Raw genomic sequence first — 59,100 nt, 5'->3', positions numbered from 1 at the left:
TTTACCATCAATATCAACTGCAACCTGTTTCACCATCAATAGGAACCTGTTTTACATCAATATCAATTGGAACCTGTTTTACCATCAATATCAATTGGAACCTGTTTTACCATCAATAGGAACCTGTTTTACATCAATATCAATTGGAATCTGTTTTACCATCAATATCAATTAGAACCTGTTTTACCATCAATATCAATTGGAACCTGTTTTACCATCAATAGGAACCTGTTTTACCATCAATATCAATTAGAACCTGTTTTTACCATCAATAGGAACCTGTTTTACCATCAATATCAATTGGAATCTGTTTCACCATCAATATCAACTGGAACCTGTTTTACCATCAATATCAATTGAACCTGTTTTACCATCAATATCAATTGGAACCTGTTTTACCATCAATAGGAACCTGTTTTACCATCAATATCAATTGGAACCTGTTTTACCATCAATATCAATTGGAACCTGTTTCACCATCAATATCAACTGGAACCTGTTTTACCATCAATACTCAATTGGAACCTGTTTTACCATCAATATCAATTGGAACCTGTTTTACCATCAATATCAACTGGAACCTGTTTCACCATCAATAGGAACCTGTTTTACCATCAATATCAATTAGAACCTGTTTTACCATCAATAGGAACCTGTTTTACATCAATATCAATTGGAACCTGTTTTACCATCAATATCAATTAGAACCTGTTTTACCATCAATAGGAACCTGTTTTACATCAATATCAATTGGAACCTGTTTTACCATCAATATCAATTAGAACCTGTTTTACCATCAATAGGAACCTGTTTTACATCAATATCAATTGGAACCTGTTTTACCATCAATATCAATTGGAACCTGTTTTACCATCAATATCAATTGGAACCTGTTTCACCATCAATATCAACTGGAACCTGTTTTACCATCAATATCAATTGGAACCTGTTTTACCATCAATATCAATTGGAACCTGTTTTACCATCAATATCAACTGGAACCTGTTTCACCATCAATAGGAACCTGTTTTACCATCAATATCAATTAGAACCTGTTTTACCATCAATAGGAACCTGTTTTACATCAATATCAATTGGAACCTGTTTTACCATCAATATCAATTAGAACCTGTTTTACCATCAATAGGAACCTGTTTTACATCAATATCAATTGGAACCTGTTTTACCATCAATATCAATTAGAACCTGTTTTACCATCAATAGGAACCTGTTTTACATCAATATCAATTGGAACCTGTTTTACCATCAATATCAATTGGAACCTGTTTTACCATCAATATCAATTGGAACCTGTTTTACCATCAATATCAATTGGAACCTGTTTCACCATCAATATCAACTGGAACCTGTTTTACCATCAATATCAATAGGAACCTGTTTTACCATCAATATCAACTGGAACCTGTTTTACCATCAATATCAATTGGAACCTGTTTTACCATCAATATCAATTGGAACCTGTTCTACCATCAATATCAACTGGGACCGGTCTATGTTTACCTGGATTTTTGCTTTCTTTACCATTCAACAACAAAATAACTGTGTGACAAACCTTTGAGTATAATAATAAATGTGTTTTCTGTTCAACCAAGAAATTACGTGTACCAAGTTCTTACAATACGAATATCACTGACTGATTTATATGCATTCATGTGACAGACCACGCCCACGTGAATATTTATTGGTCAGCTGCGGCCTGAGTTAGCTTTAGTTGGCTAGCTAGCAAAAATAAAATCCATCTAGTTGCTGTCATCCAGCTGCAGAGGTTGATGTGACTGAGTTAGCTTTAGTTGGCTAGCTAGCAAGAGAGAAGAACGTTAGCCAGCCTGCATAGCAACCATTTCTGTTTAGAAAAAAACAACCAGTGTGCTTGGCTAGAAACTATACCAATAGAATTAACAACCAGTGTGCTTGGCTAGAAACTATACCAACAGAATGATCAACCAGTGTGCTTGGCTAGAAACTATACCAACAGAATGATCAACCAGTGTGCTTGGCTAGAAACTATACCAACAGAATGATCAACCAGTGTGTTTGGCTAGAAACTATACCAACAGAATGAACAACCAGTGTGCTTGGCTAGAAACTATACCAACAGAATGATCAACCAGTGTGCTTGGCTAGAAACTATACCAACAGAATGATCAACCAGTGTGTTTGGCTAGAAACTATACCAACAGAATGAACAACCAGTGTGTTTGGCTAGAAACTATACCAACAGAATGATCAACCAGTGTGTTTGGCTAGAAACTATACCAACAGAATGATCAACCAGTGTGCTTCTATAGTTGTTTTATTATATACAGTGCATTTGGAAAGTATTCAGACCCTTTGACTTTTTCCACATTTTGTTACGTTACAGCCTTATTCTAAATGTAATTGTCCTCCCCCCTCATCAATCTACACACAATACCCCATAATGACAAAGCAAAAACTGTTTTTTAGAAATGTTTGCTAATTTATTAAAAATACAAAATGTAAATATAACATTTACATAAGTATTCAGACCCTTTACTCAGTACTTTGTTGAAGCACCTTTGGCAGCGATTACAGCCTCGAGTCTTCTTGGGTATGACGCTACAAGCTTGGCACACCTGTATTTGGGGAGTTTCTCCCATTGTTCTTTGCAGATCCTCTCAAGCTCTGTCAGGTTGGATGGGGAGCGTTGCTGCACAGCTATTTTAGGTCTCTCCAGAAATGTTTAATCAGGTTCAAGTCCGGGCTCTGGCTGGGCCACTCAAGGACATTCAGAGATTTGTCCCGAAGCCACTCCTGCATTGTCTTGGCTGTGTGCTTAGGGTCATTGTCCTGTTGGAAGGTGAACCTTCGCCCCAGTCTGAGGCCCTGAGCGCTCTGGAGCAGGTTTTCATCAAGGATCTCTCTGTATTTTGCTCCGTTCATCTTTCCTTCGATCCTGACTAGTCTCCCCGCTGAAAAACATCCCCACAGCATGATGCTGCCACCACCATGCTTCACTGTAGGGATGGTGCCAGGTTTCCTCCAGACGTGATGCTTGGCATTCAGGCCAAAGAGTTCAATCTTGGTTTCATCAGACCAGAGAATCTTGTTTCTCATGGTCGGAGTCCTTTAGGTGCCTTTTGGCAAACTCCAAGCAGGCTATCATGTGCCTTTTACTGAGGAGTGGCTTCCGTCTGGCCACTCTACCATAAAGGCCTGATTGGTGAAGTGCTGCAGAGATGGTTGTCCTTCTGGAAGGTTCTCCCATCTCCACAGAGGAACTCTGGAGCTCTGTCAGAGTGACCATCGGGTTCTTGGTCACCTCCCTGACCAAGGCCCTTCTCCCCTGATTGCGCAGTTTGACCGGGCAGCCAGCTCTAGGAAGAGTCTTGGTGGTTCCAAACTTCTCCCATTTAAGAATGATGGAGCCCACTCTGTTCTTGGAGTTCTTCAATGCTGCAGAAATTATTTGGTACCCTTCCACAGATCTGTGCCTCGACACAATCCTGTCTCGGAGCTCTACGGACAATTCCTTCGACCTCATGGCTTGGTTTTTGCTCTGACATGCACTGTCAACTGTGGGACCTTATATAGACAGGTGTGTGCCTTTCCAAATCATGTACAATCAATTGAATTTACCCCAGGTGGACTCCAATCAAGTTGTAGAAACATATCAAGGATGATCAATGGAAACAGGATGCACCTGAGCTCAATTTCGAGTCTCATAGCAAAGGGTCTGAATACTTATGTAAATAAGGTATTTCTGATTTTTTATTTTTAATAAATTTGCTACAATTTCTAAAAACCTGTTTTTGCTTTGTCATTACAGGGTTCTGTGTGTAGATTGATGAAGAAAAAAGTTATTTAAGGCATTTTACAATAAGGCTGTAACGTAACAAAATGTGGAAAAGGTCAAGGGGTCTGAATACTTTCCGAATGCACTGTATGCATGTACATTTACATTTACATTTTAGTCATTTAGCAGACGCTCTTATCCAGAGCGACTTACAGGAGCAATTAGGGTTAAGTGCCTTGCTCAGGGGCACATTTACGCCATTTAGCAGACGCTCTTATCCAGAGCGACTTACAAATTGGTGCATTCACCCTATAGCTAGTGGGAAAACCACTTTACAATTGGGGGGGTGGGTTGGGGTAAGGGGGGTGTAGAAGGATTACATTATCCTGTCCCAGGTATTCCTTAAAGAGGTGGGGTTTCAAATGTCTCCGGAAGGTGGTGAGTGACTCCGCTGTCCTGGCGTCGTGAGGGGAGCTTGTTCCACCATTGGGGTGCCAGAGCAGCGAACAGTTTTGACTGGGCTGAGCGGGAGCTATGCTTCCGCAGAGGAAGGGAGCCAGCAGGCCAGAGGTGGATGAACGCAATGCCCTCGTTTGGGTGTAGGGACTGATCAGAGCCTGAAGGTACGGAGGTGCCGTTCCCCTCACTGCTCCATAGGCAAGCACCATGGTCTTGTAACGGATGCGAGCTTCAACTGGAAGCCAGTGGAGTGTGCGGAGGAGGGGGGTGACGTGAGAGAACTTGGGAAGGTTGAACACCAGACGGGCTGCGGCATTCTGGATGAGTTGTAGGGGTTTAATGGCACAGGCAGGGAGCCCAGCCAACAGCGAGTTGCAGTAATCCAGACGGGAGATGACAAGTGCCTGGATTAGGACCTGTGCCGCTTCCTGTGTAAGGCAGGGTCGTACTCTCCGAATGTTGTAGGCGTGAACCTGCAGGATCGGGTCACCGCCTTGATGTTAGCGGAGAACGACAGGGTGTTGTCCAGGGTCACGCCAAGGCTCTTCGCACTCTGGGAGGAGGACACAACGGAGTTGTCAACCGTGATGGCGAGGTCATGGAACGGGCAGTCCTTCCCGGGAGGAAGAGCAGCTCCGTCTTGCCAGGGTTCAGCTTGAGGTGGTGATCCGTCATCCATACTGATATGTCTGCCAGACATGCAGAGATGCGATTCGCCACCTGGTTATCAGAAGGGGGAAAGGAGAAGATTAGTTGTGTATCGTCAGCGTAGCAATGATAGGAGAGGCCATGTGAGGATATGACAGAGCCAAGTGACTTGGTGTATAGGGAGAATAGGAGAGGGCCTAGAACTGAGCCCTGGGGGACACCAGTGGTGAGAGCACGTGGTGCGGAGACAGCTTCTCGCCACGCCACTTGGTAGGAGCGACCGGTCAGGTAGGGACGCAATCCAGGAGTGAGCCGCGCCAGAGATGCCCAGCTCGGAGAGGGTGGAGAGGGAGGATCTGATGGTTCACAGTATCAAAGGCAGCAGACAGGTCTAGAAGGACAAGAGCAGAGGAGAGAGAGTTAGCTTTAGCAGTGCGGAGAGCCTCCGTGACACAGAGAAGAGCAGTCTCAGTTGAATGACCAGTCTTGAAACCTGACTGGTTTGGATCAAGAAGGTCATTCTGAGAGAGATAGCAAGAGAGTTGGCTAAAGACGGCACGCTCAATAGTTTTGGAAAGAAAAGAAAGAAGGGATACTGGTCTGTAGTTGTTGACGTCAGTGGGATCGAGTGTTGGTTTTTTGAGAAGGGGTGCAACTCTCGCTCTCTTGAAGACGGAAGGGACATAGCCAGCGGTCAAGGATGAGTTGATCAGCGAGGTGAGGTAGGGGAGAAGGTCACCGGAGATGGTCTGGAGAAGAGAGGAGGGGATGGGGTCAAGCGGGCAGGTTGTTGGGCGGCCTGCAGTCACAAGTCGCAGGATTTTATCTGGAGAGAGAGGGAGAAAGAAGTCAAAGCATAGGGTAGGGCAGTGTGAGTAGGACCAGCAGTGTCATTAGACTTAATAAACGAGGATCGGATGTCGTCAACCTTCTTTTCAAAGTGGTTGACGAAGTCATCCACAGAGAGAGAGGAGGGGGGGGGGGGGGATTCAGCAGGGAGGAGAAGGTGGCAAAGAGCTTCCTAGGGTTAGAGGCAGATGCTTGGAATTTAGAGTGGTAGAAAGTGGCCTTAGCAGCAGAAACAGATGAAGAAACTGTAGAGAGGAGGGAGTGAAAAGATGCCAGGTCGGCAGGGAGTTTAGTTTTCTTCCATTTCCGCTCCGCTGCCCGGAGCTCTGTTCTGTGAGCTCGCAGTGAGTCATCAAGCCACGGAGCTGGAGGGGAGGACCGAGCCGGCCGGGAGGATAGGGGACACAGAGAGTCAAAGGATGCAGAAAGGGAGGAGAGGAGGGTTGAGGGAGGCAGAATCTGGAGATTGGAGGGAGAAGGATTGAGCAGAGGGAAGAGATGATAGGATGGAAGAGGAGAGAGTAGTGGGAGAGAGAGAGCGAAGGTTGCGGCGGCGCGTTACCATCTGTGTAGGGGCAGAGTGAGTAGTGTGGGAGGAGAGCGAGAGAGAAAAGGAAACAAAGTAGTGGTCGGAGACATGGAGGGGAGTTGCAGTGAGATTAGTAGAGGAGCAGCATCTAGTAAAGATGAGGTCAAGCGTATTGCCTGCCTTGTGAGTAGGGGGACGGTGAGAGGGTGAGGTCAAAAGAGGAGAGGAGTGGAAAGAAGGAGGCAGAGAGAAATGAGTCAAATGTAGACGTAGGGAGGTTGAAATCCCCCAAAACTGTGAAGGGTGAGCCATCCTCAGGAAAGGAGCTTATCAAGGCGTCAAGCTCATTGATGAACTCTCCAAGGGAACCTGGAGGGCGATAGATGACAAGGACCATATTACATGGACTATATCACAGGGACGTGTACACCTAAATGTAGGCCTGTTACAGGAGGGGGCCGCAGTCCCGGAACGATCCACTAGGTGTCCCCACACCTAAATGTAGGCCTACAATGTTTTATATGCATTTTATAATCATCTACTTTGACTGGAGGACGACCATTAGGTTCAGTAGGTTTACAGGCTGACCTCTCCTTATCATCCTACAGATGGCAGTACTGCAGTCTCTCCTTATCATCCTACAGATGGCAGTACTGCAGTCTCTCCTTATCATTCTTCAGATGGCAGTACTGCAGTCTCTCCTTATCATCCTACAGATGGTGGTACTGCAGTCTCTCCTTATCGTCCTACAGATGGCAGTACTGCAGTGTCTCCTTATCGTCCTACAGATGGCAGTACTGCAGTCTCTCCTTATCATCCTACAGATGGCAGTATTGCAGGTCTTTAAAATAAGTTTCTCGAGTCAGGACTCCTCGAATCAACAGTCTTGAAGGGGAATAACAGCAAGTTCCTAAACCTCTGACGCATTGTTGGATTCTGTCAGTGACCACCTCTCTCACTCAGGGAGAGTCACCAGGTTATACAGTGACCCCCTCTCTCACTCAGGGAGAGTCACCAGGTTATACAGTGACCCCCTCACTCACTCAGGGAGAGTCACCAGGTTATACAGCCCCTCACTCACTCAGGGAGAGTCACCAGGTTATACAGCCCCTCACTCAGGGAGAGTCACCAGGTTATACAGTGACCCCCTCTCTCACTCAGGGAGAGTCACCAGGTTATACAGTGACCCCCTCACTCACTCAGGGAGAGTCACCAGGTTATACAGTGACCACCTCTCTCAGGGAGAGTCACCAGGTTATACAGCCCCTCACTCAGGGAGAGTCACCAGGTTATACAGCCCCTCACTCAGGGAGAGTCACCAGGTTATACAGCCCCTCACTCAGGGAGAGTCACCAGGTTATACAGTGACCACTCCTCTCTCACTCAGGGAGAGTCACCAGGTTATACAGCCCCTCACTCAGGGAGAGTCACCAGGTTATACAGCCCCTCACTCAGGGAGAGTCACCAGGTTATACAGTGACCACCTCTCTCACTCAGGGAGAGTCACCAGGTTATACAGTGACCACCTCTCTCACTCAGGGAGAGTCACCAGGTTATACAGTGACCACCTCTCTCACTCAGGGAGAGTCACCAGGTTATACAGCCCCTCACTCAGGGAGAGTCACCAGGTTATACAGCCCCTCACTCAGGGAGAGTCACCAGGTTATACAGCCCCTCACTCAGGGAGAGTCACCAGGTTATACAGCCCCTCACTCAGGGAGAGTCACCAGGTTATACAGCCCCTCACTCAGGGAGAGTCACCAGGTTATACAGTGACCCCCTCTCTCACTCAGGGAGAGTCACCAGGTTATACAGCCCCTCACTCAGGGAGAGTCACCAGGTTATACAGGCCCCCCTCACTCAGGGAGAGTCACCAGGTTATACAGTGACCCCTCTCTCAGGGAGAGTCACCAGGTTATACAGCCCCTCACTCAGGGAGAGTCACCAGGTTATACAGCCCCTCACTCAGGGAGAGTCACCAGGTTATACAGCCCCTCACTCAGGGAGAGTCACCAGGTTATACAGCCCCTCACTCAGGGAGAGTCACCAGGTTATACAGCCCCTCTCTCAGGGAGAGTCACCAGGTTATACAGCCCCTCACTCAGGGAGAGTCACCAGGTTATACAGCCCCTCACTCAGGGAGAGTCACCAGGTTATACAGCCCCTCACTCAGGGAGAGTCACCAGGTTATACAGCCCCTCACTCAGGGAGAGTCACCAGGTTATACAGCCCCTCACTCAGGGAGAGTCACCAGGTTATACAGCCCCTCTCTCAGGGAGAGTCACCAGGTTATACAGTGACCCCTCACTCAGGGAGAGTCACCAGGTTATACAGCCCCTCTCTCAGGGAGAGTCACCAGGTTATACAGTACCACCTCTCTCAGGGAGAGTCACCAGGTTATACAGCCCCTCACTCAGGGAGAGTCACCAGGTTATACAGCCCTCCTCACTCAGGGAGAGTCACCAGGTTATACAGTGACCCCCTCTCTCACTCAGGGAGAGTCACCAGGTTATACAGCCCCTCACTCAGGGAGAGTCACCAGGTTATACAGTGACCCCTCTCTCACTCAGGGAGAGTCACCAGGTTATACAGTGACCACCTCACTCAGGAGAGTCACCAGGTTATACAGCCCCTCTCTCAGGGAGAGTCACCAGGTTATACAGCCCCTCACTCAGGGAGAGTCACCAGGTTATACAGTGACCCCCCTCACTCAGGGAGAGTCACCAGGTTATACAGGACCCCTCTCTCACTCAGGGAGAGTCACCAGGTTATACAGCCCCTCACTCAGGGGAGAGTCACCAGGTTATACAGCCCCTCACTCAGGGAGAGTCACCAGGTTATACAGGACCCCTCTCTCACTCAGGGAGAGTCACCAGGTTATACAGCCCCTCACTCAGGGAGAGTCACCAGGTTATACAGCCCCTCACTCAGGGAGAGTCACCAGGTTATACAGCCCCTCACTCAGGGAGAGTCACCAGGTTATACAGCCCCTCACTCAGGGAGAGTCACCAGGTTATACAGCCCCTCACTCAGGGAGAGTCACCAGGTTATACAGTGCCCCTCACTCTAGGGAGAGTCACCAGGTTATACAGCCCCTCACTCAGGGAGAGTCACCAGGTTATACAGCCCCTCTCTCAGGGAGAGTCACCAGGTTATACAGCCTCCTCACTCAGGGAGAGTCACCAGGTTATACAGCCCCTCACTCAGGGAGAGTCACCAGGTTATACAGCCCCTCTCTCACTCAGGGAGAGTCACCAGGTTATACAGCCCCTCACTCAGGGAGAGTCACCAGGTTATACAGTGACCACTCCTCTCTCAGGGAGAGTCACCAGGTTATACAGTGACCACCTCTCTCAGGGAGAGTCACCAGGTTATACAGCCCCTCACTCAGGGAGAGTCACCAGGTTATACAGTGACCACTCCTCTCTCAGGGAGAGTCACCAGGTTATACAGCCCCTCACTCAGGGAGAGTCACCAGGTTATACAGTGACCACTCCTCTCTCAGGGAGAGTCACCAGGTTATACAGTGACCACCTCTCTCAGGGAGAGTCACCAGGTTATACAGCCCCTCACTCAGGGAGAGTCACCAGGTTATACAGCCCCTCACTCAGGGAGAGTCACCAGGTTATACAGCCCCTCACTCAGGGAGAGTCACCAGGTTATACAGCCCCTCACTCAGGGAGAGTCACCAGGTTATACAGCCCCTCTCTCAGGGAGAGTCACCAGGTTATACAGTGACCACCTCTCTCAGGGAGAGTCACCAGGTTATACAGCCCCTCACTCAGGGAGAGTCACCAGGTTATACAGTGACCACTCCTCTCTCAGGGAGAGTCACCAGGTTATAGTGACCACCTCTCTCAGGGAGAGTCACCAGGTTATACAGCCCCTCACTCAGGGAGAGTCACCAGGTTATACAGTGACCACCTCTCTCACTCAGGGAGAGTCACCAGGTTATACAGTGACCACTCCACTCTCAAGTAAATCCACCATTAGCTGATAAGCATTTTCTGCCAGAGAAGCTGTTTAAATAAAAATGGTTACTTATGGACCATTTATTTTCATCCATTTAATAATAGCATTTTCCAACATCCAATTACGATGAACATCTAAGGGTTAATATTTGTATTCAATCAATCCAAATCCATAATCAATAAAATACACATTTAAAATTGTTATTTGATTGTAATTTTAATCGAGTCTTAAGAGGAAAAACTAAAGTCTATTTTTAAGCAAGATTTCATATAAACAATATGATTTCATATAAACAATATGATTGAATGTGCCGTAAAAATAAAAACACTCAAAAACATGTCAGAACACAGTCACTCCATTCTCTCATGTGATTTCTCCATTCTGTCATGTGATTTCAGGTCCTCTGTCCGGGAAAATGTCTTTCCACAATTAGATTCCCTGACTAAAAACTATTTCCAAACTGGGAGCTCATCCTCCCCTGTGTGTTTATTTTCTCATGCCTTTTCAGGTTCCCTAACTTGGAACAATGTTAAGGCTTCTCTACAGAGTGTATTCTCTTATGTTTGTTCAGGTTTCCTAACTGGGTAAAGTCTTTCCACACTGGGAGCAGTGGTAGGGCTTCTCCCCAGAGTGTATCCTCTCATGTTTGTTCAGGTTCCCTAATTGGATAAAACTCTTTCCACAATGGGAGCAGTGGTAAGGTGTCTCTCCAGAGTGTATTCTCTCGTGCTCTTTAAGGTTCCCTAACTTGGTAAAATCCTTTCCACACTGGGAACAATGGTAAGGTTTCTCCCCTGTGTGTGTCCTCTCGTGCTCCTTCAGATTATTTAACAACCTAAAATTCTTTCCACAATGGGAACAGGGGTAAGGCTTCTCTCCAGAGTGTATTCTCTTATGTTTGTTCAGGCTCCCTAACTGGGTAAATCTCTTTCCACAACAGGAGCAGTGGTAAGGCTTTTCTCTAGAGTGTATTCTCTCGTGCTCTTTAAGGTTCCCTAACTTGGTAAAATCATTTCCACACTGGGAACAATGGTAAGGTTTCTCCCCTGTGTGTGTCCTCTCGTGCTCCTTCAGATTATCTAACAACCTAAAATTCTTTCCACAATGGGAACAGGGGTAAGGCTTCTCTCCAGAGTGTATTCTCTTATGTTTGTTTAGGTTCCCTAACTGGGTAAAACTATTTCCACACTGGGAGCAATGGAAAGGTTTCTCCCCTGTGTGTGTCCTCTCATGCTCCTTCACAGAATCTAACAACCTAAACTTCTTTCCACAATGGGAACAGGGTAAGGCTTCTCTCCTGTGTGTATTCTCTTATGTTTATTCAGGCTCCCTAACCACCTAAAACTATTTCCACACTGGGAGCAGTGGTAAGGCTTTTCTCCTGTGTGTATTCTCTTATGTTTGTTCAGGCTCCCAAACAACGCAAAACTCTTTCCACACTGGGAGCATTGGTAAGGCTTTTCTTCAGTGTGTGTCATCTTATGCTCTTTCAGCTTCCATAACCATTTAAAACTCATATTACACTGGGAGCAGTGGTGGCGTCTCGTTGGTTTGGGTGACTCTGGGTCTGGTTCCCCTGAAGGACTCTTCCGTCTGTCAGGGTGAGAGTCTGGTCTCTTTCCTGCCAAAAACAAAGAGTATCTAGTTAAACAGAGAGCTGAATGAAACCTCCACATGATAAAACTGTCTTCCTATGAGGTTTAATCCAGACTAGATCCCCTCATTATTAAACAGTATATTTGGATCCTGGATACTGATTGGTTAATAGCAGTTAGTTTATTCATGATGATCCATGGGTAATACCTGTTAACAGTTCCATCCACTGTCCCACAGCCCGGCCGGGCAATTCATAAACTAATCTCCACTGGAAAAAAAGCATCTAGATTATTGCCCCGTGCATCTAGTCTAGCATTTGGTTTGTAACAGAGGCCATCTGCCTCTCTGAGCTCTGACCTGATATGGTTTATATCTCTATGATAGAGTTGATCAGTCTGTTGTGAGGCCGGTTGGACGTACTGACAAAATTCTCTAAAACGAGGTTGGAGGAGGCTTACGATGCTGACCTTCTAGGCAGAGTTGCAAAGAAAAAGCCATATCTCAGACTGGCACAATAAAAACAAAAGATTAAGATGGGCAAAAGAACACCGACACTGGACTTTTTCTTTGCAACTCTGCCTAGGTCAGCATCCCGGAGTCGCCTCTTCACTGTTGAAGTTGAGACTGGTGTTTTGCGGGTACTATTTAATGAAGCTGCCAGTTGAGGACCTGTGAGGCGCCTGTTTCTCAAACTAGACACTCTAATGTATTTGTCCTCTTGCTCAGTTGTGCACCGGGGCCTCCCACTCCTCTTTCTATTCTGGTTAGAGCCAGTTTTCGCTGTTCTGTGAAGGGAGTAGTACACAGCGTTGTACGAGATCTTCAGTTTCTTGGCAATTTCTCGCATGGAATAGCCTTAATTTCTCAGAACAAGAATAGACTGACGAGTTTCAGAAGAAAGTTATTTATTTCTGGCCATTTTGATCCTGTAATTGAACCCACAATTGCTGATGCTCCAGATACTCAACTAGTCTCAAGAAGGCCAGTTTTATTGCTTCTTTAAATCAGCACAACCGTTTTCAGCTGTGCTAACATAATTGCAAAAGGGTTTTCTAATGATCAATTAGCCTTTTAAAACGATAAACATGGATTAGCAAACACAACGTGCCATTGGAACACAGGACTGATGGTTGCTGATAATGGGCCTCTGTACGCCTATGTAGATATTCCATTAAAAATCAGCCGTTTCCAGCTACAATAGCCATTTACAACATTAACAATGTCTACACTGTACTTCTGATCAATTTGATGTTATTTTAATGGACAATTTTTTTATTTTCGTTCGAAAACAAGGACATTTCTAAGTGACTTTTGAACTTTTGAACGGTAGTGTATAGAGCATGTGGGCTGAGCAGACATTTAACATATACAGTGGGGGAAAAAAGTATTCAGTCAGGCACCAATGGTGCAAGTTCTCCCACTTAAAAAGATGAGAGAGGCCTGTAATATTCATCATAGGTACACGTCAACTATGACAGACAAATTGAGAAAAATTTTCTCCAGAAAATCACATTGTAGGATTTTTTATGAATTTATTTGCAAATTATGGTGGAAAATAAGTATTTGGTCACCTACAAACAAGCAAGATTTCTGGCTCTCACAGACCTGTAACTTCTTCTTTAAGAGGCTCCTCTGTCCTCCACTCGTTACCTGTATTAATGGCACCTGTTTGAACTTGTTATCAGTATAAAAGACACCTGTCCACAACCTCAAACAGTCACACTCCAAACTCCACTATGGCCAAGACCAAAGAGCTGTCAAAGGACACCAGAAACAAAATTGTAGACCTGCACCAGGCTGGGAAGACTGAATCTGCAATAGGTAAGCAGCTTGGTTTGAAGAAATCAACTGTGGGAGCAATTATTAGGAAATGGAAGACATACAAGACCACTGATAATCTCCCTCGATCTGGGGCTCCACGCAAGATCTCACCCCGTGGGGTCAAAATGATCACAAGAACGGTGAGCAAAAATCCCAGAACCACACGGGGGGACCTAGTGAATGACCTGCAGAGAGCTGGGACCAAAGTAACAAAGCCTACCATCAGTAACACACTACGCCACCAGGGACTCAAATCCTGCAGTGGCAGATGTGTCCCCCTGCTTAAGCCAGTACATGTCCAGGCCCGTCTGAAGTTTGCTAGAGTGCATTTGGATGATCCAGAAGAGGATTGGGAGAATGTTATATGGTCAGATGAAACCAAAATAAAACTTTTTGGTAAAAACTCACCTTGTCGTGTTTGGAGGACAAAGAATGCTGAGTTGCATCCAAAGAACACCATACCGACTGTGAAGCATGGGGGTGGAAACATCATGCTTTGGGGCTGTTTTTCTGCAAAGGGACCAGGACGACTGATCCGTGTAAAGGAAAGAATGAATGGGGCCATGTATCGTGAGATTTTGAGTGAAAACCTCCTTCCATCAGCAAGGGCATTGAAGATGAAACGTGGCTGGGTCTTTCAGCATGACAATGATCCCAAACACACCGCCCGGGCAACGAAGGAGTGGCTTCGTAAGAAGCATTTCAAGGTCCTGGAGTGGCCTAGCCAGTCTCCAGATCTCAACCCCATAGAAAATCTTTGGAGGGAGTTGAAAGTCCGTGTTGCCCAGCGACAGCCCCAAAACATCACTGCTCTAGAGGAGATCTGCATGGAGGAACGGGCCAAAATACCAGCAACAGTGTGTGAAAGCCTTGTGAAGACTTACAGAAAACGTTTGACCTGTGTCATTGCCAACAAAGGGTATATAACAAAGTATTGAGAAACTTTTGTTATTAACCAAATACTTTTTTTCCACCATAAATTTGCAAATAAATTCATTAAAAATCCTACAATGTGATTTTCTTGATAGTTTTTTCTTATTTTGTCAGTCATAGTTGACGTGTACCTATGATGAAAATTACAGGCCTCTCATCTTTTTAAGTGGGAGAACTTGCACAATTGGTGGCTGACTAAATACTTTTTTTCCCCACTGTATAGAGCATGTAGGATGAAAAGACATTTAACATAGTGGGGAGAACAAGTATTTGATACACTGCCGATTTTGCAGGTTTTCCTACTTACAAAGCATGTAAAGGTACACTTCAACTGTGAGAGACTGAATCTAAAACAAAAATCCAGAAAATCACATTGTATGATTTTAAGTAATTAATTAGCATTTTATTGCATGACATAAGTATTTGATACATCAGAAAAGCAGCACTTAATATTTGGTACAGAAACCTTTGTTTGCAATTACAGAGATCATACGTTTCCTGTAGGTCTTGACCTGGTTTGCACACACTGCAGCAGGGATTTTGGCCCACTCCTCCATACAGACCTTCTCCAGATCCTTCAGGTTTCGTGGCTGTCGCTGGGCAATACAGACTTTCAGCTCCCTCCAAAGATTTTCTATTGGGTTCACGTCTGGAGACTGGCTAGGCCACTCCACGACCTTGAGATGCTTCTTACGGAGCCACTCCTTAGTTGCCCTGGCTGTGTGTTTTGGGTCATTGTCATGCTGGAAGACCCAGCCACGACCCATCTTTAATGCTCTTACTGAGGGAAGGAGGATGTTGGCCAAGATCTTGCGATACATGGCCCCATCCATCCTCCCCTCAATACGGTGCAGTCGTCCTGTCCCCTTTGCAGAAAAGCATCCCCAAAGAATGATGTTTCCACCTCCATGCTTCACGGTTGGGATGGTGTTCTTGGGGTTGTACTCATCCTTCTTCCTCCAAACACGGCGAGTGGAGTTTAGACCAAAAAGCTCTATTTTTGTCTCATCAGACCACATGACCTTCTCCCATTCCTCCTCTGGATCATCCAGATGGTCATTGGCAAACTTCAGATGGGCCTGGACATGCGCTTGCTTGAGCAGGGGGACCTTGCGTGCGCTGCAGGATTTTAATCCATCACGGCATAGTGTGTTACTAATGGTTTTCTTTGAGACTGTGGTCCCAGCTCTCTTCAGGTCATTGACCAGGTCCTGCCGTGTAGTTCTGGGCTGATCCCTCACCTTCCTCATGATCATTGATGCCCCACGAGGTGAGATCTTGCATGGAGCCCCAGATCGAGGGTGATTGACCGTCATCTTGAACTTCTTCCATTTTCTAATAATTGCGCCAACAGTTGTTGCCTTCTCACCAAGCTGCTTGCCTATTGTCCTGTAGCCCATCCCAGCCTTGTGCAGGTCTACAATTTTATCCCTGATGTCCTTACACAGCTCTCTGGTCTTGGCCATTGTGGAGAGGTTGGAGTCTGTTTGATTGAGTGTGTGGACAGGTGTCTTTTATTTAAGCTTAATATCCTTGTCATCTATCACCCTCCAGGTTCCCTTGGAGAGTTCATCAATGAGCTTGACGCCTTGATAAGTTCCTTTCCTGAGGATGGCTCACCCCTCACAGTTTTGGGGGATTTCAACCTCCCTATGTCCACATTTGACTCATTTCTCTCTGCCTCCTTCTTTCCACTCCTCTCCTCTTTTGACCTCACCCTCTCACCGTCCCCCCCTACTCACAAGGCAGGCAATACGCTTGACCTCATCTTTACTAGATGCTGCTCCTCTACTAATCTCACTGCAACTCCCCTCCATGTCTCCGACCACTACTTTGTTTCCTTTTCTCTCTCGCTCTCCTCCCACACTACTCACTCTGCCCCTACACAGATGGTAACGCGCCGCCGCAACCTTCGCTCTCTCTCTCCCACTACTCTCTCCTCTTCCATCCTATCATCTCTTCCCTCTGCTCAATCCTTCTCCCTCCAATCTCCAGATTCTGCCTCCTCAACCCCTCCTCTCCTCCCTTTCTGCATCCTTTGACTCTCTGTGTCCCCTATCCTCCCGGCCGGCTCGGTCCTCCCCTCCCAGCTCCGTGGCTTGATGACTCACTGCGAGCTCACAGAACAGAGCTCCGGGCAGCGGGCCGGAAATGGAAGAAAACTAAACTCCCTGCCGACCTGGCATCTTTTCACTCCCTCCTCTCTACATTTTCTTCATCTGTTTCTGCTGCTAAGGCCACTTTCTACCACTCTAAATTCCAAGCATCTGCTTCTAACCCTAGGAAGCTCTTTGCCACATTTTCCTCCCTGCTGAATCCTCCTCCTCCCCCCCCCTCCTCTCTCTCTGTGGATGACTTCGTCAACCACTTTGAAAAGAAGGTTGAGGACATCCGATCCTCGTTTGTTAAGTCTAATGACACTGCTGGTCCTACTCACACTGCCCTACCCTATGCTTTGACTTCTTTCTCCCCTCTCTCTCCAGATAAGATCCTGCGACTTGTGACTGCAGGCCGCCCAACAACCTGCCCGCTTGACCCCATCCCCTCCTCTCTTCTCCAGACCATCTCCGGTGACCTTCTCCCCTACCTCCCCTCGCTGATCAACTCATCCTTGACCGCTGGCCATGTCCCTTCCGTCTTCAAGAGAGCGAGAGTTGCTCCCCTTCTCAAAAAACCAACACTCGATCCCACTGATGTCAACAACTACAGACCAGTATCCCTTCTTTCTTTTCTTTCCAAAACTATTGAGCGTGCCGTCTTTAGCCAACTCTCTTGCTATCTCTCTCAGAATGACCTTCTTGATCCAAACCAGTCAGGTTTCAGGACTGGTCATTCAACTGAGACTGCTCTTCTCTGTGTCACGGAGGCTCTCCGCACTGCTAAAGCTAACTCTCTCTCCTCTGCTCTTGTCCTTCTAGACCTGTCTGCTGCCTTTGATACTGTGAACCATCAGATCCTCCTCTCCACCCTCTCCGAGCTGGGCATCTCCGGCGCGGCTCACTCCTGGATTGCGTCCTACCTGACCGGTCGCTCCTACCAAGTGGCGAGGCGAGAAGCTGTCTCCGCACCATGTGCTCTCACCACTGGTGTCCCCCAGGGCTCAGTTCTAGGCCCTCTCCTTTTCTCCCTATACACCAAGTCACTTGGCTCTGTCATATCCTCACATGGTCTCTCCTATCATTGCTACACTGACGATACACAACTAATCTTCTCCTTTCCCCCTTCTGATAACCAGGTGGCGAATCGCATCTCTGCATGTCTGGCAGACATATCAGTATGGATGACGGATCACCACCTCAAGCTGAACCCTGGCAAGACGGAGCTGCTCTTCCTCCCGGGGAAGGACTGCCCGTTCCATGATCTCGCCATCACGGTTGACAACTCCGTTGTGTCCTCCTCCCAGAGTGCGAAGAGCCTGGGCGTGACCCTGGACAACACCCTGTCGTTCTCCGCTAACATCAAGGCGGTGACCCGCTCCTGCAGGTTCATGCTCTACAACATTCGGAGAGTACGACCCTGCCTTACACAGGAAGCGGCACAGGTCCTAATCCAGGCACTTGTCATCTCCCGTCTGGACTACTGCAACTCGCTGTTGGCTGGCCTCCCTGCCTGTGCCATTAAACCCCTACAACTCATCCAGAATGCCGCAGCACGTCTGGTGTTCAACCTTCCCAAGTTCTCTCACGTCACCCCCTCCTCCGCACACTCCACTGGCTTCCGGTTGAAGCTCGCACCCGTTACAAGACCATGGTGCTTGCCTATGGAGCAGTGAGGGGGACGGCACCTCTGTACCTTCGGGCTCTGATCAGTCCCTACACCCAAACGAGGGCACTGCGTTCATCCACCTCTGGCCTGCTGGCTCCCTTCCTCTGCGGAAGCATAGTTCCCGCTCAGCCCAGTCAAAACTGTTCGCTGCTCTGGCACCCCAATGGTGGAACAAGCTCCCTCATGACGCCAGGACAGCGGAGTCACTCACCACCTTCCGGAGACATTTGAAACCCCACCTCTTTAAGGAATACCTGGGATAGGATAAAGCAATCCTTCTACCCCCCCACAAAAATGTGTAAAGTGGTTATCCCACTGGCTATAGGGTGAATGCACCAATTGGTGAGTCGCTCTGGTTAAGAGCGTCTGCTAAATGACGTAAATGTGCCCTTGAGCAAGGCACTTAACCCTAATTGCTCCTGTAAGTCGCTCTGGATAAGAGCGTCTGCTAAATGACTAAAATGTAAATGTAAATGTTTTATACAGGTAATGAGTTCAAACAGGTGCAGTTAATACAGGTAATGAGTGGAGAACAGGAGGGCATCTTAAAGAAAAACTAACAGGTCTGTGAGAGCCGGAATTCTTACTGGTTGGTAGGTGATCAAATACTTATGTCATGCAATAAAATGCAAATGAGTTACTTAAAAATCATACAATGTGATTTTCTGGATTTTTGTTTTAGATTCCATCTCTCACAGTTGAAGTGTACCTATGATAAAAAATGACAGACCTCTACATGCTTTGTAAGTAGGAAAACCTGCAAAATCGGCAGTGTATCAAATACTTGTTCTCCCCACTGTAAATAGAGCATGTGGGCTGAGCAGACATTTAACATACAGTACCATTTAGAAGTTTGGACACGCCTACTCATTCAAGGGTTTTTCTTTATTTTTAATATTTTCTACATTGTAGAATAATAGTGAAGACATCAAAACTATGAAATAACACATATGGAATCATGTAGTAACCAAAAAAGTGTTAAACAAATCAAAATATATTTTATATTTAATATTCTTCAAAATAGCCACCCTTTGCCTTGATGACAGCTTTGCACACTCTTGGCATTCTCTCAACCAGCTTCACCTGGAATGATTTTCTAACAGTCTTGAAGGAGTTCCCACATATGCTTAGCACTTGATGACTGCTCAACCAGCTTCATGAGGTCGTCACTTGGAATGAATATCAATTAACAGGTGTGCCTTGTTAAAAGTTAATTTGTGGAATTTCTTTCCTTCTTAATGCGTTTGAGCCAATCAGTTGTGTTGTGACAAGGTAGGGGTGGTATACAGAAGATAGCCCTATTTGGTAAAATAATAAGTCCATATTATGGCAAGAACAGCTCAGATAAGCAAAGAGAAACGACAGTCCATCATCACTTTAAGACATGAAGGTCAATACGGAAAATTTCAAGAACTTTGAAAGTTTCTTCAAGTGCAGTCGCAAAAACCATCAAGCGCTATGATGAAACTGGCTCTCATGAGGACCACCACAGGAATGGAAGACCCAGAGTTACCTCTGCTGCAGAGGATAAGTTCATTAGTTACCAGCCTCAGAAATTGCAGCCCAAATAAGTGCTTCAAAGAGTTCAAGTAACAGACACATCTCAACATCAACTGTTCAGAGGTGACTGTGTGAATCAGGCCTTCATGGTCGAATTGCTGCAAAGAAACCACTACTAAAGGACACCAATAAGAAGAAGAGACTTGCTTGGGCCCAGAAACATGAGCAATGGACATTAGACCGGTGGAAATGTGTCCTTTGGTCTGGAGTCCAAATTTGAGATTTTTGGTTCCAACCGCCGTGTCTTTGTGAGACGCGGGTGGGTGAACGGATGATCTCCCGCATGTGTAATTCCCACTGTAAAGCATGGAGGAGGAGGTGTTATGGTGTGGGGGGGTGCTTTGCTGGTGACACTGTCTGTGATTTATTTAGAATTCAAGGAATACTTAACAAGCATGGCTACCACAGCATTCTGCAGCGATACGCCATCCCATCTGGTTTTGGGCTTAGTGGGACTATCATTTGTTTTTCAACAGGACAATGACCCAACACACCTCCAGGCTTTTTTTTAGCAAGAAGCAGAGTGATGGAGTGCTGATTGACATCCCATCAGACTCCTTGAAGTTTGCAGTTGTGTAAAAAAATAAAAAAACTTTGCTCTAAACATTTTTTTATTACCCTTTAGTGTATTTACATGTCGCTTTAACAGGAAAAGTTTTTTTTTTTTAAATCACTGGAGATCTTCTTCCAATTCCTACAGTACAGAAACATATTCAAGTGTAGAATGCCATTTTAAAACCACACATTAGTTCAACAACTGCAGAGTTTGCGCCCCTGTTTTTAAGATAGTACTCACTGTATTTACTGGTGTTAATCAGATCTCCAGTCTTCTGTTCTTCTTCTTCCTCCTCCAATGTGACAGTAATCTCCCCTTCCTCCTTAACTCCAAAAACGTCTTCCTCTTCTTTCACTGTGATGGTCATCTCCTCCTTCTCCTCCTCCTTCATTCCAAAAACTGCATCTTCCTCTGCTTTCACTGTAACATCCTCCTCCTCTTTCACTCTGAACGCGTCTTCCTCTTCTTTCACTGTAACATCCTCCTCCTCTTTCACTCTGAACGCGTCTTCCTCTTCTTTCACTGTAACATCCTCCTCCTCTTTCACTCTGAACGCGTCTTCCTCTTCTTTCACTGTAACATCCTCCTCCTCTTTCACTCTGAACGCGTCTTCCTCTTCTTTCACTGTAACGTCTTTCTCTTCTTCTTTCACGGTAACAGCTTCACCCTCTACTTGTTTTTGTATTGTAACATCCTCCTCTTCCTCCTCCTCTTTCACTAGAGCTTCTTTCTCCGTCCAGCAGACCTCCTCTTCTTTAGCAGGAGGAGAGTAGCTTAGTGAGCTCATGGTCGGGGATGTTAGCTAGCTAGTTAGGCTAGTGATAACTTAAGCAGCCAGCTAGCAGACGAACAGCAACAACGTCAATACGAAATTAAATGGGAAAACGAGTTGTTTCCACAGAAGTGTGTTTAAAACATAGTTGCAAATAAATCGTCAAAAGAAGTTGAACGTTTCGACTATATTGGCGAGCAAGCTACCGAGGAGGCTGCAGTTGTTGAAGAAGGTTTCCGTCCACTAGATTATACGTCACACTAGCAGCATCACCTGAAAGACGCACATCGCCATCTGCTGTCTGGAGTGGGTAACGCAGTTGAGGGGAGAAAAAACTTGATTTCATTGAATAATATTATATCAACACGTACAGAGAACAGCATGTGTTGATTGATTAGTTCAGATATTATCAAAATTATCAAAATAGGCACCTACAGTTGACACCCTTGATAAAGATGAGGAAAAATTACTTTAAAAAATAAACAATTCAAATACTTTGCTATATTGTATGCAAAACATTTCTTTTAAAAAGTAATACAATTGCTAAGAGAAAGGGGCTGAAAATAGATCTCCTTGGCAACGCACACCAATGGTGGGTTTAGAGTCAAAATGAGAACGCATGAGCAGAAAATAACCCCATACCTACTGTCAAATATGGTGCTGGATCTTTGATGTTATGGGGCTATTTTTGCTTCTACTGGTCCTGGGGCCCATGTTAAGGTCAACAGCATCATGAACTTTACCCGGTACCAGGATATTTTAGCCCAAGACCTGGTTGCCTCTGCAAGGAGGCTGAAACTTGGACGCAAGTGGATCTTCCAGCAAGACCGTAACCCCAAGCACACATGAAAATCCACAAAGAAATGGTTAATTGGGCCCAAAATCAACATTTTTCAATGGCCATCTCAGTCTTCGGGCTTGAATTCCATTGAACACCTGTGGTTTGAATTGAAGAGGGCAGTCCATAAGAGCAGACGAAGGATATCAAGGATCTGGAAAGATTCTGTATGGAGGAATGGTCTAAGATCCCTCACAATGTGTTCTCCAATCTCATAAAACATTGTAGAAAATGGCTCAGTGTATTTGTATTTGTATTTCTTTATTATGGATCCCCATTAGTTCCTGCCAAGGCAGCGGCTACTCTTCCTGGGGTTTATTATGGATCCCCATTAGTTCCTGCCAAGGCAGCGGCTACTCTTCCTGGGGTTTATTATGGATCCCCATTAGTTCCTGCCAAGGCAGCGGCTACTCTTCCTGGGGTTTATTATGGATCCCCATTAGTTCCTGCCAAGGCAGCGGATACTCTTCCTGGGGTTTATTATGGATCCCCATTAGTTCCTGCCAAGGCAGCAGCTACTCTTCCTGGGGTTTATTATGGAATGCCCCATAATGACTAAGTGGAAACTGTTTTTTAGGAAATGTTAGCTAATTTATAAAACATTAAAAACAGAAATACCTTATTTACATAAGTATTCAGACACTTTGTTATGAGACTCAAAATTGAGCTCAGGTGCATCCTGTTTCCATTGATCATCCTTGAGATGTTTCAACAACTTGATTGGAGTCCACCCGTGGTAAATGTAATTGATTGGACATGATTTGGAAAGGCAGACACCTCTCTGTATAACGTCCCACAGTGCCTAGTCAGAGCTAAAACCAAGCCATGAGGTCGAAGGAATTGTCCGTAGAGCTCCGAGACAGGATTGTGTCGAGGCACAGATCTGGGGAAGGGTACCAAAACATTTCTGCAGCAATGAAGGTGCCCAAGAACACAGTGGCCTCCATCATTCTTAAATGGAAGAAGTTTGGAACCACCAAGACTCTTCCTAGAGCTGGCTGCCCGGCCAAACTGAGCAATCGGGGAGAAGGGCCTTGGTCAGGGAGGTGACCAAGAACCCGATGATCACTCTGACAGAGCTCCAGAGTTCCTTTGTGGAGATGGGAGAACCTTCCAGAAGGACAACCAACTCTGCAGCACTCCACCAATCAGGCCTTTATGGTAGTGGCCAGATGGAAGCCAATCCTCAGTTAAAGGCACATGACAGCCCGCTTGGAGTTTGCCAAAGGGCACCCAAGGGACTCAGACCATGAGAAACAAGATTCTCTGGTCTGATGAAACCAAGATTGAACTCTTTGGCCCGAATGCCAAGGAGTGTCTTTGGGACAAGTCTCTGAATGTCCTTGAGTGGCCCAGCCAGAGCCCGGACTTGAACCCGATATAACATCTCTGGAGAGACCTGAAAATAGCTGTGCAGCGACGCTCCCCATCCAACCTGACAGAGCTTGAGAGGATCTGCAGAGAAGAATGGGAGAAACTCCCCAAATACAGGTGTGCCAAGCTTGTAGCGTCATACTCAAAAAGACTCGAGGCTGTAATCGCTGCCAAAGGTGCTTCAACAAAGTACTGAGTGAAGAGTCTGAATACTTATGTAAATGTGATATTTCAGTTTTTATTGTATAAAAACCTGTTTTTGATTTGTCATTTTGGGGTATTATGTGTAGATTGATGAGGAAAAACAACAACAATGTAATCCATTTTAGAATAAGGCTGTAACGTAGCAAAATGTGGAAAGTCAATGGGTCTGAATACTTTCCGAATGCCCTGTAATGAACGTCCACTAGCGGCGTTCCACATTTGATTTATATTCAGACAAAAATATGTTGCAATAATCAAATGCTTTTTACAATCAGCACCTGTGCTTTCTTTCTCTGACATGGTGGAATAATACTTTTTGGGAACATTGAGGAGGTAGCTAGTGAATGTTCCACATGTCAACAACTTATCAAAGTTATCAGAACAACGTCATCACATTTTCATACACCTTTAGCTTGATGACTAGAACACAAATTAAGTCAATGAAACAAAACGACTAAATTGACGAGGTTTCAAGGTTAGAATCAATAAATAGGCTACACATTCTATTCATCTATTTAATAATCTACAAATATCCAAATCATTTCATGGACATCTAAGGGTTTAGACTTGTATTCAATCAATCAAAATCATAATCAAAATAAAATACACATTTTAAAATGTTTAATCTGATGTTAGACATGATCATGTCTCGAAGAAGAAAAAACTAAAGTATGCCACACTTTTTTTGTAAGATTTCATACAAACATGATTTCATGTGGCTTAAACAAAAACAAATTCTCAGTCAAAAACTGAGTCAGAACACAGCCCCTCTATTCTCTTATTTTAGGTCCTGTGTCCTAGAAAATGTCTTTCCACAATTAGGTTCCCTAACTGACTGAAACTCTTTCCACACTGGGAGCAGTGGTAGGTCTTATCCTATCCTGTGTGTGCCCTCTCATGTGTTTTCAGATTCCATAACTGGGTAAAAACTCCATCCCAGTGGGACATTGGAAAGGCTTTCTTTTCTCCTGTGTTTTCAGATTCCCTAACTGGGTAAAACTCTTTCCACAGTGGGACATTGGAAAGGCTTTTCTCATGTGTTTTCAGATTCCCTAACTGGGTAAAAACTCTTTCCACAGTGGGACATTGGAAAGGCTTTTCTCATGTGTTTTCAGATGCCATAACTGGGTAAAAACTCCTTCCACAGTGGGACATTGGAAAGGCTTTTCTCCTGTGTTTTCAGATTCCCTAACTGGGTAAAACTCCTTCCACAGTTGGACATTGGAAAGGCTTTTCTCCTGTGTTTTCAGATTCCCTAACTGGGTAAAACTCCTTCCACAGTGGGACATTGGAAAGGCTTTTCTCCTGTGTTTTCAGATTCCCTAACTGGGCAAAACTCCTTCCACAGTGGGACATTGGAAAGGCTTTTCTCCTGTGTTTTCAGATTCCCTAACTGGGTAAAACTCCTTCCACAGTTGGACATTGGAAAGGCTTTTCTCCTGTGTTTTCAGATTCCCTAACTGGGCAAAACTCCTTCCACAGTGGGACATTGGAAAGGCTTTTCTCCTGTGTTTTCAGATTCCCTAACTGGGTAAAACTCCTTCCACAGTTGGACATTGGAAAGGCTTTTCTCCTGTGTTTTCAGATTCCCTAACTGGGCAAAACTCCTTCCACAGTGGGACATTGGAAAGGCTTTTCTCCTGTGTTTTCAGATTCCCTAACTGGGTAAAACTCCTTCCACAGTTGGACATTGGAAAGGCTTTTCTCCTGTGTTTTCAGATTCCCTAACTGGGCAAAACTCCTTCCACAGTGGGACATTGGAAAGGCTTTTCTCCCTGTGTTTTCAGATTCCCTAACTGGGCAAAACTCCTTCCACAGTGGGACATTGGAAAGGCTTTTCTCCTGTGTTTTCAGATTCCCCTAACTGGGCAAAACTCCTTCCACAGTGGGACATTGGAAAGGCTTTTCTCCTGTGTTTTCAGATTCCCTAACTGGGTAAAACTCCTTCCACAGTTGGACATTGGAAAGGCTTTTCTCCTGTGTTTTCAGATTCCCTAACTGGGTAAAAACTCCTTCCACAGTGGGACATTGGAAAGGCTTTTCTCCTGTGTTTTCAGATTCCCTAACTGGGTAAAACTCCTTCCACAGTGGGACATTGGAAAGGCTTTTCTCATGTGTTTTCAGATGCCATAACTGGGTAAAAACTCTTTCCACAGTGGGACATTGGAAAGGCTTTTCTCCTGTGTTTTCAGATTCCCTAACTCTGTAAAACTCTTTCCACAGTGGGACATTGGAAAGGCTTTTCTCATGTGTTTTCAGATTCCCTAACTGAGTAAAACTCTTTCCACAGTGGGACATTGGAAAGGCTTTTTCTCCTGTGTGTGCCTACTCTAGCATTTTCAGACTCCCTAACTGGGTAAAACATTTGCAGATTCTATTCTATTGCACAACAGAACATTTTGCAACTGTTTCTATTGGACACATTCTGGTAAGTCCCTCCCCGTTTCACTCCATTTAAGAAACGTTTTGGAATGAATACACCCCCAGGGGTTGGAACCAACATTTTATTCCAATTGTTGTCATTCTGAACAGAACCACTATTTTTTCAATAAAGTTCTGAACCGGTTCAAACCACCCAAAAATTACAGATTGATATCGTTCCTTTCTGTTCCTTTTTTAACCTTTGAAATTGACATTTTTTTTACATTTAGCTCATTCAATTATTCACCAATCAGTGTGGACAGAGCAGTTTGCTATGGAGCTGGCCAGCTAGTTGTTTACATGTGGACAGAGCAGCTTGCTATGGAGCTGGCCAGCTAGTTGTTTACATGTGGACAGAGCAGTTTGCTATGGAGGAATGGTGTGGGTGTATATCGGTCATGAAAAATATGAATGCGAGTAGACCACTGATTGGCCAGCTCATCCTCCTTTAGACCGCTGATTGGCCAGCTCATCCTCCTCAGGGAGATGACATAATGTTCTATGAGGAAATAGTTTGAGATACAAGTTTGAGATGGGGTTTTTGAAGTGTGAATTTATACTTTGGCCACAAATACGAGTATAGGATGACTCAACAACGTTTATTTGGATGAGTTAACAGAATATGAACTTTTAAAAGTGAGATTTTCACTGGAAGGCAGCTTTAAAACAATGTTATTAATATAATATAATACAATATAATATGCCATTTAGCAGACGCTTTTATCCAAAGCGACTTACAGTCATGCATGCATACATTTTTACGTATGGGTGGTCCCGGGATCGAACCCACTACCTTGGCGTTACAAGCGCCGTGCTCTACCAGCTGAGCTACAGAGGACCACTAATTAACCAGTGACAATGCTTTCTTTCCCGGTTCTGTTTCTGTTCCTCAATATTTTTGTTCTTATGCGGTTTTATGTTCTGTTCTCCGAACCATTTCCAACTCCTGGGGTCGTTGTTAAGACTGTGTGTGTTCTCTCATGCCTTTTCAGGTTCCCTAACTGGGTAAAACCCTTTCCACACTGGGAACAATGGAGAGACTTCTCTCTTGTGTGTATTGTTTTATGTTCTTTCAGGCTCCGTAACCGTGTAAAACTCTTTCCACACTGGGAACATTGGAAAGGCTTCTCTCCTGTGTGTGTTCTCTCATGCCTTTTCAGGTTCCCTAACTGGGTAAAACCCTTTCCACACTGGGAACAATGGAGAGACTTCTCTCTTGTGTGTATTGTTTTATGTTCTTTCAGGCTCCGTAACCGTGTAAAACTCTTTCCACACTGGGAACATTGGAAAGGCTTCTCTCCGGTGTGTGTTCTTTTATGATCGTTCAGATACCCTAACCGTGTAAAACCCTTTCCACACTGGGAGCATTGAAAAGGTTTCTCTCCTGTGTGTAATTGTTTATGGTTTTTTAGGTTCGCTAACTTGGTAAAATTCTTTCCACACAGAGAGCAATGGTAAGATCTCTCCCCTGTGTGTGTCCTTTCATGCACCTTTAGGCTCCCTGACTGTGTAAAACTCTTTCCACACTGGGAGCATTGGTAAGGCTTCTCTCCTGTGTGTGTTTTCTCGTGCTTTTTCAGGTTTCCTAACCGTGTAAAACCCTTTCCACACTGGGAACATTGGAAAGGCTTCTCTCCTGTGTGTAATTTCGTATGTTTTATTAGGTTCCTTAACTTGGTAAAATCCTTTCCACACAGAGAGCAATGGTAAGATGTCTCCCCTTTGTGTATCGTTTCATGCTTTTTCAGGTTTCCTAACCACCTGAAACCCTTTCCACACTGGGAGCATTGGAGAGGCTTCTCTTCTGTGTGTATTATTTTATGTTCTTTCAGGCTCCCTAACCGTGTAAAACTCTTTCCACACTGGGAACATTGGAAAGGCTTCTCTCCTGTGTGTATTCTCTCATGCCTTTTCAGGTTCCCTAACCGTGTAAAACCCTTTCCACACTGGGAACATTGGAAAGGCTTCTCTCCTGTGTGTGTTCTATCATGGATTTTCAGTTTCCATAACCACTTAAAACTCATATTACACTGGGAACAGTGATGTCGTCCTGCTGGTTTGGGCGTCTCTGGGTCTGGTTCCGCTGTAGGACTCTTCCTGCTGTCAGAGGGAGAGTCTGGTCTCTCTCCTGCCAAAGACAAACAGAGTATTTAGTTAAACAGAGACCTGAATGAAACCTCCACATTATAATACTGTCTTCCTATTAGGTTTAATCCAGACTAGATCCCTCATTATAATATAGGAAATTTGCATCCTGGATGCTGGTTGGTTGATAGCAGTTAGTTATCTACGATAATCCATGGGTAATGGCTGTTAACAGTTCAATTTGAATTATCCCTATACATCCACTGTCCCACAGACAAGCCAGGCAATTCATAAACTAATCTCCACTGGAAACAATCATCTAGTCATTATTACCCCATGTTTCTAGTCTAGCATTTGGTTTGTAACAGAAATGATTTGTATAAACCTCTGTCTCTCCGACCTCTGCAAGTGTTAGAACCATTTTGTATGTAAAATAACATTAGTATAGAACTTATTTTGGTGATTTAATATTGGATAGAAATCAATTTTTTTTTAAATGTTTAAATGTTTTTATTTTATTTCCGTTTATTTCACCCTTTTTACTCTCAGAATCACTTCAGTTTGTTTTACATCAATATCAACTGGAACCTGTTTTACCATTAATATCAACTGGAACCTGTTTCACCATCAATATCAATTGGAACCTGTTTTACCATCAATATCAATTGGAACCTGTTTTACCATCAATATCAACTGGAACCTGTTTCACCATCAATATCAATTAGAACCTGTTTTACATAAATATCAATTGGAACCTGTTTTACCATCAATATCAACTGGAACCTGTTTCACCATCAATATCAATTAGAACCTGTTTCACCATCAATATCAATTGGAACCTGTTTTACCATCAATATCAATTGGAACCTGTTTTACCATCAATATCAACTGGAACCTGTTTTACCATCAATATCAACTGGAACCTGTTTTACCATTAATATCAACTGGAACCTGTTTTACCATCAATATCAATTTGAACCTGTTTTACATCAATATCAATTGGAACCTGTTTTACCATCAATATCAACTGGAACCTCTTTCACCATCAATATCAATTGGAACCTGTTTTACATCAATATCAATTGGAACCTGTTTTACCATCAATATCAACTGGAACCTGTTTCACCATCAATATCAATTAGAACCTGTTTCACCATCAATATCAATTGGAACCTGTTTTTACCATCAATATCAACTGGAACCTGTTTCACCATCAATATCAACTGGAACCTGTTTTACATCAATATCAATTAGAACCTGTTTCACCATCAATATCAACTGGAACCTGTTTCACCATCAATATCAATTGGAACCTGTTTTACCATCAATATCAGCTGGAACCTGTTTTACATCAATATCAATTAGAACCTGTTTCACCATCAATATCAATTAGAACCTGTTTCACCATCAATATCAATTGGAACCTGTTTTACCATCAATATCAATTGGAACCTGTTTTACATCAATATCAATTGGAACCTGTTTTACATCAATATCAACTGGAACCTGTTTCACCATCAATATCAACTGGAACCTGTTTTACATCAATATCAATTAGAACCTGTTTTACATCAATATCAATTAGAACCTGTTTTACCATCAATATCAATTGGAACCTGTTTTACCATCAATATCAATTAGAACCTGTTTTACCATCAATATCAACTGGAACCAGTTTTACATCAATATCAATTGGAACCTGTTTTACCATCAATATCAATTGGAACCTGTTTTACCATCAATATCAATTAGAACCTGTTTTACCATCAATATCAACTGGAACCAGTTTTACATCAATATCAATTAGAACCTGTTTTACCATCAATATCAATTGGAACCTGTTTTACCATCAATATCAATTAGAACCTGTTTTACCATCAATATCAACTGGAACCTGTTTTACCATCAACAACCAGTGTGCTTGGCTAGAAACTATGCCAATAGAATGAACAACCAGTGTGCTTCTATAGTTCTATTATATACAGTGTTTTTGGAAAGTATTCAGACCCTTTGACGTCTCCCTGTCCTTGCCGCTGAAAAACATCCCCACAGCATGATGCTGCCGCCACCATGCTTCACCGTAGGGATGGTGCCAGGTTTCCTCCAGACGTGATGCTTGGCATTCAGGCCAAAGAGTTCAATCTTGGTTTCATCAGACCAGAGAATCTTGTTTCTCATGGTCTGAGAGTCTTTAGGTGTCTTTTGGCAAACTCCAAGCGGGCTGTCATGTGCCTTTTACTGAGGAGTGGCTTCCGTCTGGCCACTCTACCATAAAGGCCTGATTGGTGGAGTGCTGCAGAGATGGCTGTCCTTCTGGAAGATGCTCCCATCTCCACAGAGGAACTCTGGAGCTCTGTCAGAGTGACCATCGGGTTCTTGGTCACCTCCATGACCAAGGCCCTTCTCCCCCGATTGCTCAGTTTGGCTGGGCGGCCAGCTCTAGGAAGAGTCTTGGTGGTTCCAAACTTCTTCCATTTAAGAATGATGCAGGCCACTCTGTTCTTGGAGTTCTTCAATGCTGCAGAAATTATTTGGTACCCTTCCACAGATCTGTGCCTCGACACAATCCTGTCTCGGCGCTCTCTACGGACAATCCCTTCGTCCTCATGGCTTGGTTTTTGCTCTGACATGCACTGTCAACTGTGGGACCTTATATAGACAGGTGTGTGCCTTTCCAAATCATGTCCAATCAATTGAATTTACCCCAGGTGGACTCCAATCAAGTTGTAGAAACATACAGTGGGGGAAAAAAGTATTTAGTCAGCCACCAATTGTGCAAGTTCTCCCACTTAAAAAGATGAGAGAGGCCTGTAATTTTCATCATAGGTACACGTCAACTATGATAGACAAATTGAGAAAGAAAAATCCAGATAATCACATTGTAGGATTTTTTATGAATTTATTTGCAAATTATGGTGGAAAATAAGTATTTGGTCACCTACAAACAAGCAAGATTTCTGGCTCTCACAGACCTGTAACTTCTTCTTTAAGAGGCTCCTCAGTCCTCCACTCGTTACCTGTATTAATGGCACCTGTTTGAACTTGTTATCGGTATAAAAGACACCTGTCCACAACCTCAAACAGTCACACTCCAAACTCCACTATGGCCAAGACCAAAGAGCTGTCAAAGGACACCAGAAACAAAATTGTAGACCTGCACCAGGCTGGGAAGACTGAATCTGCAATAGGTAAGAAGCTTGGTTTGAAGAAATCAACTGTGGGAGCAATTATTAGGAAATGGAAGACATACAAGACCACTGATAATCTCCCTCGATCTGGGGCTCCACGCAAGATCTCACCCCGCCGTGGGGTCAAAATGATCACAAGAATGGTGAGCAAAAATCCCAGAACCACACGGGGGACCTAGTGAATGACCTGCAGAGAGCTGGGACCAAAGTAACAAAGCCTACCATCAGTAACACACTACGCCGCCAGGGACTCAAATCCTGCAGTGCAAGACGTGTCCCCCTGTTTAAGCCAGTACATGTCCAGGCCCGTCTGAGGTTTGCTAGAGTGCATTTGGATGATCCAGAAGAGGATTGGGAGAATGTCATATGGTCAGATGAAACCAAAATATAACTTTTGGGTAAAAACTCAACTCGTCGTGTTTGGAGGACAAAGAATGCTGAGTTCCATCCAAAGAACACCATACCTACTGTGAAGCATGGGGGTGGAAACATCATGCTTTGGGGCTGTTTTTCTGCAAAGGGACCAGGACGACTGATCCGTGTAAAGGAAAGAATGAATGGGGCTATGTATCGTGAGATTTTGAGTGAAAACCTCCTTCCATCAGCAAGGGCATTGAAGATGAAACGTGGCTGGGTCTTTCAGCATGACAATGATCCCAAACACACCGCCCGGGCAATGAAGGAGTGGCTTCGTAAGAAGCATTTCAAGGTCCTGGAGTGGCCTAGCCAGTCTCCAGATCTCAACCCCATAGAAAATCTTTGGAGGGAGTTGAAAGTCCGTGTTGCCCAGCGACAGCCCCAAAACATCACTGCTCTAGAGGAGATCTGCATGGAGGAATGGGCCAAAATACCAGCAACAGTGTGTGAAAACCTTGTGAAGACTTACAGAAAACGTTTGACCTGTGTCATTGCCAACAAAGGGTATATAACAAAGTATTGAGAAACTTTTATTATTGACCAAATACTTATTTTCCACCATAATTTGCAAATAAATTCATTAAAAATCCTACAATGTGATTTTCTGGATTTTATTTTCTCATTTTGTCTGTCAAAGTTGACGTGTACCTATGATGAAAATTACAGGCCTCTCTCATCTTTTTAAGTGGGAGAACTTGCACAATTGGTGGCTGACTAAATACTTTTTTTCCCCCCACTGTATCAAGGATGATCAGTGGAAACAGGATGCACCTGAGCTCAATTTCGAGTCTCATAGCAAAGGGTCTGAATACTTATGTAAATAAGGTATTTCTGATTTTTATTTTTAATAAATTTGCTACAATTTCTAAAAACCTGTTTTTGCTTTGTCATTACAGGGTTCTGTGTGCAGATTGATGAAGAAAAAACGTTATTTAATCAATTTTAGAATAAGGCTGTAACGTAACAAAATGTGGAAAAGGTCAAGGGGTCTGAATACTTTCCGAATGCACTGTATGTATGTATATATATATATATATATATATATGTGTGTGGGCCACACAAGCTCACAGAACGGGACCGCCGAGAACTGTAGTGCGTAGCACCAAAAAATGAGTCTGTCCACGGTTGCAACATTCACTACGAGTTCCAACTGCCTCTGGAAGCAACGTCCCTTGGCCATCTGTTGGCAGATCTAAAACACAACGCAGTGGCAATCTACACCTGTCATATGTTGGGTTTCTTTATCAGATAATAAAACATCATTAGACCAACCCTGATTCCTTGGCCATCTGTTGGCAGATCTAAAACACAACGCAGTGGCAATCTACACCTGTCATATGTTGGGTTTCTTTATCAGATAATAAAACATCATTAGACCAACCCTGATTCCTTGGCCATCTGTTGGCTGATCAAAACACAACGCAATCTACACCGGTCATGAAGGATAAATAAAATGCATTTACTCAATAAAATAAAGTTAATGAAAACATGTTGTTCATCTTTTTAAAAAAATAACTGTTTTATGAAAGAATGAAGGCAGTCAAACCCATGTTCAGGTGAAGCACTGCTCTTCACCTCATGCTTAAAACAGCCCTTAGTTGTGTTATTTATGATAATCCACAGGTTCTCATGCCTTATTGCTTCAATTCAAATAACCGGTGGCCAGTATTTTTAGAACATTTCATCCAGATAAAAAAAGAATCCTTCCTTGTCTTGGTTCTGTCCTCTTTTATCATTTGAAATCAGACATGAGTTGGGCTGTAATATATGATATGGTATCATAAGAGATTTCAAATCAGATCAGTCTGCCTAACTTATAACTGAAAAACGATGGACCTAATACTAACACCATTTATATTTAATCATGTTTTTTTTTTTTTATTATAACTTTGCTGTCATGGGATGTCGCGTATAGAGACTGAGCAAAGCACTACAGAAAGAGATATTCAGCGACGTTTAAAAATGTTGTGAAAAATAAAAGCATTTGTTCTATTAACATTTTGTTGACGCCTCCACGCTTGATCAATTCCTACAGTACAGAACAACATATCCAAGTGTAGAATGCCATTTTAAAACCACACATTAGTTGACTAATTACAACTGCAGAGTTTGTTCCCCTGTTTTTAAGATAGTACTCACTGTATTTACTGGTGTTAATCAGTTCTCCAGTCTTCTGTTCTTCTTCTTCCTCCTCCAATGTGACAGTAATCTCCCCTTCCTCCTTAACTCCAAAAACGTCCTCCTCTTCTTTCACTGTAACATCCTCCTCCTCTTTCACTCTGAACGCGTCTTCCTCTTCTTTCACTGTAACATCCTCCTCCTCTTTCACTCTGAACGCGTCTTCCTCTTCTTTCACTGTAACGTCTTTCTCTTCTTCTTTCACGGTAACAGCTTCACCCTCTACTTGTTTTTGTATTGTAACATCCTCCTCTTCCTCCTCCTCTTTCACTAGAGCTTCTTTCTCCGTCCAGCAGACCTCCTCTTCTTTAGCAGGAGGAGAGTAGCTTAGTGAGCTCATGGTCGGGGATGTTAGCTAGCTAGGCTAGTGAGGGGGAACTTAAGCAGACGAACAGCAACAACGTCAATACGAAATTAAATGGGAAAACGAGTCGTTTCCACAGAAGTGTGTTTAAAACATAGTTGCAAATAAATCGTCTAAAGAAGTTGAACGTTTCGACTATGTTGGCGAGCTACCGAGGAGGCTGCAGTTGGTGAAGAAGCGTTCCGTCCACTAGATTATACGTCACACTAGCAGCGTCGCCTGAAAGACGCACATCGCCATCTGCTGTCTGGAGTGGGTAACGCAGTTGAGGGGAAAAAAACTTGATTTCATTGAATAATATTATATCAACACGTACAGAGAACAGCATGTGTTGATTGATTAGTTCAGATATAATCAAAATTATCAAAATAGGCACCTACAGTTGACACCCTTGATAAAGATGAGGAAAATTTACTTTAAAAAAATAACTAATTCAAATACTTTGCTATTTTGTTTGCAAAACATTTCTTTTAAAAAGTAATACAATTGCTAAGAGAAAGGGCTGAAAATAGATCTCCTTGGCAACGCACACCAGTGGCGGGTTTAGAGTCGAAATGAGAACGCATGAGCAGAAAATAACCCCATACCTACTGTCAAATATGGTGCTGGATCTTTGATGTTATGGGGCTATTTTTGCTTCTACTGGTCCTGGGGCCCATGTTAAGGTCAACAGCATCATGAACTTTACCCGGTACCAGGATTTTTTAGCCCAAGACCTGGTTGCCTCGACCAGGAGGCTGAAACTTGGACGCAAGTGGATCTTCCAGCAAGACCGTAACCCCAAGCACACATGAAAATCCACAAAGAAATTGTTAATTGGGCCCAAAATCAACATTTTTCAATGGCCATCTCAGTCTTCGGGCTTGAATTCCATTGAAAACCTGTGGTTTGAATTGAAGAGGGGCAGTCCATAAGAGCAGACGAAGGATATCAAGGATCTGGAAAGATTCTGTATGGAGGAATGGTCTAAGATCCCTCACAATGTGTTCTCCAATCTCATAAAACATTGTAGAAAATGGCTCAGTGTATTTGTATTTGTATTTCTTTATTATGGATCCCCATTAGTTCCTGCCAAGGCAGCGGCTACTCTTCCTGGGGTTTATTATGGATCCCCATTAGTTCCTGCCAAGGCAGCAGCTACTCTTCCTGGGGTTTATTATGGAATGCCCCATAATGACTAAGTGGAAACAGTTTTTTAGAAATGTTAGCTAATTTATAAAACATTAAAAACAGAAATACCTTATTTACATAAGTATTCAGACACTTTGTTATGAGACTCAAAATTGAGCTCAGGTGCATCCTGTTTCCATTGATCATCCTTGAGATGTTTCAACAACTTGATTGGAGTCCACCCGTGGTAAATGTAATTGATTGGACATGATTTGGAAAGGCAGACACCTCTCTGTATAACGTCCCACAGTGCCTAGTCAGAGCAAAAACCAAGCCATGAGGTCGAAGGAATTGTCCGTAGAGCTCCGAGACAGGATTGTGTCGAGGCACAGATCTGGGAAAGGGTACCAAAACATTTCTGCAGCAATGAAGGTGCCCAAGAACACAGTGGCCTCCATCATTCTTAAATGGAAGAAGTTTGGAACCACCAAGACTCTTCCTAGAGCTGGCTGCCCGGCCAAACTGAGCAATCGGGGGAGAAGGGCCTTGGTCAGGGAGGTGACCAAGAACCCGATGATCACTCTGACAGAGTTCCAGAGTTCCTTTGTGGAGATGGGAGAACCTTCCAGAAGGACAACCATCTCTGCAGCACTCCACCAAGCAGGCCTTTATGGTAGTGGCCAGATGGAAGCCAATCCTCAGTTAAAGGCACATGACAGCCCGCTTGGAGTTTGCCAAAGGGCACCCAAAGGACTCAGACCATGAGAAACAAGATTCTCTGGTCTGATGAAACCAAGATTGAACTCTTTGGCCCGAATGCCAAGGAGTGTCTTTGGGACAAGTCTCTGAATGTCCTTGAGTGGCCCAGCCAGAGCCCGGACTTGAACCCGATATAACATCTCTGGAGAGACCTGAAAATAGCTGTGCAGCGACGCTCCCCATCCAACCTGACAGAGCTTGAGAGGATCTGCAGAGAAGAATGGGAGAAACTCCCCAAATACAGGTGTGCCAAGCTTGTAGCGTCATACTCAAAAAGACTCGAGGCTGTAATCGCTGCCAAAGGTGCTTCAACAAAGTACTGAGTGAAGATTCTGAATACTTATGTAAATGTGATATTTCAGTTTTTATTGTATAAAAACCTGTTTTTGATTTGTCATTTTGGGGGTATTATGTGTAGATTGATGAGGAAAAACAACAACAATGTAATCCATTTTAGAATAAGGCTGTAACGTAGCAAAATGTGGAAAAAGTCAATGGGTCTGAATACTTTCCGAATGCCCTGTAATGAACGTCCACTAGCGGCATTCCACATTTGATTTATATTCAGACAAAAATATGTTGCAATAATCAAATGCTTTTTACAATCAGCACCTGTGCTTTCTTTCTCTGACATGGTGGAATAATACTTTTGGGAACATTGAGGAGGTAGCTAGTGAATGTTCCACATGTCAACAACTTATCAAAGTTATCAGAACAACGTCATCACATTTTCATACACCTTTAGCTTGATGACTAGAACACAAATTAAGTCAATGAAACAAAACGACTAAATTGACGAGGTTTCAAGGTTAGAATCAATAAATAGGCTACACATTCTATTCATCTATTTAATAATCTACAAATATCCAAATAATTTCATGGACATCAAAGGGTTTAGACTTGTATTCAATCAATCAAAATCATAATCAAAATAAAATACACATTTTAAAATGTTAATCTGATGTTAGACATGATCATGTCTCGAGAAGAAAAAACTCAAGTATGCCACATTTTTTTGTAAGGCTCTGTCGCAGCCGGCCGCGACCGGGAGACTCATGGGTGGCGCACAATTGGCCCAGCGTCGTCCAGGGTAGGGGAGGGAATGGCCGGCAGGGATGTAGCTCAGTTGATAGAGCATGGCGTTTGCAACGCCAGGGTTGTGGGTTCGATTCCCACGGGGGGCCAGTATTAAAAAAAAGATGTATTCACTAACTGTAAGTCGCTCTGGATAAGAGCGTCTGCTAAATGACTAAAATGTAAATGTAAGATTTCATATAAACATGATTTCATGTGGCTTAAACAAAAACAAATTCTCAGTCAAAAACACAAGTCAGAACACAGCCCCTATATTCTCTTATTTAGGTCCTGTGTCCTAGAAAATGTCTTTCCACAATTAGGTTCCCTAACTGACTGAAACGCTTTCCACAATTAGGTTCCCTAACTGACTGAAACTCTTTCCACACTGGGAGCAGTGGTATTTCTTATCCTATCCTGTGTGTGCCCTCTCATGTGTTTTCAGATTCCATAACTGGGTAAAACTCCTTCCACAGTGGACATTGGAAAGGCTTTTTCTCCTGTGTGCGCCTACTCGAGCATTTCCAGACTCCCTAACTGGGTAAAACATTTGCAGATTCTATTCTATTGCACAACAGAACATTTTGCAACTGTTTCGAGTTTCTATTGGACAAATTCTGGTAAGTCCCTCCCCGTTTCACTCCATTTAAGAAACGTTTTGGAATGAATACACCCCAGGGGTTGTAACCAACATTTTATTCCAATTGTTTTGTTCTGAAGAGAACCACTATTTTTTTCAAAAAAGTTCTGAACTGGTTCAAACCCCCCAAAAAGTACCGATTGATATTGTTCCTTTCTGTTCCTTTTTTAACCTTTGAAATTCACATTTTTTACATTTAGCTCATTCAATTATTCACCAATCAGTGTGGACAGAGCAGATTGCTATGGAGCTGGCCAGCTAGTTGTTTACATGTGGACAGAGCAGATTGCTATGGAGCTGGCCAGCTAGTTGTTTACATGTGGACAGAGCAGATTGCTATGGAGCTGGCCAGCTAGTTGTTTACATGTGGACAGAGCAGATTGCTATGGAGCTGGCCAGCTAGTTGTTTACATGTGGACAGAGCAGATTGCTATGGAGGAATGGTGTGGGTGTATATCGGTCATGAAAAATATGAACGCGAGTAGACCACTGATTGGCCAGCTCATCCTCCTTTAGACCACTGATTGGCCAGCTCATCCTCCTTTAGACCACTGATTGGCCAGCTCATCCTCCTTTAGAACGCTGATTGGCCAGCTCATCCTCCTTTAGAACGCTGATTGGCCAGATCATCCTCCTTTAGAACGCTGATTGGCCAGCTCATCCTCCTTTAGAACGCTGATTGGCCAGCTCATCCTCCTTTAGAACGCTGATTGGCCAGCTCATCCTCCTTTAGACCGCTGATTGGCCAGCTCATCCTCCTTTAGAACGCTGATTGGCCAGCTCATCCTCCTTTAGAACGCTGATTGGCCAGCTCATCCTCCTTTAGAACGCTGATTGGCCAGCTCATCCTCCTTTAGAACGCTGATTGGCCAGCTCATCCTCCTTTAGAACGCTGATTGGCCAGCTCATCCTCCCTTTAGACCGCTGATTGGCCAGCTCATCCTCCTTTAGACCGCTGATTGGCCAGCTCATCCTCCTTTAGAACGCTGATTGGCCAGCTCATCCTCCTTTAGAACGCTGATTGGCCAGCTCATCCTCCTTTAGAACGCTGATTGGCCAGCTCATCCTCCTTTAGACCGCTGATTGGCCAGCTCATCCTCCTTTAGACCGCTGATTGGCCAGCTCATCCTCCTTTAGACCGCTGATTGGCCAGCTCATCCTCCTCAGGGAGATGACATCATGTTCTATGAGGAAATAGTTTGAGAAGTTCAAAGGGTTTTTGAAGTGTGAATTTATACTTTGGCCACAAATACGAGTATAGGATGACTCAACAACGTTTATTTGGATGAGTTAACAGAATATGAACTTTTAAAAGTGAGATTTTCACTGGACGGCTGCTTTAAAACAATGTTATTAATATAATATAATATAATATAATATGCCATTTAGCAGACGCTTTTATCCAAAGCGACTTACAGTCATGCATGCATACATTTTTACGTATGGGTGGTCCCGGGGATCGAACCCACTACCTTGGCGTTACAAACGCCGTGCTCTACCAGCTGAGCTACAGAGGACCACTAATTAACGAGTGACAATGCTTTCTTTCCCGGTTCTGTTTCTGTTCCTCAATATTTTTTGTTCTTATGCGGTTTTATGTTCTGTTCTCCGAACCATTTCCAACTCCTAGGGTCGTTGTTAAGACTGTGTGTATTCTCTCATGCCTTTTCAGGTTCCCTAACTGGGTAAAACCCTTTCCACACTGGGAACAATGGAGAGACTTCTCTCCTGTGTGTATTCTCTCATGCCTTTTCAGGTTCCCTAACTGGGTAAAACCCTTTTTACACTGGGAACATTGAAAAGGCTTCTCTCTTGTGTGTATTCTTTTATGGTCCTTCAGGTTCCCTAACCGTGTAAAACCCTTTCCACACTGGGAGCATTGGAAAGGCTTCTTTCCTGTGTGTAATTTTTCATGTTTTTTTAGGTTCCCTAACTTGGTAAAATCCTTTCCACACAGAGAGCAATGGTAAGATGTCTCCCCTTTGTGTGTTCTCTCATGCTTTTTCAGGTTCCCTAACCGTGTAAAACTGTTTCCACACTGGGAGCATTGGAAAGGCTTCTCTCCTGTGTGTGTTCTTTTATGATCTTTCAGATTCCCTAACCGTGTAAAACCCTTTCCACACTGGGAGCATTGAAAAGGTTTCTCTCCTGTGTGTAATTGTTTATGTTTTTTTAGGTTCCCTAACTTGGTAAAATTCTTTCCACACAGAGGACAATGGTAAGATGTCTCCCCTGTGTGTGTCCTTTCATGGACCTTCAGGCTCCCTAACTGTGTAAAACTGTTTCCACACTGGGAGCATTGGAAAGGCTTCTCTCCTGTGTGTGTTCTCTCATGCTTTTTCAGGTTCCCTAACAGGGTAAAACCCTTTCCACACAGGGAACATTGGAAATGCTTCTCTCCTGTGTGTATTAATTGATGTTCTTTCAGGCTCCGTAACCGTGTAAAACTCTTTCCACACTGGGAACATTGGAAAGGCTTCTCTCCTGTGTGTATTCTCTTATGGTCCTTCAGATTCCCTAACCGTGTAAAACCCTTCCCACACTGGGAACATTGGAAAGGCTTCTCTCCTGTGTGTAATTTTGTATGTTTTATTAGGTTCCTTAACTTGGTAAAATCCTTTCCACACAGAGAGCAATGGTAAGATGTCTCCCCTTTGTGTATCGTTTCATGCTTTTTCAGGTTTCCTAACCACCTGAATCCCTTTCCACACTGGGAGCATTGGAAAGGCTTCTCTCCTGTGTGTATTATTTTATGTTCTTTCAGGCTCCCTAACCGTGTAAAACTCTTTCCACACTGGGAACATTGGAAAGGCTTCTCTCCTGTGTGTGTTCTCTCATGCCTTTTCAGGTTCCCTAACCGTGTAAAACCCTTTCCACACTGGGAACATTGGGAAGGCTTCTCTCCTGTGTGTGTTCTATCATGGATTTTCAGTTTCCATAACCACTTAAAACTCATATTACACTGGGAACAGTGATGTCGTCCTGCTGGTTTGGGCGTCTCTGGGTCTGGTTCCGCTGTAGGACTCTTCCCGCTGTCAGAGTGAGAGTCAGGTCTCTCTCCTGTCAAAGACAAACATAGTATCTAGTTAAACAGAGACCTGAATGAAACCTCCACATGATAAAACTGTCTTCCTATGAGGTTTAATCCAGACTAGATCCCTCATTATAAAATAGGACATTTGCATCCTGGATGCTGATTGGTTGATAGCATTAGTTATCTACGATAATCCATGGGTAATGGCTGTTAACAGTTCTATTTGAATTATTCCTACACATCCACTGTCCCACAGCCCCGGCCAGGCAATTCATAAACTAATCTCCACTGGAAACAATCATCTAGTCATTATTACCCCATGTTTCTAGTCTAGCAGTTGGTTTGTAACAGAAATGATTTGTATAAACCTCTGTCTCTCCGACCTCTGCAAGTGTTAGAACCATTTTGTATGTAAAATAACATTAGTATAGAACTTATTTTGGTGATTTAATATTGGATAGAAATCGATTTTTTAAATGTTTAAATGTTTTTATTTTATTTCCATTTATTTCACCCTTTTTACTCTCATCATCACTTTAGTTTGTTTTACATCAATATCAACTGGAACCTGTTTTACCATCAATATCAATTAGAACCTGTTTAACCATCAATATCAATTGGAACCTGTTTTACCATCAATATCAATTGGAACCTGTTTTACCATCAATATCAACTGGAACCTGTTTTACCATCAATATCAATTGGAACCTGTTTTACCATCAATATCAATTGGAACCTGTTTTACCATCAATATCAACTGGAACCTGTTTTACCATCAATATCAATTGGAACCTGTTTTACCATCAATATCAACTGGAACCTGTTTTACCATCAATATCAATTGGAACCTGTTTTACCATCAATATCAACTGGAACCTGTTTTATCATCAATATCAATTGGAACCCGTTTTACCATCAATATCAATTAGAACCTGTTTTACCATCAATATCAACTGGAACCTGTTTTACCATCAATATCAACTGGAACCTGTTTTACCATCAATATCAATTGGAACCCGTTTTACCATCAATATCAATTAGAACCTGTTTTACCATCAATATCAACTGGAACCTGTTTTACCATCAATATCAATAGGAACCTGTTTTACCATCAATATCAATTAGAACCTGTTTTACATCAATATCAATTAGAACCTGTTTTACCATCAATATCAATTAGAACCTGTTTTACCATCAATATAAATGAGAACCTGTTTTACCATCAATATCAAGTAGAACCTGTTTCACCATCAATATCAATTGGAACCTGTTTTACCATCAATATAAATTAGAACCTGTTTTACCATCAATATCAATTAGAACCTGTTTCACCATCAATATCAATTAGAACCTGTTTTACCATCAATATCAATTAGAACCTGTTTTACCATCAATATCAACTGGGACCTGTTTTACCATCAATATCAACTGGAACCTGTTTTACCATCAATATCAATTAGAACCTGTTTTACCATCAATATCAACTCGGACCGGTCTATGTTTACCTGGATTTTTGCTTTCTTTACCATTCAACAACAAAATAACTGTGTGACAAACCTTTGAGTATAATAATAAATGGGTTTTCTGTTCCACCAAGAAATGATGTGTACCAAGTTCTTACGATACGAATCTCCCTGACTGATTTATATGCATTCATGTGACAGACCACACCCACGTGAATATTTATTGGTCAGCTGCGGCCTGAGTTAGCTTTAGTTGGCTAGCTAGCAAAAAATACAATCCATCTAGTTGCTGTCATCCAGCTGCAGAGGTTGATGTGACTGAGTTAGCTTTAGTTGGCTAGCTAGCAAGAGAGAAGAACGTTAGCCAGCCTGCATAGCAACCATTTCTGTTTAGAAAAAAACAACCAGTGTGCTTGGCTAGAAACTATACCAACAGAATGAACAACCAGTGTGCTTGGCTAGAAACTATGCCAATAGAATGAACAACCAGTGTGCTTGGCTAGAAACTATACCAACAGAATGAACAACCAGTGTGCTTCTATAGTTGTTTTATTATATACAGTGCATTTGGAAAGTATTCAGACCCTTTGACTTTTTCCACATTTTGTTACGTTACAACCTTATTCTAAATTTAATTGTTCCCCCCCTCATCAATCTACACACAATACCCCATAATGACAAAGCAAAAACTGGTTTTTAGAAATGTTTGCTAATTTATTAAAAATACAAAACGTAAATATAACATTTACATAAGTATTCAGACCCTTTACTCTACTTTGTTGAAGCACCTTTGGCAGCGATTACAGCCTCGAGTCTTCTTGGGTATGACGCTACAAGCTTGGCCCACCGGTATTTGTGGAGTTTCTCCCATTCTTCTCTGCAGATCCTCTCAAGCTCTGTCAGGTTGGATGGGGAGCGTTGCTGCACAGCTATTTTAGGTCTCTCCAGAAATGTTTAATCAGGTTCAAGTCCGGGCTCTGGCTGGGCCACTCAAGGACATTCAGAGATTTGTCCCGAAGCCACTCCTGCATTGTCTTGGCTGTGTGCTTAGGGTCGTTGTCCTGTTGGAAGGTGAACCTTCACCCCAGTCTGAGGCCCTAAGTGCTCTGGAGCAGGTTTTCATCAAGGATCTCTCTGTATTTTGCTCCGTTCATCTTTCCCTCGATCCTGACTAGTCTCCCCCGCTGAAAAACATCCCCACAGCATGATGCTGCCACCACCATGCTTCACCGTGGGGATGGTGCCAGGTTTCCTCCAGACGTGACGCCTGGCATTCAGGCCAAAGAGTTCAATCTTGGTTTCATCAGACCAGAGAATCTTGTTTCTCATGGTCGGAGTCCTTTAGGTGCCTTTTGGCAAACTCCAAGCAGGCTATCATGTGCCTTTTACTGAGGAGTGGCTTCCGTCTGGCCACTCTACCATAAAGGCCTGATTGGTGAAGTGCTGCAGAGATGGTTGTCCTTCTGGAAGGTTCTCCCATCTCCACAGAGGAACTCTGGAGCTCTGTCAGAGTGACCATCGGGTTCTTGGTCACCTCCCTGACCAAGGCCCTTCTCCCCTGATTGCGCAGTTTGACCGGGCGGCCAGCTCTAGGAAGAGTCTTGGTGGTTCCAAACTTCTCCCATTTAAGAATGATGGAGGCCACTCTGTTCTTGGAGTTCTTCAATGCTGCAGAAATTATTTGGTACCCTTCCACAGATCTGTGCCTCGACACAATCCTGTCTCTGAGCTCTACAGACAATTCCTTCAACCTCATGGCTTGGTTTTTGCTCTGACATGCACTGTCAACTGTGGGGCCTTATATTGACAGGTGTGTGCCTTTCCAAATCATGTCCAATCAATTGAATTTATCACAGGTGGACTCCAATCAAGTTGTAGAAACATCTCAAGGATGATCAATGGAAACAGGATGCACCTGAGCTCAATTTCGAGTCTCATAGCAAAGGGTCTGAATACTTATGTAAATAAGGTATTTCTGATTTTTATTTTTAATAAATTTGCTACAATTTCTAAAAACCTGTTTTTGCTTTGTCATTACAGGGTTCTGTGTGTTGATTGATGAAGAAAAAAAGTTATTTAAGACATTTTACAATAAGGCTGTAACGTAACAAAATGTGGAAAAGGTCAAGGGGTCTGAATACTTTCCGAATGCACTGTATGTATGTATATATATATATGTATATATATATATATATATATATATATATATATATATATATATATATATATATATATGTGTGGGCACACAAGCTCACAGAACGGGACCGGCGAGTACTGTAGTGCGTAGCGCCAAAAAATAGTCTGTCCACGGTTGCAACATTCACTACCGAGTTCCAACTGCCTCTGGAAGCAACGTCCCTTGGCCATCTGTTGGCAGATCTAAAAACAACGCAGTGGCAATCTACACCTGTCATATGTTGGTTTCTTTATCAGATAATAAAACATCATTAGACCAACCCTGCCTGATTCCTTGGCCATCTGTTGGCAGATCTAAAAACAACGCAGTGGCAATCTACACCTGTCATATGTTGGTTTCTTTATCAGATAATAAAACATCATTAGACCAACCCTGATTCCTTGGCCATCTGTTGGCTGATCAAAACACAACACAGTGGCAATCTACACCTGTCATATGTTGGTTTCTTTATCAGATAATAAAACATCATTAGACCAACCCTGATTCCTTGGCCATCTGTTGGCTGATCAAAACACAACACAGTGGCAATCTACACCTGTCATATGTTGGGTTTCTTTATCAGATAATAAAACATAATTAGACCAACCCTGATTCCTTGGCCATCTATCTGTTGGCAGATCTAAAAACAACGCAGTGGCAATCTACACCTGTCATATGTTGGTTTCTTTATCAGATAATAAGACATCATTAGACCAACCCTGATTCCTTGGCCATCTGTTGGCAGATCTAAAAACAACGCAGTGGCAATCTACACCTGTCATATGTTGGTTTCTTTATCAGATAATAAAACATCATTAGACCAACCCTGATTCCTTGGCCATCTGTTGGCTGATCAAAACACAACACAGTGGCAATCTACACCTGTCATATGTTGGTTTCTTTATCAGATAATAAAACATCATTAGACCAACCCTGATTCCTTGGCCATCTGTTGGCTGATCAAAACACAACACAGTGGCAATCTACACCTGTCATATGTTGGGTTTCTTTATCAGATAATAAAACATCATTAGACCAACCCTGATTCCTTGGCCATCTGTTGGCTGATCAAAACACAACGCAGTGGCAATCTACACCTGTCATATGTTGGGTTTCTTTATCAGATAATAAAACATAATTAGACCAACCCTGATTCCTTGGCCATCTGTTGGCTGATCAAAACACAACGCAATCTACACCGGTCATGAAGGATAAATAAAATGCATTTACTCAATAAAATAAAGTTAATGAAAACATGTTGTTCATCTTTTTTTTTTAAATAACTGTTTTATGAAAGAATGAAGGCAGTCAAACCCATGTTCTGGTGAAGCACTGCTCTTCACCTCATGCTTAGAACAGCCCTTAGTTGTGTTATTTATGATAATCCACAGGTTATCACGCCTTATTGCTTAAATACAAATAACCGGTGGCCAGTATTTTTAGAACATTTCATCCAGATAAAAAAAGAATCCTTCCTTGTCTTGGTTCTGTCCTCTTTTATCATTTGAAATCAGACATGAGTTGGGCTGTAATATATGATATGGTATCATAAGAGATTTCAAATCAGATCAGTCTGCCTAACTTATAACTGAAAAACGATGGACCTAATACTAACACCATTGATATTTAATCATGTTTTTAAAAAAATGTATAACTTTGCTGTCATGGGATGTCGCGTATAGAGACTGAGCAAAGCACTACAGAAAGAGATATTCAGCGACGTTTAAAAATGTTGTGAAAAATAAAAGCATTTGTTCTATTAACATTTTGTTGACACCTCCACACTTGATCAATTCCTACAGTACAGAACAACATATCCAAGTGTAGAATGCCATTTTAAAACCACACATTAGTTGACTAATTACAACTGCAGAGTTTGTTCCCCTGTTTTTAAGATAGTACTCACTGTATTTACTGGTGTTAATCAGATCTCCAGTCTTCTGTTCTTCTTCTTCCTCCTCATCCAATGTGACAGTAATCTCCCCTTCCTCCTTAACTCCAAAAACGTCTTCCTCTTCTTTCACTGTGACGGTCATCTCCTCCTTCTCCTCCTCCTTCATTCCAAAAACGGCATCCTTCTCTTCCTCCTCTTCTTCTTTCACGGTAGCTAACATCCTCCTCCTCTTTCACCCTGAAAGCTTCTTCCTCTTCTTTCACTGTAACGTCTTTCTCTTCTTCTTTCACGGTAACAGCCTCACCCTCTACTTGTTTTTGTATTGTAACATCCTCCTCTTCCTCCTCCTCTTTCACTACCTCCTCTTCTTTAGCAGCTGGGGGGGTAGCTGGTCGGGGATGTTAGCTAGCTAGTTAGCGTCTAGCCGAGTACTACTGTTAAGTTAACCAGCTAGCTAGATGAGTAACAACGTAAATATGGAATTAAATGGGATAAACAGCTAGACGACAGAAGTGTGTTTAAAACACAGTGGCTAATATACACGACAAAAGCGTCTAAAGAGCTCCAATATTTCGAGGTGGCTGACTGGCTGTTGTTGTGGAAGAAACGTCCCGTCCACTAGATTACACGTCACACTGGTAGGCATCTCCTGAAAAACGCACATCGCCATCTGCCGACTGGAGTGGGTAACGCAGTTGAGAGAAGTTTATTTTATTTCGAAACTATTTTTATTTCATTTCTTTCATTAAATAATATTATTGTATTGTATCATACTGATTAGCATGAATAGTTTAAACATCTGGAAACAGACAAGGTGGTGTTACCCCCTATCTGAGATACCTACTGCAGCCCTCATCCTCCACATACAACACCCGTTCTGCCAGTTTGAATGAAAAAAAGCATGTAATTAGTGTTGAACAGGAACATGAAGGCTGTCATTAGTGTTGAACAGGAACATGAAGGCTGTCATTAGTGTTGAACAGGAACATGAAGGCTGTCATTAGTGTTGAACAGGAACATGAAGGCTGTTAATTAGTATTGAACAGGAACATGAAGGCTGTCATTAGTGTTGAACAGGAACATGAAGGCTGTCATTAGTGTTGAACAGGGACATGAAGGCTGTCATTAGTGTTGAACAGGAACATGAAGACTGTCATTAGTGTTGAACAGGAACATGAAGGCTGTCATTAGTGTTGAACAGGAACATGAAGGCTGTCATTAGTGTTGAACAGGAACATGAAGGCTGTCATTAGTGTTGAACAGGAACATGAAGGCTGTCATTAGTGTTGAACAGGAACATGAAGGCTGTCATTAGTATTGAACAGGAACATGAAGGCTGTCATTAGTGTTGAACAGGAACATGAAGGCTGTCATTAGTGTTGAACAGGAACATGAAGGCTGTCATTAGTGTTGAACAGGAACATGAAGGCTGTCATTAGTGTTGAACAGGAACATGAAGGCTGTCATTAGTGTTGAACAGGAACATGAAGGCTGTCATTAGTGTTGAACAGGAACATGAAGGCTGTCATTAGTGTTGAACAGGAACATGAAGGCTGTCATTAGTGTTGAACAGGAACATGAAGGGATGTCATTAGTGCTGAACAGGAACATGAAGGCTGTCATTAGTATTGAACAGGAACATGAAGGCTGTCATTAGTGTTGAACAGGAACATGAAGGCTGTCATTAGTGTTGAACAGGAACATGAAGGCTGTCATTAGTATTGAACAGGAACATGAAGGCTGTCATTAGTGTTGAACAGGAACATGAAGGCTGTCATTAGTGTTGAACAGGAACATGAAGGCTGTCATTAGTGTTGAACAGGAACATAAAGGCTATCATTAGTGTTGAACAGGAACATGCAAGATCTCACCTTGTGGAGTTGCAATGATCATGAGAACGGTAAGGAATCAGCCCAGAACTACACGGCAGGATCTTGTCAATGATCTCAAGGCAGCTGGGACCATAGTCACCAAGAAAACAATTGGTAACACACTATGCCGTGAAGGAATGAAATCCTGCAGCACCCGCAAGGTCCCCCTACTCAAGAAAGCACATATACAGGGCCGTCTGAAGTTTGCCAATGAACATCTGAATGATTCAGAGGAGAACTGGGTGAAAGTGTTGTGGTCAGATGAGACCAAAATCGAGCTCTTTGGCATCAACTCAACTCGCCGTGTTTGGAGGAGGAGGAATGCTGCCTATGACCCCAAGAACACCATCCCCACCGTCAAACATGGAGGTGGAAACATTATGCTTTGGGGGTGTTTTTCTGCTAAGGGGACAGGACAACTTCACCGCATCAAAGGGACGATGGACGGCGCCAAGTACTGTCAAATCTTGGGTGAAAACCTCCTTCCATCAGCCACGGCATTGAAAATGGGTCATGGGTGGGTATTCCAGCATGACAATGACCCAAAACACACGGCCAAGGCAACAAAGGAGTGGCTCAAGAAGAAGCACATTAAGGTCCTGGAGTGGCCTAGCCAGTCTCCAGACCTTAATCCCATAGAAAATCTGTGGAGGGAGCTGAAGGTTCGAGTTGCCAAACATTAGGCTCGAAACCTTAATGACTTGGAGATGATCTGCAAAGAGGAGTGGGACAAAATCCCTCCTGAGATGTGTGCAAACCTGGTGGCCAACTACAAGAAACATCTGACCTCTGTGATTGCCAACAAGGGTTTTGCCACCAAGTACTAAGTCATGTTTTGCAGAGGGGTCAAATACTTATTTCCCTCATTAAAATGCACATTAATTTATAACATTTTGACATGTGTTTTCTGGATTTTTTTGTTGTTATTCTGTCTCTCACTGTTCAAATAAACCTACCATTAAAATGATAGACTGATCATGTCTTTGTCAGTGGGCAAACGTACAAAATCAGCAGGGGATCAAATACTTTTTTCCCTCACTGTAGGCCCCCATCCACCTACTGGATATAGGCTGCTGGTTTTGCCATCCTGTGGGATTCCGGCAGGAATGAGACTGAAGTTTTAGAGTCAAGTTCAGGAGTAATTCTGGTTGCAAACACCTTAAGGAGTCAAGTTCAGGAGTAATTAGGAATAGATGGAGCATTTCATAAAGAATAAACTGTATGTAGGCCTTCCATCGGCTCATTTCTCACTCCTTGCTCCAGTCACTACTTTACCTCGGATACCAACGTACCTCAAGCCTTCAAGAGAGGAATTGCAACATCTCATTGCAGCCAAGGACCCATCACTAGCATTAGAGCCATTCAAAAAGAATAAGATCAATGTTTTAGCTAAATTTGATTAAAAGTTGTCTTCGACAACTAAGCAACCGAGTACACGGCTTTTGTAGAAATGTTGCGGTTTAATCCAATAGGAACCAGAGAGCGGGACAAGAGGCATAGCTGCTCTACTACCGGCAGAGTTACCGGTCAAGCCCAGTTGTTTGCGTTTTTAACTCAACCTGGAGCCATCTGAGGTGAAACGTAGGACGGCCGATAGGGTGCCAGATATGTGCGCCAAAGACCTCTGGTCATTTAATCTGGTTGAGGGCAAAGGTTTCCAAATCGTGACCCAAACCCTGATTTTTTATTTTACCTTTATTTAACTAGGCAAGTCAGTTAAGAACAAATTCTTATTTACAATGATCGGCCTACACCGCCAAACCCGGACGACTCTGGGCCAATTGTGCGCCGCCCTATGGGGACTCCCAATCACGGCCCGTTGTGATACAGCCTGGAACCGAACCAGAGGGGTCTGTAGTGACGACTCAAGCGCTGAGATGCAGTGCCTTAAACCGCTGCGCCACTCGGGATCCCGGAGGGGTTAGCGCCTCAGATGTACTGCCAATTGGAAGAACCGCGTTGAGGAATGTATCAAAGGTGTCCGATCAAATTAAAGTGGACACAACAAAATAATTGAAAGAGGTACGTAGCTAAGCTTCAATTAACTTTACTAATGATTGCTAATTTAGCTAGACAATTATTAGCTAATTTGTGACAGCTAGTTAAATAGCTAGTTGCTGAGGAACACTCCACTCCGTTATCTTATATCGGATAGAACGTCCTTGATGTAAGAGAACGGAGTTGAGCGCTCCGACCTCGGCTGAGTTAGATAACTAGTCGAGGTAACTTTGAGGTAACTAACTAGCCAACTAGCTAGATAAGTTACCTCGCCAAGCTAGTTAGCTAATGTTAGTTATATCTACCTAACTGAGGTTAACCAAGTTAGCTATCTAGCTAACTAATGCCTATTCCTTGCCTCTTGTACTCCGGGGGTAACAGAGATAACTATTAGCTAGTTGAAGACGCAACTAGCAATGAAGCCTGTTATCTACTTCCCCAGAGTCCGATGAACTCGTGGATGCTCTTATCCAGAGCGACTTACAGTTAGTGAGTGCATACATTATTTTTTAATTTTTCATACTGGCCCCCTGTGGGAAACGAACCCACAACCCTGGCGTTGCAAACGCCATGCTCTACCAACTGAGCTACATCCCTGCCGGCCATTCCCTCCCCTACCCTGGATGACGCTGGGCCAATTGTGCGCCGCCCCATGGGGTCTCCCAGGTCGCGGCCAGCTACGACAGAGCCTGGAATCAAACCAGGATCTCTAGTGGCACAGCTAGCACACCCCAGGACAGTCTCCATGAGCCTTTGGAAGGTTGCTGGAGCGTTCTTCACACCAAAAGGCATGACTTTGAATGAGAACAAACCAGCAGGGGTGACGAAGGCAGTCTTGTCCTGGCAGGCGGGATCCCATTGCCACCTGCCAATATCTGCTGTTCAGATCCAGATTACTCAAGATGGTTTCTCCGGACAGAAATTCCAGTATGTCGTTGATGTTCGGTAGAGGGTAAGCATCGCTTTCTGTTATTGGCATTCAGCTTCCTGTAATCCACACAAAATCGATATCCACCATCTTTCTTTGGAATCAGGACAACCGGAGAAGGAAGGTTCCACAAAGCCATTAGCCAACATGCTCTCGAGCTGTTCATTGAGAATGGGCAGTTTGGCGACGGACAGCCTGTAGGGACTCTGCTTAATGGGGGGCCTCATGTCGGGTTTTGTGTTTTGAAGACTGTTGTACGGTCGGGTGGAAGAGTACAGACCTCCCCGTTCATCTCCAACATCTGGGAGAGCCTCTTTTCATCTGACTGACACGCCTGTTCCACTGCTTGTTTGATGTAGAAATCAGCATCAGGTTGCTCTTGAAAAGAAGGGGGGGTGTATGGCTGTAATCAGTGTGACAGCCTGATTCTCTGTCTTCACTGGTCAAACGTATTTTCGTCTCTGTCCTTGCTTTGTTTTTTATTGTCCTTGCAAGAATACACTCTAGTCTCCACTGGTAAACAGGATACACTCTAGTCTCCAGTGGTAAACAGGATACACTCTAGTCTCCACTGACTCCAGAATGTAATCAGTGGTAAACAGGATACACTCTAGTCTCCACTGGCTCCAGCATGTAATCAGTGGTAAACAGGATACACTCTAGTCTCCACTGACTCCAGCATGTAATCAGTGGTAAACAGGATACACTCTAGTCTCCACTGGCTCCAGCATGTAATCACTGGTAAACAGGATACACTCTAGTCTCCAGTGGTAAACAGGATACACTCTAGTCTCCAGTGGTAAACAGGATACACTCTAGTCTCCACTGACTCCAGAATGTAATCAGTGGTAAACAGGATACACTCTAGTCTCCACTGACTCCAGAATGTAATCAGTGGTAAACAGGATACACTCTAGTCTCCAGTGGTAAACAGGATACACTCTAGTCTCCACTGGCTCCAGCATGTAATCAGTGGTAAACAGGATACACTCTAGTCTCCACTGGATCCAGCATGTAATCACTGGTAAACAGGATACACTCTAGTCTCCACTGGCTCCAGCATGAAATCACTGGTAAACAGGATACACTCTAGTCTCCACTGGATCCAGCATGTAATCACTGGTAAACAGGATACACTCTAGTCTCCACTGGATCCAGCATGTAATCACTGGTAAACAGGATACACTCTAGTCTCCACTGGCTCCAGCATGAAATCAGTGGTAAACAGGATACACTCTAGTCTCCACTGGTAAACAGGATACACTCTAGTCTCCACTGGCTCCAGCATGAAATCACTGGTAAACAGGATACACTCTAGTCTCCAGTGGTAAACAGGATACACTCTAGTCTCCACTGACTCCAGAATGTAATCAGTGGTAAACAAGATACACTCGCTCCAGCATGTAATCACTGGTAAACAGGATACACTCTAGTCTCCACTGGATCCAGCATGTAATCACTGGTAAACAGGATACACTCTAGTCTCCACTGGCTCCAGCATGAAATCAGTGGTAAACAGGATACACTCTAGTCTCCAGTGGTAAACAGGATACACTCTAGTCTCCAGTGGTAAACAGGATACACTCTAGTCTCCACTGACTCCAGAATGTAATCAGTGGTAAACAAGATACACTCTAGTCTCCACTGACTCCAGAATGTAATCAGTGGTAAACAGGATACACTCTAGTCTCCACTGGTAAACAGGATACACTCTAGTCTCCACTGGCTCCAGCATGTAATCAGTGGTAAACAGGATACACTCTAGTCTCCACAGGCTCCAGCATGTAATCAGTGGTAAACAGGATACACTCTAGTCTCCACTGGATCCAGCATGTAATCACTGGTAAACAGGATACACTCTAGTCTCCAATGGCTCCAGCATGTAATCAGTGGTAAACAGGATACACTCTAGTCTCCACTGGTAAACAGGATACACTCTAGTCTCCACTGGCTCCAGCATGAAATCAGTGGTAAACAGGATACACTCTAGTCTCCAGTGGTAAACAGGATACACTCTAGTCTCCAGTGGTAAACAGGATACACCCTAGTCTCCACTGGTAAACAGGATACACTCTAGTCTCCACTGACTCCAGAATGTAATCAGTGGTAAACAAGATACACTCTAGTCTCCACTGGCTCCAGCATGTAATCAGTGGTAAACAGGATACACTCTAGTCTCCACTGGCTCCAGCATGTAATCCGTGGTAAACAGGATACACTCTAGTCTCCACAGGCTCCAGCATGAAATCAGTGGTAAACAGGATACACTCTTGTCTCCACTGGTAAACAGGATACACTCTAGTCTCCACTGGCTCCAGCATGAAATCAGTGGTAAACAGGATACACTCTAGTCTCCACTGGTAAACAGGATACACTCTAGTCTCCACTGGCTCCAGCATGTAATCAGTGGTAAACAGGATACACTCTAGTCTCCACTGGCTCCAGCATGTAATCACTGGTAAACAGGATACACTCTAGTATCCACTGACTCCGGCATGTAATCACTGGTAAACAGGATACACTCCAGTCTCCACAGGCTCCAGCATGTAATCAGTGGTAAACAGGATACACTCCAGTCTCCACTGGCTCCAGCATGTAATCACTGGTAAACAGGATACACTCCAGTCTCCACTGGCTCCAGCATGTAATCACTGGTAAACAGGATACACTCTAGTCTCCACTGGCTCCAGCATGTAATCAGTGGTAAACAGGATACACTCTAGTCTCCAGTGGTAAACAGGATACACTCTAGTCTCCACTGGCTCCAGCATGTAATCAGTGGTAAACAGGATACACTCGCTCCAGCATGTAATCAGTGGTAAACAGGATACACTCTAGTCTCCACTGGCTCCAGCATGTAATCACTGGTAAACAGGATACACTCTAGTCTCCAGTGGTAAACAGGATACACTCTAGTCTCCACTTGCTCCAGCATGTAATCAGTGGTAAACAGGATACACTCGCTCCAGCATGTAATCAGTGGTAAACAGGATACACTCTAGTCTCCACTGGCTCCAGCATGAAATCAGTGGTAAACAGGATACACTCTAGTCTCCACTGGCTCCAGCATGAAATCACTGGTAAACAGGATACACTCTAGTCTCCACAGGCTCCAGCATGTAATCAGTGGTAAACAGGATACACTCTAGTCTCCAGTGGTAAACAGGATACACTCTAGTCTCCACTGGCTCCAGCATGTAATCAGTGGTAAACAGGATACACTCTAGTCTCCACTGGCTCCAGCATGAAATCACTGGTAAACAGGATACACTCTAGTCTCCACTGGCTCCAGCATGTAATCACTGGTAAACAGGATACACTCTAGTCTCCACTGGCTCCAGCATGTAATCACTGGTAAACAGGATACACTCGCTCCAGCATGTAATCAGTGGTAAACAGGATACACTCTAGCCTCCACTGGCTCCAGCATGAAATCAGTGGTAAACAGGATACACTCTTGTCTCCACTGGCTCCAGCATGTAATCACTGGTAAACAGGATACACTCTAGTCTCCACTGGCTCCAGCATGTAATCACTGGTAAACAGGATACACTCTAGTCTCCACTGGCTCCAGCATGTAATCAGTGGTAAACAGGATACACTCCAGTCTCCACTGACTCCAGCATGTAATCACTGGTAAACAGGATACACTCTAGTCTCCACTCGCTCCAGCATGTAATCAGTGGTAAACATGCTACACTCTAGTCTACACTGGCTCCAGCATGAAATCAGTGGTAAACAGGATACACTCTAGTCTCCACTGGCTCCAGCATGAAATCACTGGTAAACAGGATACACTCTAGTCTCCACAGGCTCCAGCATGTAATCAGTGGTAAACAGGATACACTCTAGTCTCCAGTGGTAAACAGGATACACTCTAGTCTCCACTGGTAAACAGGATACACTCTAGTCTCCACTGGCTCCAGCAGGTAATCAGTGGTAAACAGGATACACTCTAGTCTCCACTGGCTCCAGCATGAAATCAGTGGTAAACAGGATACACTCTAGTCTCCACTGGCTCCAGCATGTTATCACTGGTAAACAGGATACACTCGCTCCAGCATGTAATCAGTGGTAAACAGGATACACTCTAGTCTCCACTGGCTCCAGCATGTTATCACTGGTAAACAGGATACACTCGCTCCAGCATGTAATCAGTGGTAAACAGGATACACTCTAGTCTCCACTGGCTCCAGCATGTAATCACTGGTAAACAGGATAAACTAACAGCTCAAACACCACACGGAATCTGGGAATAATATGTACATCACTGGTCAGAGGACAATTTGTAGAAAACAGCTAGATACATTTAGAAGTGTTGCATTTTGATTCAAGCGGGTCACCAACGCAGTAAGTGTAACGCCACACTTTTTGTTAATCACATAAATAGTAACTCTTTAACTCTTTAATTTACATTGCTGGAAGAGATAGAGAACCACTGTCAAAAAAACAGATCCAGAACTGAGGCTTGAAAGCAAAATAAAGATGTTTATTGAAACATCCTGGTGCCCAAAGAATATATCACAGTACAGGAAAGAAGGGCCTAAATAAAAGGGGAAACCAAAATAAGCGTTAGTGCCTCAGACCGTCATCAGCGGGAACAGACATCTGGCTTCTATTTCAATGAGAATTACATGTCACGTGATCGGCAAGAAAACACATTAGAACATCTATACATCAGTACCTAGCAACAATAGAATGCGTGATCTACATTATATCAGTACCTAGCAACAATAGAATGCGTGATCTACATTATATCAGTACCTAGCAACAATAGAATGCGTGATCTACATTATATCAGTACCTAGCAACAATAGAATGCGTGATCTACATTATACAGTGGGGAAAATAAGTATTTAGTCAGCCACCAATTGTGCAAGTTCTCCCACTTAAAAAGATGAGAGAGGCCTGTAATTTTCATCATAGGTACACGTCAACTATGACAGACAAAATGAGATTTTTTTTTCCAGAAAATCACATTGTAGGATTTTTTATGAATTTATTTGCAAATTATGGTGGAAAATAAGTATTTGGTCAATGACAAAAGTTTCTCAATACTTTGTTATATACCCTTTGTTGGCAATGACACAGGTCAAACGTTTTCTGTAAGTCTTCACAAGGTTTTCACACACTATTGCTGGTATTTTGGCCCATTCCTCCATGCAGATCTCCTCTAGAGCAGTGATGTTTTGGGGCTGTCGCTGGGCAACACGGACTTTCAACTCCCTCCAAAGATTTTCTATGGGGTTGAGATCTGGAGACTGGCTAGGCCACTCCAGGACCTTGAAATGCTTCTTACGAAGCCACTCCTTCGTTGCCCGGGCGGTGTGTTTGGGATCATTGTCATGCTGAAAGACCCAGCCACGTTTCATCTTCAATGCCCTTGCTGATGGAAGGAGGTTTTCACTCAAAAATCTCACGATACATGGTCCCATTCATTCTTTCCTTTACACGGATCAGTCGTCCTGGTCCATTTGCAGAAAAACAGCCCCAAAGCATGATGTTTCCACCCCAATGCTTCACAGTAGGTATGGTGTTCTTTGGATGCAACTCAGCATTCTTTGTCCTCCAAACACGACGAGTTGAGTTTTTACCAAAAAGTTCTATTTTGGTTTCAAATGACATTCTCCCAATCCTCTTCTGGATCATCCAAATGCACTCGAGCAAACTTCAGACAGGCCTGGACATGTACTGGCTTAAGCAGGGGGACACGTCTGGCACTGCAGGATTTTAGTCCCTGGCGGCATAGTGTGTTACTAATGGTAGGCTTTGTTACTTTGGTCCCAGCTCTCTGCAGGTCATTCACTAGGTCCCCCTGTGTGGTTCGGGATTTTTGCTCACCGTTCTTGTGATCATTTTGACCCCCACGGGGTGAGATCTTGCGTGGAGCCCCAGATCGTGGGAGATTATCAGTGGTCTTGTATGTCTTCCATTTCCTAATAATTGCTCCCACAGTTGATTTCTTCAAACCAAGCTGCTTACCTATTGCAGATTCAGTCTTCCCAGCCTGGTGCAGGTCTACAATTTTGTTTCTGGTGTCCTTTGACAGCTCTTTGGTCTTGGCCATAGTGGAGTTTGGAGTGTGACTGTTTGAGGTTGTGGACAGGTGTCTTTTATACTGATAACAAGTTCAAACAGGTGCCATTAATACAGGTAACGAGTGGAGGACAGAGGAGCCTCTTAAAGAAGAAGTTACAGGTCTTTGAGAGCCAGAAATCTTGCTTGTTTGTCGGTGACCAAATACTTATTTTCCACCATAATTTGCAAATAAATTCATAAAAAATCCTACAATGTGATATTCTGGATTTTTTTCCCTCAATTTGTCTGTCATAGTTGATGTGTACCTATGATGAAAATTACAGGCCTCTCTCATCTTTTTAAGTGGGAGAACTTGTACAATTGGTGGCTGACTAAATACTTTTTTTCCCCACTGTATCAGTACCTAGCAACAATAGAATGCGTGATCTACATTATATCAGTACCTAGCAACAATAGAATGCGTGATCTACATTATATCAGTACCTAGCAACAATAGAATGCGTGATCTACATTCTATCCGAAATATATCAGTACCTAGCAACAATAGAATGCGTGATCTACATTATATCCTAAATATATCAGTACCTAGCAACAATAGAATGCGTGATCTACATTGTATCCGAAATATACAAAAGCGGACAGAGAAACGTCATCATTTATTGCTTCTACATATTACCACGGGAACGTTTCCTCAGAATACATAAGACAGGATTCTAATAGAGTAGGGAGCTGGAGACACCACTAGATGGAGGTATCCAGCACCAATAAGAGGCAATATAACAATTACAGAAAAGGATAAATCTTTTGGCAGGATCAGCAATTCCAATGTTTCTTCATGTCTCCCTTGACGTCATCACTCATTACATTTTTGTCATTTAGCAGACGCTCTTATCCAGAGCGACTTAGGAGTTAGTGAGTGCATACATTTCGTACTGGCCCCCCCCCCCCCGTGGGAAACGAACCCACAACCCTGGCGTTGCAAGCGCCATGCTCTACCAACTGAGCTACACGGGGACATCTTGATGTGATGTCATCACTCATCTTGCTGTCGCCACTAGTCTTGATGTGATGTCGTCACTCTATTCTTGATGTCGTCACTAGTCGTGATGTCATCACTCTAGTCTTGATCCCTTCTGGTTGAGGTCTCATCAATGGTACTCTACCGACAGCATCATCAAGACATTCTTTTAGGGGACGAGCCTCTCAAACTGTCTCTTACATGTTCAGCCTCTGTTTTACTAGTAGTACACACGAGCTTCAGTCTCAGAAATGGTGTGAACGGTAATCCCTTCTTCAGAAATGTGGGACGCGCACTAGAAGCATGTAGGATACTGTTCTTGTCTGTAGTCTTTGTGGACAAAGACCCGGAGTGAATAAAGGAAGGACATCTCAATATGACTAATCTCTGCTGTAAACTCGATAGATTTAACCATATCATTAAGGTAAGTGAGAAAATCATTAAAACACATTGAAGGGATCCTTCCAAATGAGAAACACATCATCAATATATATTTTTCGTTAACATTATTAATTAAAATACTCCTACTACAAAGTTAAAACATTCTACATTGTGACATTATTTCATTGATATCATGAAGCAACTCTTTCATGCATGTATTTTCTGATGTTTAATCAGAGATCTTTTACCAGAGTATCTCTTCCCACATTGTTTTCAACTATAAGGATTCTCTCCTGTGTGTGTTCTCTGGTGTATAGTCAGATGGCTAGATGTAGTAAAACTCTTCCCACATTGATCACAGCAATAAGGTTTCTCTCCTGTGTGTGTTCTCTGGTGTATAGTCAGACTGCT

General features: G+C 43.5%; 1 protein-coding gene, 1 long non-coding RNA gene and 1 pseudogene across 4 annotated transcripts; all 3 read right to left on the bottom strand.

Annotated features, from left to right (window-relative positions):
- Window positions 1-10,457: 10,457 nt before the first annotated feature.
- LOC121555579 lies at window positions 10,458-20,947 on the bottom strand (annotated as a pseudogene).
- Window positions 20,948-26,984: 6,037 nt separating this feature from the next.
- Window positions 26,985-46,637, bottom strand: LOC121555584 (zinc finger protein 239). Of its 3 annotated transcripts, none has more exons than XM_041869420.2 (2): window positions 46,467-46,637; window positions 26,985-28,200 (listed from the first exon to the last, which is right to left on the bottom strand). In XM_041869420.2, the coding sequence occupies exons 1-2, from the start codon at window positions 46,618-46,620 to the stop codon at window positions 26,987-26,989; spliced, it is 1,368 nt and encodes a 455-aa protein (XP_041725354.2). In that variant the 5' UTR covers window positions 46,621-46,637; the 3' UTR covers window positions 26,985-26,986. The 3 variants fall into 3 exon arrangements, with proteins under 3 accessions (XP_041725354.2, XP_045073568.1, XP_045073566.1); XM_045217633.1 differs by lacking the exon at window positions 46,467-46,637 and adding an exon at window positions 33,902-34,060; XM_045217631.1 differs by lacking the exon at window positions 26,985-28,200 and adding an exon at window positions 39,343-40,947.
- Window positions 46,638-55,719: 9,082 nt separating this feature from the next.
- On the bottom strand, window positions 55,720-58,214 carry LOC121555590. Its single transcript, XR_005997948.1, has 2 exons — window positions 57,694-58,214; window positions 55,720-56,055 (listed from the first exon to the last, which is right to left on the bottom strand). It is a non-coding gene; the product is annotated as an uncharacterized LOC121555590 (long non-coding RNA).
- Window positions 58,215-59,100: the final 886 nt, after the last annotated feature.

Source organism: Coregonus clupeaformis, unplaced genomic scaffold (assembly GCF_020615455.1).
Source record: "Coregonus clupeaformis isolate EN_2021a unplaced genomic scaffold, ASM2061545v1 scaf1156, whole genome shotgun sequence".
In the NCBI taxonomy this organism is placed as follows: Eukaryota; Metazoa; Chordata; class Actinopteri; order Salmoniformes; family Salmonidae; genus Coregonus; species Coregonus clupeaformis.
Note: the sequence above shows the minus strand (reverse complement) of the source record. Positions and strands in the feature narration are given on the sequence as shown.

What these genes read in the sequence shown, in the direction of transcription:
- LOC121555584 (XM_045217631.1), bottom strand. Translation starts at nt 46,620, where the DNA reads ATGAAGGAGGAGGAGAAGGAGGAGATGACCGTCACAGTGAAAGAAGAG. An exon ending in GATTAACACCAGTAAATACA is followed by an intron (nt 40,948 to 46,466) that starts GTGAGTACTATC and finishes TGTCTTTGACAG; the next exon opens with GAGAGAGACCTGACTCTCAC.